The sequence below is a fragment of the Callospermophilus lateralis genome, chromosome 2 (genome assembly GCF_048772815.1).
Source record: "Callospermophilus lateralis isolate mCalLat2 chromosome 2, mCalLat2.hap1, whole genome shotgun sequence".
In the NCBI taxonomy this organism is placed as follows: domain Eukaryota; kingdom Metazoa; phylum Chordata; class Mammalia; order Rodentia; family Sciuridae; genus Callospermophilus; species Callospermophilus lateralis.
The window spans coordinates 204,817,655-204,878,602 of NC_135306.1; the positions used below are offsets into that span (position 1 = coordinate 204,817,655).

Below are 60,948 nucleotides of genomic sequence, written 5' to 3' on the forward strand. Positions count from 1 at the left end.
ATACACAGTGGACTCCTGTCCCGGAGGCTGGGATTCTCACTGCTGGGGGAGGGAACAGTGGGCTTTTAAAGAGGGGATACAAAGGCTTCACTCCAGCTGGGCCCAGGGCAGGAGTCATCTGTGAAGTGGCACCCCTTTCTCCACAGAAAAGTCTTACCTGGGCTTCTCCAGAAATCTTCACCATGGCTGATTTTAGGACTGTCAGCAAGAGAGTCTCTGCAAAGGAGTTCAATATAGATAACTTCTTATTTTCTGTTGCCCTGTTTTTTACTTGGCCACTGGCCAGGAAGACACCAGCACTCCAGGTGTGGGGCACTTTCATACATTTTTCATAAACGTATCCAGTATAGTAGTTTCTAGAAATGTGCAAACAAGGCCTCTGGCCTTGAGCTGAGCTTCACATTTTTAAGATAAGTTACCGGGCTGGGGATGTGGCTCAAGTGGTAGCGTGCTCGCCTGGCATGCCTGCGGCCCGGGTTCGATTCTCAGCACCACATACAAACAAAGATGTTGTGTCTGCCGATAACTAAAAAATAAATATCAAAAAATTCTCTCTCTCTCTCTCTCTCTCTCTCTCTCTCTCTCTCTCTCCTCTCTCACTCTCTCTTTAAAAAAAAAAAAAGATAAGTTACCAATTGGGCTCCATGGTAACAGCTGGCAGGGGGAGGAAAAAAAGAAAAGAAGCTCCCCCCATCTCAGGTGTTGTCCTTGAAGGGTTAACTTGCCCAGAACAATGAAAGAAAAAGCTGCTTCTACGTGAATTTCTGCAGACTGTGAACTTCTGAGCCCCTCCCCTTACATGCTGGGTATAAAACTCTGAAACTCCCTGAACTCGGGGTTCAGGGGATTGATTCATTACAGCAAAAGCTGTGCCCTCTGAACCTGGCTGCAGCCAAATAAAACTGTTTCCTGCTATCTTCCGTGCCTTGCCTCGTTTGTCCCTACAAAATCTGTAGCTTGAGGAAAGAACCATTTCTTAGTTGGGATAGGTGCTGGCCCTGAAGTTTGGATTCCTTCATTCCTGTGGTTCATGTGCTGAAGGACAGATAACAGCCTAGGACCAGAAGAAGGTTCATTTTGCATCCTCCATGGTTAAGGAAGGGGAGAGGGAGAAGAGGAGGGACAAAAAAGTCAGTTTTAAAATAATCTGTGGGGGCTGGGGATGTGGCTCAAGCGGTAGTGCGCTCGCCTGGCATGCGTGCAGCCCGGGTTCGATCCTGATCCTCAGCACCACATACAAACAAAGATGTTGTGTCTGCCGAGAACTAAAAATAAATAAATATTTAAAAATTCTCAAAATAAAATAAAATAAACTGTGATGGGGCTGGGGTTATAGCTCAGTTGGTAAATGCTTGCCTTGCATGTACAAGGCCCTGAGTTCAAATCCCAGCACCATAAATAAGTAAATAGATAAACTGCGATGAGCTGGGGTTGTTGCTCAGTGGTAGAGCGCTTGCCTCACATGGGTGAGGCACTGGGTTTGATCCTCAGCACCATATAAAAATAAATAAGTTTTTTTTTTTTAAAAAACTGCAATGGCAGAGCAGGTGTTACACAAAAGCATGAAGTGGACTCCTGCTATATTGCTCACCAGGGAAGGGGTGGGTGGGTTCTGGAATTCTCTGGAGGTTTCTGGACTGGTGTGAGTCCAGAGGTTGAGGTAGCATACCTAGAGGCCTGACTCTAAATTTTTGCTGTTTTACTGCTTTTCAGCACCATAGCTCCTTGAAGCCACAGCCAGGAGGCCTAAATTCTTTCACATCTATTCCTGCCCCTTTGTTTATAGAATAAGCATCATTACTTCTTTGATTTCATCCTATCTTTTCACACAGGAGGAAGTTGCCACTCAGAAGTCATTGGGTTTGTGCCCAAGGTCACACGGCTGTTTATCAGTGGAGTGACTGCCAGAAAAAAGAATCCAAGGCCTCCTATTTTTAGCCTGGGCTGTTGGAGAGGAGCATGAGGTGACTGGCTAAAATGGACTGATCCTCTTACATTGGTGTCCTTAGGCCTAAATGAAGACTAGGTTTGAGACTAAAGAGGAAGATAAATAATAAGATATTAAAGTGCCAGTGGAAAAGCAGCTATAGGACTTTATGAAGTCAAAAGGAACATGGAGGCCCAGAGAGAAAAGGTGCCTTAGAAAAACTCAGTGCTTTGTTGAAGGATCCTTAGTTCCAAGAGATGAGCAGAGGGTACATGCCGCAGTCCGGCTGCAGCAAAATAGCCGGGGGTGACGAGCAACTTGTGTAGATTGATACAGCAGGAGTGGGAGCCGTTTATTGTAGGACAGGAAGGGTATTTATACATTCCACACAGCTTATCTTAATTAACATAAACTAGATACAGCAGTCAACCAATAAGGAATCTCCACACTTAATGGCTCACTGGTGCCACCTCACAAACCACTCCCCCTGGCAAAATGCCAGGCGCCATCCTGACTTGTTTACAGACTCTAACAGGTACACAACATAATCAGATAGTTATTAATCTCCTCACCAAAGCACTTGGCCATTGCAGGCTGTCTTCTTGTTGCTATTATTATTGCAGTGCTGGGAATTGAACCCAGGGCCTCCCTCCTACTAGGCAAGGGCTCTACCAACAGACTATGTCCCCAGCCTAGGCTGTCCTGTTTAAAGAAATCTTCCAGAAAAGAAGAACCTTGCTAGACAAAGAGGAGAAGTCAGGATATTCCGGAGATAGCCAGAGTCTGTTTTGTGAAGAAAACAAAACAAAAAAAACTAGGAAGATGAAGGGAGTAAATGTTTGGGTCCAAGCAGTAAAAACGGGGCTACTGTCTATAATGTTCTCTAAAAATGTTATTTTTCACTTATTGATGATTGGGGATTAAGTTGGAATCTTCTCCCTGGCCTTTGCCAAGTCATTTCTTTAGGTACAAAAGCTTCCCAAGCACCAAGCTCCATTTAATCCTCTACTTCTTTCCACAACTCGGGAATCAGCTAACCAATATGTGGCCACTCTTAACAGTATAAGAAAAATTCTGTAATCTGTAAGGGAAATAGAAATGGTAAATTTAAGAATACTGACAATTATTTAAAGTTCCTTGGGGTGTAAAGGTAAAATTTCTAAGCTGATTCTAAGCAGAGCCAGAGTTAAAGTGTAAAAGACCGGACATTGTAAAGTTTCTAGGCTACAAGGCTTGGGTTAAAGAGTAAAAAACTAAGTATTGTTACAATTCCTCTGCTACCCCTGGAACCTGTAATCTCTGTAGCTGTTAGGACAATACCCGAACTGCCCAGTAAACATTCTCACTGGCTCCTCTGGTTGTCTAATAACTTGGGACTCTGTGTAAAATGGCACGTAGACATTACAAGTCCCAAAACCAATCAGTTTAAATGTGCACCCCGCTTAGAAGTAACCAATCACCCCTGTCCAATCTGTTCCCGCCAGTGAACGTGCTAATCAGGTCTCAGAGTTGTTGTTCAATTTTCCCGCGCCCCGTGATGATTTGTTCTGATGTATGCAAAGCCCCCCGCCTTCCCCAAAAAGTGTACTTAAGCTCTGCTTAACCTCTGCTCGGGGCTCTGGGCTGCTCTCCCTTTTTGTGTGAGCCTGCCTGGAGCCTCAGCGCTCTGAACCGGATCCTAATAAACTTCCCCTGCGTGTTGCATGAGGCTGGTCTCTTGTGGTCTCTTTCTCCGACGCTTCACCGGACCCTTACAGGGGCCTTAACATTCATTTCATGGGTCCAGAGCAGGCCTAAGCCCTCCCCCAGCCATGGAAAAACCGCAATATCGGGGAGGGAGACAGGAGGTTTGGGGGAGGAATAAAAGCAGCAGAAGGTCATAAATGAGGGATTCAAGAACAGCTTCTGCTAGCTAATTGTGTCTAATTTTAAGCAAATCATCAACTCCCCAGGCTTCCAAATCCCTATCTGTAAATCATGGTGACCTGACTCAGTTTTCTTCCTTCCAGAGATAAAATTCTATTTAAAATTTTCCAATTCCAGAGCAAGCATCAAGACTGTGTCCAAAGGGAAACCAGCTGCATCTCAGTAATATTCCACTCTTAAGCCTTTAGAAAAAGAAGCAAAAAAGATAAATCAAGAACAGCTTTGACAGAGTCAGTGGACAAAACCTGCTGAAACTGGCCCTGCTTTATGGGAGTTGGGAGATGAAAGATGGGGGCTAACACAGGAGACCCCCTGGCCAGCACCCCATCCTGTCACAACCACTACTGTCATTTACAGGAACCAAAGGGCTTTTGCTAATAAAAACATTTAAAAATAAAACTAAGTATCAATTCACCCACTTTCTTTGTCATTATTCAGTTGCCATCCCAACCTGTGCAGGGTCACAAGGCTTCCTCTCTTGGAAGCTGATGCCTAAAACAGGGCAGTTTGAGGTTGGGGTGACTCAGGGGTGGAGGGAGGCCCTGGATCCATCCCAGCACTCAAGGGAGGCACTTTGCAGGTTCCAGGTAAGATCCTGTTGGTAAGCAAGGGGCGAGAAGGTGGCGTCATCACTGTGTCCTTGGTGCCAAGCTCCAGTCCTACGCCCTGACTGAGTGCTCCATCTTGAGCCACCGGCTTGTTTCTCTTCTAAAAGGCCTGGCAGCAGCTAGGTCAGCTTGAGACCCCCTTCTGATCAGAACCCGGACTAATTATGATATTGCCAGTTATTGGTGATGAGTTGAGTTCTGCTTCCTCACAATGTGAAGTCTGAACCTTAGCATCACACCGAGGCAAGGATATAAAGCAGGGTTTATTTAAAAAGCACTGGACTCCTAACACAGACTCCTCCTGGAGGGAGAAGGGGCCATGGCTGTACCCTGGTGTGCCAAGAAGGGAGGCTGCCCTCTTTATCTGTCCTGTCCTAGGGTCCTTTGTCCTCCTGCTCTCCTCCTCTTCCCTTCCTCCTTCCTGCGGGTGTGACTAGGCCTAGGAAGTGCTGGTAGGGTGGCCTAAAGGTAGGGGGAAGGGCAGGGTGGACAGCTCTGGACACAGGAACTCACAGCTTCAGGACTCCCTGTAGGGAGGGGCCCTCTTGGGACAGGTGACCTCAGCAACAGGCAGGGGCAGGGTCTGGATCAGGGTGGAGGAAGGGCTCCCAGAAATTAACATTTCAATCCCTCCGACTTCCCCCACTCACTCAAAATTAGCCTCCTTGATCCGACCAGACTCAGTTTACCTGTCTATACTGCCTGCCTGCCTAATTCTTGAATCAATTACACCTGGTGACCCCCAAAGCGTGTTTCCATAAAGATACAGCATTGGATAATTAGCAGGGATGGTGTGTTCATTTTTAATGACGGGGCAAGGAAGGAGGAGGGCAACATGACACGGAGGGGCAGCGAGAGGCTCCTCCGGGGCAAGACCAGAGCCCACGTGCGGGACCCCCAAAACCTGGCGACCGGAAAGACTAGGCTCGTCCTACCTGCGCCCTGCCCCCACCCGGGTACGGCTGCAGTGCTGGGGGTGGGGAACGCCTGCGCACTGAGGCGGTGCGTCAACCGCCGCAGCTCGCGGCCAGGACCGGCTGGAGCCGGTTAGAACAGGCAGCGCCCGCCCGCGAGCCGGCGCCTCACAAAGGGAGGGCGGCTCACGGACCTCGTATCCTTGCGCGGCGCGCCTGCAGCCCCTCCCCCCCGCCTTTGTCCCCTGCGGAAGGGGCCGCAGCTGGCTCTGGGCTTCCGGGCGCTCCCCTCCCCCTCCTCCTCTGAGGCGGAGGATTCTGGAAACCGAGGGCCCCGCCGCCGCGTCCGCTGCAATTGGGTGCAAACTCATGTTGGGGAGCTGCACGGGTGCCGAGATCTCTCTAAGAGCCCCTGAAGCAGCTCCAGGGATAGTTCTGTTTAAATAGAAGTTCTCAAACCGCAATAAAAAGCTTTGGGGTTTACAAAAATTCTTTCCTTTTGCTGTCCGCCCCTCCCCCGCCTAAGGCAAGCTCAGGGTGAAGTAGGGGATGATACCGAATCTGTAGAGCCACCCCTGGCGCCAACGCAGGAGCAGGGGTTTGTAAGCAGTGGGGGTCCCGGAACTGCTTTCCTCGAGGCAAGGCCGGCTCCTCCTGCGGGGGGACTTTGAAAAGGTGGCGATGTGGCTGTGGGTAATTGTGAGAGGCTGGAGGCTTAGGACGACTGAAGGGGGCCGGGAAGCGGGCTTAGGGAGGAAGGTGCAGGGGTCCGGCGGCGTTGACGAGGACAGAGCCCCCCCCAGGCCCGACCTCCCAGGCCTCCGCTCGGGACAATCCCTACAAGTGGGTGTTTTCATGCCGTGACTCCCAAATAACCCGGGGGCTTCTCGAATGAGTCAAACCGTGTGCTGTCCGCTCAGCGCCGAGACGCAGGGTTTGGCTCAGGGAGAAACCATTTTGTTCCTGCCGTTTGCTTGCTAACGCCCAGTTACAAAATGGAGATTAAGCCATTTCAAACCCAATCCGACCTTCCTCCAAAGGACTGTAAACTACCTACTGTACCGAGAAAACACGAAAGGTTGTTTTGAGAGCTATTTTTAGACGTTCCAAGGAATAGTTTCGACTTTCTGTGAACTTCTGGATAAAGGACTTAAATATAATAGTCATTTCTTTAATTAGCCTAAATTGTAAGCTTAAATCTACTTGCAAGTGGTTCTTAAGTATTTCTGGGTATTAGTTTTCATTCAAGTTCCATACATTGTAAAGAAAAATCCAGAAAGTCCGAGTCTATTTTTAGTCCTGCAGAGGAACTATTTTTCCTTTCCTCACAAAGGTGGCGGAGGGCTACTTGGTTCCGGCTGTGTGAGTTGTCAGTGGCCTATATATACGCCTCTCCCGGCTCTGAGGCAGGCATTCAGGCAGCGAGCGCAGAGAGAGCACAGCAGGCGGCAGCACAGCCTGAGGAAGCGGCAGATAAGTTTTTCTATCTAAAAGGAAAAGATAGCGACTTAGGATAACTTTATCAGACAGGAATAGCTTTCTAAAATACTGCTTAACTTTAAGTTCTTAAAGTAATTTTAATGCCATTTTAAAAGATTTTGAGGAAACTAGGTTACTTTAAAAGGTTGAGAAAGGAAGGAAGAAGAAAAAGGTGTTTGTACATGGCAGATTGAGACGAAGCTTCTTTAAATAGAGTAAAAAAAAATTAAAGAAGTTGTCTAAAGAGGATTGTAGAGTTCTTAATAAAAGCCTTTAGTTGAAGTACAGCCGTGTAAACTAACATTAAAGCGATTTAAACAGAATCTAAGCCTCCTTTAAAAGAGTGAAGCTGTAGGTGGTGAAAAGCCATTTAAAAGTACAGTATAGGTGATAATTGGAAGGCTTTAAAAGGTTAAATTGAAGGTGGTTAAGATGCCTTCATGGCGGAGGAAAGATTGCGTCATTCGAAGCCTAGTTAATCTTAAAAGCATTACTTTAAAAAAAACCCATGAAAATGGGAATAGGATAAAATCAATTTGGAGAAAGAAGATTAGAAATTTGAAGTGGAAAACTTTGAAGACAGAAGTACAGGAAGGTGAAGAAGAGATAGAGAAGATGTAGGAAGATAGAGAAGATGTAGGAAGACAAGAATTTTAAATCCACAAAATAGGAAGCAAAAGAAAACTAGGAGGAAAAAAGCAACTAAGGGTGAATGTACAAACCTTAGAAGAAAACTAGAAGATAGAAACAAGATAGAAAATGGTTGAAAATGTCAAGTAAAGGTATTTCAGATAGAAAATGCAAGAAGCTAAGACAACTATTGGATACAGACATTCAAGATAGAAAAAGGTAGAAGTTTGAAGTCGAATATTGGATAAAATAGAAGAACAAGGAAATTATTAGTAATTTTTTCAAAAAGCCCATCAACTTTAATTTCTGGTGGTGCAGAAATTAGAAGTCTCAGATGAGGGTGTTCAAATTTGTAGACAAGAGCCAATTTAGAAAACGTTAAACTAGAAGGAAATTGGTTTAAAACCACATCAAAAAATTAAAAGGACTAAAGTAATTCTAAAAACTAAGGCAGAATGCTTTTGGAAGACTTGAATTTAAAAGGCTTTAGATCCAGTAGTTTAGTTTGCTTTGAAAAATATAAAGGACTTGGATTACTCAAGTATTTCAAGATCAAGAATAATGTGTTTGCATTGGACTTTGAGCTAAGATGATTTGTAAAATTATGAGGACTAGCGTTAATTGGCAGCTGACCCAGGTGCTACACAGAAGTGGATTCAGTGAACCTAGGAAGACAGGATTCCAGGAGCCAGTGTTTGATGAAGCTAGGACTGAGGAGCAAGCAGCAGTTCGTGGTGAAGATAGGAAGGAGTCCAGGAACCGGTGCGGTTTGGTGAAGGAAGCTAGGAAGAAGGAAGGAGCCCTAACGATTTGTGGTGAAGCTAGGAAGGCATTCAAGGAAGGAGCAGCCAGTGCGATTTGGTGCTGAAGCTAGCTGGCGTCTTTGGCTTGTCAACTACCGCGGAGGAGGCGAGCATGCATTGTGGAGAATAGCTAGCCGACCCTAGACCAGCATGGCAGTGTGCGAGGCTGCGGGGAGAGCGAGTGGTGTGGTAAAAGTCCGGGCGGTCGGCGATGTCGTTTTTTTTGTAACTTGAGCGTGGTAACTTTTATTTACTTGTTTCCTAATAATAATGGGGGAGTTGTACATCTGGAGAGGGATTTTCGTGGGGGTGTGTATGCATATAGGCCGGTTTCCGGGTGTTGTAGGTTTTTCTTTTTCAGGCTTATGTTCTCATCTTTGTCTGAAGCTTTTGAGGGCAGACTGCCAAGGCCTCCAGAAATGGTAGATGGCAAGTTTTTTTTCACCAGTGTAAAGGAAAAGTGAATTTTACAGAACATACAACTTCTGCAAATTTTCAATCAGCTTGTGTTTTTAGTTGGCAATTTGGTGAATAGATGACTTACTTTCCTTTTCCTCACCCTGAATTAGTTTTGTAAATGAGTCTGGGTGTTAATGGGGGGGGGTTCTTTTTTGTGGTGGGGATGGCAAAATGTTTTTTTGAGTTTTTTTCCTTAGGTCTTTCTAGATTCCTAAAGGCAAATGACTCCAGGTAACAGAAAAAGAAAATCCAGTATCAGGATAATCAGAACACCACAGGTTTACAATTTCTAGAAACTAGATCCACGAGTAGCTCTCACTTTGGAGGAGCTGTCCATTGGAGAAATGGCTGGTAGTTAACTCTTTCTTTCCCCCCTTAATCAGACTTTTTTTAAAGTGTTTTAACCCCTTAAACTTGTTATTACTAAAAGTATTTGGGGATGGTCTTTAACAGGGAAGACAGGGGGTGGGGGAGCAAATGTTTTTTTTCTAAGATTTTCCACAGATGCTATAGTACTATTGGCAAACTGGTTAGAGAAGGCATGTACTGCTATGCTGTTGGCACGAACACCTTCAGGGATTGGAGCAGCTTTTATCCTTGGAATCCAAGTTTTCCCAATTGAAGCTGAAAAGTACAGCACAGTGCAGCTTTGGTTCATAATCAGTCAACTCAGGAGAACTTCAGAAGCGCTTGACTAGGCCAAATGTTGAAGTTAAGTTTCCAAAGTAATTTAAAATACTTCATTAAAGGGGAGGGGAAATTTTTGGCAATTAGTTGGCAGTGGTCTATTGTGGTTGGGGTGGGGGGGGTTTAGGTAATTGTTTAGTTTATGATTTCAGATAATTCATGCCAGAGAACTTAAATACTTAGGATGGAAAACTAAAGAACTCTACTTCCAAGTTGGCAAGTAACTCCCAATCATTTAGTTTTTTTTCACCAATTTTGGAATTGGGCATCCTGGGAACATTTCACTGGGTGTATCAGTGCATTACTAATTTCGGCAAGAATAGTAAATCATGGTATGGTATCTGTTCCCCTGTGTAGGTCTTGGGGAAGGAAAGTGTTGGATTGGGGGTTGGTCTGGCTTATTGGAATGACATTGGATAGCAATAGTCTTGGGGAATTTTTAAAGCTTAATTTTGGATATAGATGGTAGTGTGTGGTTCTCTTTTGGAATTTTTTTCAGGTGATTTAATGTAACTTAATACTACTATAGGAACTTCAGAGCAAAGGAAGTGGCTTAATGATCCTGAAGGGATTTCTTCTGATGGTAGATTTTATATTATCAAGTAAGATCCTGTTTTCAGTTGTGTGTGAGCAAGTTTTTCTAGTGTAGGAAAAATTTTTCCTTTGGCAAAACAAGATGTAAAGGTATGAAATTTTGTGAATTGTATCTTAAACTTGTATCTTAAACTTGTAACTATTTGTAAATCATAACTTATTAAGAATTGTGATACTTAAATGTCTCTTAGAGGGTGGGCATTTGATGAGGGAGGGGAAACCTTTTTTTTTTCTGTAGACTTTTTTCAGATAACATCCATTGAGTCATAACAAGCCTGGCAGTATGATGGCCTAGATGCAGAGGGAACAGCTCGTTGGTGAATGATAAGTAAAGGCAGAAAAGATTATGTCATACCTCCATTGGGGAATAAGCATAACCCTGAGATCTTACTACTGATGAAAATATTGTCTGCATATAAAAAAAGAGAAAGCTACCAATTTAAAGTTTTATGGAATCTACCATTTAAAAATTAAAGCTTATTGAGCTATATTCACAAAAGAATTGATGAGAAACATGAAGATCAAATGTCCATCTCAAAACACTGCTTTTACAAAAGCAGAATAAAATGGAAAGAAATGAAAATGATTATACTACATTGTTCCTGAAGTAAAAAAGAAGCTGAAAAAATTGAGTTGGGATCAAGTGGATGTGAAAGGAGGCTGTGCTGTGTGCCAATCTTTCGTTTGCCTCAGACAGGTTTCTCTTCCATTATCAGAAGAGTTGCTTCATTTCATCTGGGAGCAGAAAACAGCAGGCAGCTGTTCACAGATAAGTTTAACTTGCATCTGCAGTATTGCATGGTTAGGGATAAGTGCTTATTTATAAGAAGGTGTTGAACCTGGCACTCTTCCTGACCCCTTCCTTAGGAGGATTTCAGGATTGTGAGACATTTTCCCATCTAGCCTTTTTAAATTGTGCCTTGTGCCTATGGGCTTCCATGATGGGATGGTACACCTCACTCAGAGGCATTTGCACCATAATTCCTTAAAAGCCTCTTAAGTGACTAGTGCCTTAGTCATAATGCTTAACAAAACAAAGGAAATATTTTTAACATTGAATCTATAAAACCCTAAAAGGGATAGCATAATATACTGTTAAGAGTCAGTTATGTTAATTTTGATAAAATTTTCATGTTACCTTACAATGTATATCGTGCCTAAAACCATTAAATCGTATAAATTAATAAAATATTTTACTAGAGAATGTATACTTTTAGAAAGCTGTCTCCTTATTTAAATAAAATATTTTTTGTCTGTAGTTAGTGTTGGGGCAATCTTGGGGGGTATTCTTCTCTAATCTTTCAGAAACTTTGTCTTCGAACACTTTAATGGACAAGATCAGAATTGAGCGGAAGACCGAATTTTAACTTTAAGGCAGGAAAGACCAATTTTACTCTTCATAAAATGATGAGCATTTAATTAATAATTCCAGGCACATGACAATAGAGACCCTTAAATAAGGAATAAAGACCTTTTAGACAGGTGGGAAATACAGATCAGAATAAAAGGTAACTACACATTTTGTTTCCAGATAGCCAGGGGTCTATAAGTTGACAGTGATTAAAGTAGAATAAGATAATTTTTCCACATTTCCGTAGTTTGCATGTTAACTTTAAATGCTTATAATCATCTCATCTATTGTTGGCCAATGTTTTACACAATTTAGCTAGGCATTGGGCATGTGGGTTTTTTAAGAATTTTCCTTTGCAGAGGCTTCATTTCATCCTTCATGAAGCTGTTCAGGATTTTGACTTGCATATGAGTGCTTGCCTCTGCCTTCTGCTAGTGAGTGTGAGACCTTGCAGTGAGTGTATCAGTATACTCAAATTTTCCTGGAATTCGGAGGGAAGGGAGGAGGGGATGGGGCTTACTTGTTTTAGCTTTTTTTTACAGACTACACAGAGAAAATGCAGTTGTCTTGACCTCAGGTCTGTCTATTCTTTTGGCAAGTAATAATGCAGTACTGTTCTGATCTGCTGCTATTAGAATGCATTGTGAAACGACTGGAGTATGATTTAAAAAGTTGTGTTTCCCCAATGCTTGGAGTAGTGATTGTTGAAGGAAAATCCATGAGTGATAAAGGCTGAGTGTTGAGGAAATTTCTGCAGCTTTAAGTAATCCATGTTGTGATTGAAGCCAAGTACCTTTTGCTGTGCTGCTTTAGGTAAAATGCTTTTTGTTCTTTCTGGTAGGGGGGTGGGGGGGACACTGAAGCCTTTAGTCTTTTTCAGATTCCACCTTAAAATCAGTGACAAGAATAAATTCAAACAAGCAACTCTTCAAGAAATTTAACTGGCAAGTGGAAATGTTTTGAACAGTTCAGTAGTCATCAGTGCATTGTCATTGTGTGGGTTTCTCTCTCCCTTCCCTTGGTCTTAATTCTTATATACAGGAACATTGAGAACAGCAGACATGCGAAGGGCCAGAGAAGCCAGACTCAGTAAGGAAAAAATAGCCTATTTACTTTAAATAAACAAATCAAATATTTCATTTTAAATGTGGGGATTGGGAACTACTAGTCTTTCAGATGGTATTCTTCAGACTATAAAAGGAACTTCCAGTTGATTTCACCAGTGGACAAATTGAGGACAACAGGTGAACAAGCTTTTTCTATTTTTACATACAAAGATCAGTTATGGGTAAATGACTCAGTGTTGAACAGACTTCAGCTTTATGCTGGAGTCAGTAGCATGTGATCAAGTTGTGTGTTGGCCTTGGGGGTGGAGGGGTGAGGTGGGTGCTAAGCCTTTTTTTAAGATTTTTCAGGTACCCCTCACTAAGGCATCGAAGGCTTAAAGTAGGACAACTGGAGCCTTCCTGTGGCAAGAGAGACAACAAAGCGCTATTATACTAAGGTCAATAAGAGTGGTTTCGGCCTCAACCTAATTTTTATTAGCAATGAGGACTTGCCTCAACACCTTCTGGCATGCAGCATCCAGAAGAATGCTCCTGGGCTTACCTTAATATTTGAATAGCTGTTTTTATAGCAGCTTATGTAAAAGCCCAGATCTCAAGTGGTGTTTGAGGGGAGGGAAATGGGGAAAGCGGGCAACCAGTTTTCCCTAGCTTTTCCAGAACCTGTTTAAAGCAAGGTCTCCCCACAAGTGACTTCTCTGCCACATCGTCACCCCCTGCCTTTGGCCTAGCACAGACCCTTCACCCCTCACCTCGATGCAGCCAGTAGCTTGGATCCTTGTGGGCATGCTGCATAATCGGTTTCAAGGTAACCATGGTGCTGAGGTCTGGTGGGTTGCACTACTTTAGAAGAGGCCTCTAATCTATAAATTTTTAACAGAATATTAAAACCACAGAAATAGCCGTTTTTATGTATATACACTTATCCAGTGACTAAAACCAACTTAAACCAGTACATAGAGAAATGTCAAGAATGTAATATTGGGTGGGAACATGACTTGTCAGCTGAAGAAAATAGGCTTTAGCAATGGAGAGGACTGCTGGGTGGGATTGCAAAAATTTTCTGCTAAGACTTTTTCAGGTGAATATAACAGACTTGGCCAAGCTAGCATCTTAGCGGAAGCAGATTCTCCAGTGCTCTTCAGTAGGGTTGTAAAAGGTTTTTCTTTTCCTGAGAAAACAAATTTTTGTTTTCTCAGGTTTTGCTTTTTGGCCTTTCCTAGCTTAAAAAAAAAAAAAGCAAAAGATGCTGGTGGTTGGCACTCCTGGCTTCCAGGACGGGGTTCAAATCCCTGCAGCGTCTTTGCTTGATTCTTAATATCTGTCTTTAGGAGGTGCTGTCTCAGAAGGTGGGAATGCCTCAGAACTATACATAGCTCTTCTTTTTGACATTTTTTAGTTGTAGATGGACATATAATACCTTTATGCCTCATGCATGCTAGGCAAGCACTGTACCACTGAGCCACAACCCCAACCCTATACATAGCTTTGTCTGAAGTCTGACTGGGTTGTAGATTTGTTTTCATGTGAACATCTGATAACTGTTGTCTTTTTCAGGTAATCCTGCATCTAGTGCTTGGATAAGCCCCATTTTGTGAAATAAAGAAAATTGAAAAGCTCTACACCAATGTGTTTCCTTTGTTTATAAGCCAAATCTGTCTGGTATCATGTCATTTAAGTTATGGCACATTTGAGCATATCAAAGTACACTGAAATTCAGCCAGTGCAGTGACACATGCCTGTAATCCCAGCAGCTCAGGAAGTGGAAGCAGAAGGGAAGGATAGTGAGTTCAAAGCCAGTCTTAGCAAAAGTGAGGGTGCACTAAGCAACTGAGACCTTGTCTCAAATACAGTAGGGGTTGGGAGTTCAGTCCCCAGCAACCCTCCCAAATACCTGGAGTGTGAAAAGATGGGTGATGGTAGCCATGACTGCTGTTTAATTTGTGATTTAATAAACAACTGCAGGGTTTACAGTGTAATATTTAAATAGGAAAGGGACTAGTGGGAAGGGAATAAACATTTTGTGAAGTAGCAGTGGTTCAGGCTCTGTTCTGCTCCTTGTAAACACGGTCAGCCAACTACTCTTTGGTCACCAAGCTATTGGGTCTCTCTAAACCCTATGATTTTGTGTTCTGTTGGGATACTAACAGCATGTGGGAGGACTGGCCTGTACCCCAGGTGTGGTGGTCCTCCCACTCTGCACCTAAAAAAAAATTTTTTTTTAAACTAGGAATTGAATTTATTTTTAGGACCTATGCTAAATTGCTGAGGCAGGCTTTAAATTTGATCCTCATGCCTAAGCCTTCTGAGTTGCTGTTAACTGGCATGTACCACCACTCCTAGCTCTACACCTCCAAATTCCCCTCAGGTGTGCTCCTTCCTGTTGCTGCTCAGACCCCAGTACTGGAGTGTAATGCCCATTCCAGTAAATCAGCCACACCTTGGGCAAATGAAGTTGAACCCAGCACCCTCCCAACCCAGGGGCAGGTTGGACTAGGGTTAACAGGCCATATCCTTAGGCCTACGCCAGGCCCTCAGCAGAGACATCTTTGAACACAGCAAGGCCTTGCCCAGTGCATTTGTGCACACCTGTAATCCCAGCCTGACCACTTAAGACTATCACCCTAGGGCTGAGGGTGGAGCTCAGTGGGTGAGCACACCTGGGTTCAATCCCCTTATTGCCTGACATTGGCAAAGGTGAAAGCAAACTGATTAGTCTCTGCCAAGGAAACTGCTGGATTTGAATTCTAATTCGGTCTCCAATATGTAATCCTCTGCCACTTTCTTCAGTGTCAAGTGTCCTCACAGGAGAAAAAAATGGCTCAGGTCAGTCAGTTTTGCAGACCAATTCTGACCTTTTCCCTTGAGGTGATATAATGGGAGGGAGGACCAGCTCTCCCTATTTAGGGGAGAAGTGGAAGTAGACACAGCATAGCACTCTGTCCTGGATAAGGGTCCATTCTGAACTGGTGTACAGCCTCAGGGTCTTCTGGAGTAAGTTCCTTGTATTTCCAGAACCTTCAGCTCTGAAGGAACAAAGACTTCACTATAGAACAAATTAGTATGAGCAGGGCTTGGAATTTACTAAGGGCTCTGTGATTCCTGGTATTGGCCAGGATTGGAAATGTAAAAACACAGATAAGAGCATAGGAAGGGGCAAAAAAGTACTAGCTCAGAAGCCACATCCACCATCTGAGTGCAAAAAGGGAAGGGAGAGCCAAAATTTCCCAGAAGGTTATATTCAGGTCAAAGGGGCTGATTTTAATGTAAACAGACCCCAGGTATGTCCTTTTTTGTGCTGCTCTTGGTATACAAAGGGGCACTCACTTTTTTGGATTTCATTTTAATAATCCTGAGTTTAAACAACAGCTCCACCATTCCCTAGCCTCTCCAAGCCCTTCCTTTCAAGGCCCAGGCCTGGGGCCAAGGGCTGGTTGATAGAGACCCAGCAGCACATCTCTGGTTTTAGTAAATGGACGAAATTGGGAAAGGAAGGATTTAGGGAGAAGGGAGGCAACAGGGTTTAGGGGGAGATTTAGGAGGGTGTACATGGGTTGTTGATTCAGAAGTCCTGAAAATCAAGAAGTCGTCTGTCAGATTCTGGATCCTGGCTCTCACCAGGTGGCAAACTTTGAAAATATACTCTCCCCTGTTCAGGCCTCCGTTTTCCCACCTGCAAGTGGGGATAATGCCCTCTGTGCCAGGAACAATAGCCTTAGAGAGGCATTTGGATCCAACAGGAAATGACTGGACTTTGCTTCCCTCTAGTGAATAAATGCGGTATTGCACAGTCCTTGAACTATGTCGTTAAAATAATTTGGTTCAGCAAATATTTATTTTGCTGAGTAATATTCCATTGTGTGGATATTCCATAATTTTTCAATCCATTCACCTGGGTGTAAGTTTGAGTTGCTTCCAGTTTTTTGGAAGTTATGAATAAAGCTGCTATAAATATTTGTGTACAAATTGGTGTGGAGAGTTTGGGGTTGTGGTTCAGTGGTAGAGCGCTTGCCTGGCACCTGTGAGGAACTGGGTTTGATCCTTAGCACCACATAAAAATAAATACGTAAAATAAAGGTACTGTGGCCATCTACAACTATAAAAATATTTTTAAAAACATCTGTGTGGAGATATGCTTTCTTTTCTTGCTTGGGTTGCATGCTTCTCTTTTATAAAACCTGAGAATCAAACCCAGGGCCTCACACATGCTAACACTGAGCCACAACCCCAGCCCATGATTTTTTTTTAATGAACTGACAGAGACTGAGGGTGTAACTCAGTGGTGGAGAGCTTGCCTAGCATACATGAAGTCCCTGGGTTCAATTCTCAACACTGTGTATTTGTTTTTTTTTAAAGGAACTTCTAAAGTGATTGTACCATTTTTGCATTCCCAACAACATAGGAAAGTTCCAGTCACTGTACATTTTCACCATTACTCGGTGGAAACTTGAATTTTACCTATTTTAGTGGATGTGTAGTGGTATGTTATTGTGATTTTTTTTCTTTTTTCTTAGTGTTTCTTGTCTTTATTTGGGGTGGGAGGGAGACAGGGTGAGAGAAGGTTGAGAATGGGTGACCTACTTTTCCTCAAACAGGAAATACTGTCATTCTGTGGCAGGTTCACCTAAAGGGACATATTGCATTTTAACAGCATCCATGGCTGTTTTGTTGAATTTTGAAATGATAAATTTTTTGTTCCTTTTGACACATAATGCACATTGGCATTAGGTGAGTGGGTCTGGCATTTGTAAGGTGGACTGGCAGGAGTGGTTGCGTGCGCTCTGGCTGGCCCAGACTCATCAAGGGGCGGCTTGGCAGTGGAGGCAGTGGGCAGGGGCAGAAGACTCGTCACAGGAACAGTGACTAGAAACGTGGGGGGTCAGGAGCAGGTGAAGGACAGGGCAGGCCAGTGCTGCAGACTCCAGGCAGGCAGCCATTTGAGAAGGGACAGAAGAGTAAGGATGAAGACAAGCCCAGCCGGTAAGGTCTGGGGGATGGAGGCAAGGAGGGGAGGTGCCAAGGGCTCGAGATGGAGCAGTGAAGGTCCTTCAGTGACTGCTCTCCCCAGATGCCACCAGGGATGATGTGCAGTGAGCGCTGCCTGGCAGGGGAAGGCTAAACCCAATTACAACAGCAGGGGCCAGGCTCTGCTGGAGACAGCGCAGTACCTCCAGCTCCCACAGCTGTCAGGCCCACAGGGACACCAAGGGCCAGCTGCAGATTTTTTTATTTTTTATTTTTTTCTTTTAGTTCTGGGAATTGAACCCAGGATCTTGTTCATGCTGGGCAAGCTCTTTACCACATTGAGCTCAAGCCCAACACTTTTCAATTTTTTTTTTTTGAGATTGGGTTCCACCAAGTCTTCCAGGATGGCCTGCCTGTAACTTGTGATTCTTCAGTTTTAGCCTCCTGAGTTGCTGGGATTATAGGCATGTGCCTCTGTGCCCAGGGTTATTGTGATTTTCTGATTGTTTCATTTACATTGCCCTAATGACTAGTGAGCTGAGCATCTTCTCCTGTGCTTTTTTTTTTTTTTGAGAGAGAATTTTAATATTTATTTTTTAGTTTTCGGTGGACACAACATCTTTTGTTTGTGGTGCTGAGGATCCAACCCAGGCTGCACGCATGCCAGGCAATTGCACTACCGCTGAGCCACATCCCCAGCCCTCCTGTGCTTATTTGCCATTTATATATTTTCTTCCATGAAGTGTCTATTCCTTTTTTTGGCCAAAGTTGTAATTGGGATGTTTATATCTTTTTTGGAGTTGTAACAGCTTTTACATGTTCTAGATACAAGTCCTTGTGACATACATGTTTATTTTTTGTTTTAGTGTCTTTGGAGAGTGGCAGGCTTTTAGTTTTTTTTTTTTTTTTTTTTTTTGGGGGGGGGCGGGTATTGGGCAGGTACTGGGGATTGACCTCAGGTGCACTGGACCACTGAGCCACATCCCCAGCCGTATTTTGTATTTTATTTAGAGACAGGGTCTCACTTTTTTAGAACCCCGCTGTTGCTGAGGCTGGCTTTGAACTCTCTATCTTCCTGCCTCAGCCTTCTGAGCCACTGGGATTACAGGCGTGTGCCACCATGCCCAGCAGAGTCACAAGCTTTTTTTTTTTTTTTTGGAACTGGGGGTGGAACCCTCTACCAACTAAATGAACTAAACACCCCCCAACCCTTTTGTTTTTTTATTTTGAAACAGGATCTCACTGAGTTTTCCAAGCTTACCTATAACTTGCAATTCTCCTGTCTCAGCCTCTCGAGTCGCTGGGGTTACTGGCCTGCGCCACTGTTCTTAGTGAAAAGTAGAAATTTTAAATCTCAAACAAACTACTACATTCATAAAATGATGTGGAGGGATTTAAAAATATTTATGAAAGAAGTCAGCTTTTTGTTTTTTAGTTTTATTTTTATATATGTTTTGTTGTGCTGAGGATGGAACCCAGGGCCTCATACAAGTCAGGCAAGTACTCTGCCACTGAGCCACATCCTCAGTCCAGAAAACTAGGGTTTTTTTTTTTTTTGTTGTTTGTTTGTTTGTTTGTTTTTTGTTCTTTTTAGTTATACATGGCAGTAGAACTCATTTTGACAAAATTATAAAATCATGGGGGCTGGGATTGTGGCTCAGCGGTGCAGTGCTCGCCTTGCACATGTGAGACCCTGGGTTCGATCCTCAGCACCACATAAAAATAAATAAGTGAAATAAAGGTGTTGTGTCCAACTACAACTAAAAAATAAATAAATAAATATATATATATATATATATATATATATATATATATATATTTTTTTTTTTTTTTTTCAAAGAGGGAGAGAGAGAGAGAATTTTAATATTTATTTTTTAGTATTTGGTGGACACAACATCTTTGTCTGTATGTGGTGCTGAGGATCGAACCCGGGCCGCACGCATGCCAGGCGAGTGCACTACCGCTTGAGCCACATCTCCAGCCCCTAAAAAATAAATATTAAAAAAATCATGGACTATATCTTGTTCTAATTCAGTTCCCAGTACCTCTCCTTCCCCTTCCCTCCCCCACCCCCTGCTCCATTCCTTCCCCCACCCCCTGCGCCCTTCCCTCTACTGATCTTTTTTTTTTTTTAAATAATTTAATTGTAGATGGATGTAATACCTTTATTTTATTTATTTATTTTTATATGGTGCTGAGGATTGAACCCAGTGCCTCACAGGTGCTAGGCAGGTGCTCTACCACTGAGCCACAACCCTAGCCCCCTTTCTCCTGATCTTTCTGCCATTTACCCATAGTACTTTTTTTAAATTAATTTGTTGTGTACGTACAAAGAAACTAGGTTTTTTAAAATCATTTATTTTTATGTGGTGCTGAGAATGAAACCCAGTGCCTTCACATGCCAGGCAAGCACTTGACCATTGAGCCACATCCCCAGACCCGAAACTAGCTTTTTAAAATTCATACTGTTTGCTTCGATTTATAGAAAATCCTCAAAAAATGAAAACTTTCTGGGTGCAGAGACACACACCTATAATCCTAGCTATGTGGGAGACTGAGGCAGAAGCATTGCATGTTTGAGGATAGTGAGACCCTCTTTCATTTTATAAAAAATAAAAAGGAGTGAGGATGTAGCTCAGTGGTAGAGTGGAGGAAGAAGAAGAAGGAGGAGGAGGAGGAGGAGGAGAGGAGAAAAATCTAATGTATGATGGCAGCAAATGAATAGTTTCAAAAGGAAACTTTGGGGAGAAGCCTGTGCTCATTGCCTGATTGTGGCACTGGATTCAGGACTGGGCACTTAGGTCAAAATTCATCAAACTGCAAACTTCAAATGCTTGCAGTTTCTTTCTTTCTTATTTTATTTTTTAGTTGTTGAGGACCTTTATTTTTATTTATTTATTTACTTATTTAAAAAAAATATATATATAATATATATATGTTGTAGTTGGACAAATACCTTTATTTTATCTATTTATTTGTATATGGTGCTGAGAGTCAAATTTAATGACTCACACATGCCAGGCAAGCCCTCTACCCCTGAGCCACAACTCCAACTATGCTTGCAGTTTCTTGTGCATCAATAAAGAAAGGATATGCACATACACAAAAAGAAGCATTATTAAGCACTTACTGTGTGCCAAACACGGAGAAGATGCTAGGAATGGAAAGAGAAAGTGCCAGCCTCTCCTCAGCAGCTTCAGGTCCAGTAGAGCTAAAAAAACTTTTCATTAGCTTCTACCCAGCGGTGTGAACCTCCAGCTCTGATCCTGATACCCGCACCTACTGGCTGAGTGCACTTGGGAAGTCATGTAACTTTAAGCCTTGTTTGATTCTTCTGTCAAATGGGTATAGTAATGTCTTACCCAGGGGACCGTCACCAGGAAAAGCACTGAGTACTAACTTAATCAAAGTCTCAGGGACCTTTTCTTGTGAAATGTGTCTGGGGGCACAAGAGTGATTCCCTCTCCTGAAGATCAGGCAGGGCTAGGGAGAGGCAAGAGACACCTGAGCTGAGCCACACAGAATGGATAGGAGTTTGCAGGCGAACAAGTGAAGGGTTTTGCCTCAGGGAAACAGGACATGACAGTTGATTCCAGCGACCATGTTGATTGAGGCGAGGGCATGCACTTAGGTAAGGTATTATTATACTCATGTTATAGAATAAAGGAGACTTGAAGGGTAATGTAACTTGCCCAAGAGTCTGGAGGTCTGGAGATCTGGAAGAATGGCAGAAGTGGGTGCAGGGCCTTGGGGTGCTGGCCAGCCTGGAGACCCAGAGCAGGGGCAGGGGCCCAACATGACACCCAACATGACAGTGTCACTTCCCTAGGGGGCAATGTTGTAAGTGGAGTAGAGGGGGAATCAACAGGCCCAGGCTAGCCTACCTTGGAGCTGAGATGGCTAACCTGAGCACCTAGTGTCCCTGGACCCAAGTACTGAGAGGTACTCCTGCTTGATGATGTCACGCAGAGCCTTGTTAGTACCACTCTCAGGCCATCGCCTGCTCACTTGCTCCTAACCACGCATCATATATCACCAGTAGACACTAGTCATCATGCCTCATATATCACCAGTAGTCACCAGGCTGCCTGACAAACTGGCAGGAGCGGACTGTTTCAGGGAGGCATGCTCATGACTGCTGGTGCCCAGAAATCAGGCCCAGGAAGGGAAGGCTTCTTGGGGGCGGTGGTGTCTGCAGTGATGAAATGTTAGGACTTGCACATGGGAAGACGGAGGAGTCATCCCAGGGAGGGACACAAGAGGTAGGAGGCTGAAGGACTTCCTGTCTGTGGAGCCACACCCCAACCTCTCCAATCACCAAGAAATGACCTGTGCTGAAGGGTCCCCAGCTCCCCACCAGCCTCCCTTCCCAAACCTCCCACCTTTACTTTTTAAATTTGGAAATCAAACCCAGAGGTGCTCCTCCCCTGAACCACATCCCCAGCCGTATCCATTTATCTATATGTATTTATTTATTCATTTGGTACTGGAGGTTGAACCTGGGGCACTTAAACACTGAGCCACATACCTAGTCCCCCCCTTTTTTTTTATGCTATGGCCTTGCCAAGTTGCTGAGGTTGGGTTTGAACTCACCATCTTCCTGCCTCAGCCTCCTGAGTTGCTGGGATTACAGGCGTGCACCACAGTGCCTAGCTGCCCTTTTTATTTTTTCTTTTGAGATGAGGTCTCACTAAGTTACTTAGGGCCTTGCTAAGTTGCTGAAGCTGGCTTTGAGCTTGTGATCCTCCTGCCTCAGCCTCCCGAGCTGCTTACAGGTGTGGGCTGCCACACCTGACCCCACCTTTACTTTCTCTTGGCTCCTTCTTTCCTCTCCTTCCATTGCTTTGAAAAATTTTCATTTTTATTTCTAATCTTCAGTCACCCTTACATGCACAACTGGCTCACTTCAAACCCCCTCTAACTTCCAAATCCTCCTAACCCACAGGAGAATCTCAGCACAGCCTATCTCCTGCTTGCGGTAATGGATAGTCAGATTTGCCCATGTGGGTCCCAGTTTCTCAGCTCATTATTGCTTATTTATTTTATTTTACATGTTTTAACACATAATAGTTGCACATATCATGGGGTACAATGTGTGACTGGCTAATTTGATACATGAATATACTATGCAATGATTGAATCAGCCCTATTTTGTATTTTATTTAGAGGCAGGGTCTGAATTTGGCTTTGAACTCGCAATTTTCCTGTCTCAGCCTCCAGAGCCACTGGGATTATAGGCATGTGCCACTGTGCCCAGCACTTTTGGGCTGTTTTTTTTTTTTTTTTTTTTTTTTTTTTTGTGTGTGTGTGTGTGTGCACGCGCGCTGGGGATTGAACCCAGGGCCTTGTGCATGTGAGGCAAGCACTCTACCAACTAGGCTATATCCCCATCCCCCAACTTTTGGGCATTTTTGAAAAGTATAAACATTGGGGTAATTTACACACACAGACACACACACACAAAGGATAAAAAATTCTCTCTCCTGAAAACTACATTGAGAAGTTTTGGCTATTCCTGGCTGATCAGGCCAGGACAGAAGGACAACTAGCCTCAGAGTGGGCACCAGGAAGTTGTGACAATGTGGGGCCACCTTGATCAGGAGCCTCTGTCCAGGTAGAGAAACTGCCAAACCATCACCCCTGAAGGCAGAGCAGAGCCTCTGACCTGAGGAGCAGGACCAGGTACTCAGGCAGTAACCAGTGGGCACCTGGAGCCTGAGGACTCTGGACATTCACATTGGTGTTGCTAATTACTGCCAGCCACGCCCAGGCTGCTTATTTTAGACTGTGTACATGACACCAAGAATCCAGTCCTTCCACGGTCTCTAAGGGTTGAGGGACTAGCTGGGAGCATCCTGCCTCAGTCCGGTGTAGCACTTGATAAAAATAGAGCAAGGTCCCCAGAAGTAGCCCACCAGTCTCTGCACCTCCTGCCCATGGGGATACCCAGCTTTGGCGAGCTGGGCCCATCTCTCACTACCCACCTCAGAAGCAAAAGGGATTTGCACCCAGATTTCAAGAGAAATTATCAAAAGCAAGTTCTTCTCATGACCACGCTTCCTGGACATAATGGTTCATTGCATCTTGGGAAAAGGTAAATCTTCTCTTCAGCTCTCAATACCACATTTCACATCCTGTGGGGAGCCACTCCAAATGCACGCACCTTTAAGTCCTGTTGCACCACTGGGATCTAAAAGATCACTGTAGTCTGGCGCGGTGGGTCATGGCTCATGTCTAGGGCTCTTCCCTCACTCAGATAACAAGGCATGGCCCTAGAATGAGGAGGCACCCAGAGGGGTTCTGTTACACTCACCTATTCCTTTGTAAACTTGACCCCTTGCTGCATTTGAATAGCTTCTCCCCAATAAAAATTCCAGCAGGTGCTTCTCACTCTCTTTTTGCCTGCTTGCCCCCTTTGGGGTAGCTGAGGCTGAGGAGCGGTCACTGAACCCAAAGAAAAGGTACTTTCAGTGTCTGAGTCTTTATTTAGCTTAAATTCACTTGGAAGACCCTGACTGGTTATGTTGCCTGATGCAACAATCCTCCACCTGCTTCTTGCAAATCTTGGCTTTCTCATTGGGCCACTGGTCCTGCCCTCCTGGGTAATGAGCAGCCCCTTGGAAACCATGCAGCAGAACTTGGCCTCATTCCCAATTGTAGGAGGAGCTGATGCTGATGGGCTGTTCAACCTTGGAGCTACTACACATGTGGCTACCACCCGCCTGAGGCCCTTCCCTGGCATTGAAGCACGTGCTGCACAGACACTGGTGACATCGTGACATCTCCTTCTCTAATTTTGCCCTTTACAAGTTTTATGAACATGGTGATGTAAAATCCTGCTCCCTCTGACACTCTCTCCTTGACAAGGTCTTTGCTCATAACCAGCTTGCCATGTCTCTAGTAGTTGAGTCTGGGTTCAGACTAAATGAGCACCTGTTTCTTCTTTGTCTGAGTCCAGATCTCAGTCTGCCTGGAACAGGCAGCACAGGAAGAATTTCAGGTCACAGCACAGCCTGTGCCAGGGAATGGGAAAGTAGGTGCCCCTGACATTGAGTCAGAGCCACTTGGACATGTTGCAGGGGCACCAGGCAGCAGAAGCTCTGGCCCTCCTATAGTCCCACCCTGGGTGACATGGGACAACGGGAACATCAGCACCTTGCAGTTATCACAGCCACAGCAAGCTCTGAAGATTTGCTTTTACATGTAAGAACATTGAAGCATTTTATTTAAAAATTTTATTTTATTAATACATATTTAAAATGATGCATAGTAAGTGTACAGATTTATGGGGTACAGTGTGGCATTTCAATACAATGTGCAATGAGCAGATCAGGGTATTGGCATCTATAATGTCTCAGACATACATCACCTCCCTGTGTGTGTGTGTGTGTGTGTGTGTGTGTGGTTTCAACATTTAGATGTAGGAGGACAGAGTCTAAATCGTTCAAATACTTCCTAAAAGTAATGGCTGCACATGTTTAGCAACTTCTCTGTGTTATGACTCAAATCACATAAAATAAGCATAAAATAAGATAGGCTTTTCCTATGGTAAGTCATCAACAAACAAAGCAGGGACCATTAGCCAGTAGCTCTTGGTCTCTCCCAGTGGGTTAAACTGCAAATACTTTTCCCTGAAGTCTTTGAATCCTTGCTAGCTAAGCTTAGATTTTCTATTTTATTGCAGAGAAAAAGACCACTACAAAGGACATTGGAGGGAGATCTTTCCAAAACAAATACACATAATCAATACATTTATATAATGTATATATACAGTGTATATATAATGAAATTGTATGAATATATAAAACATATATGTATGTATACAGATATATAGCTTTTCCCATTTATAAAAGTAACTCACATTCACTGTAAAAACTCCACACACCATATCATAGAAGCAAATACTAGGTTGAACTGTATTAGTTTGGTGGTTGTTTTGTTTTGCCTACAATCACAGAAATTTAGTACATTCAACCCAAAAACATGTAAATCAGGCAAATGTTAGTACGTGGTGGTTAGCCCTCCAGATTGAGGAGTGTTCTGTGCAGGTTTATGGTTGGTAGAAATATGACTACAATGATGTAACATAGATGATTGTGTGTGTGTGTGTGTGTGTGTGTGTGTGTGTGTGTGTGTATGTGTGTGTTATTGGGGATCCAGGGCTCCTGCATGCCAGGCCAGCACTCTTCCACTGGCTACACTCCAGCCCTCCGTAGATAATTTTTGCCAACCTGCTTCTCCTAGCACTGGTTGTGTAATGACCTTGGGCTGGCTGCTTCTTCTCTCAAGAGCCTCAGTTTCCACATCTATAAAATGGAATTAATAATTCTGTGCTGGTTATTTATTTATTACCTCACAACCCCAAATATGCCTGCTCTGAATGCGGATCTGAACCATTTCTTTGGTCAGACGGCACAATGTTAAATCCTGCCAGAAGAGGGCGTAGAGAGACGTTTCTGGAGAAAGGTTTTGCTTTCTGGTTTGGGGCCTTCCTCTCAACCTGGCCAGCTTGTGCAGCTCAGCCCTGAGGCTAGGGCAGCTTTTCCAGCACCAGGCTCCTGCAGGGCACTGTGGCCAGCAGCAGTCAGTGCAGCTGCTCACTCCAGCACCCCACACCCACCTTGGGAGCAGTGGGATGTGCCTAGTGGGAACACTTTTCCCTACAATTTTTCCCAGCGGCTGTGAGGATGTTTTTCTGGCAAGTTCCATGGACAGTGCAGCACCTCAGCAACATCTCTGCTATTCTACGAAGCCCAGCCATTCCTGCTCCAACAGAGTCTTAATTTCAGACCTGGTTATTTTTCTTTCTTTTTTTTTTTTTTGTTTGTTTTGTTTTAATATTTATCTTTTGTAGTTGTAGTTGGATACCATAACTTTATTTTATTTATTTATTTATTTATGGGTGCTGAGGATTGAACCCAGGGCCTTGCACGTGCGAGACACGTGCTCTACCACTGAGCCATAACCCCAGCCCCTCGTTTTGTTTTGTTGAGACTCAAGTCTCACTCTGCTGCCTGGGTGGGTCTCGAACTCAGGAGCTCAAGTGACCCTCCCACTTCAGCTTCACTAGTAGCTGAGACTACAGGTGCACACCCCATAACCTGGCTAATAATTCTTGTGTGTGTGTGTGCACGTTGGGGGTGGTTACTGGGGACAGAACCAAGGGCACTCTACCACCACACTACCTCCCTAACTCCCCTGCCCACATTTTTAATTGGTGCATCATAGTGGCACATAGTGATGGATTTGTTGTTACATATACCTACATGCACATGATGTAAAAACATTGTTTGACCAGTATCACTCCCCAGCACTCCCCCCACACGCCTTCCACCTCCTGGTCCCTTTTCTCTCCTGATCTCCCTTTGATTTTCACGAGATCCCTGCCCCCCGTTTTTCTTTTCCTTTTTCCTCTCTAGCTTTCACCTATGAGAGAAAACCTATGACCCTTGACCTTCTAAGTTTGGCTTACTTTGCTTAACATAATGGTCTCTAGTTCCATTTTTCTGAAAATGACATAATTTCAATTTTCTTTTTTGGAGGAATAAAAATCCATTGTATATACATCACATATTCTTTATCTATTCATACTCTGATAGACACACAGGCTGGTTCCACAGTTTGACTCTTGTGAGTTTTGCCGCTATAAACATGAGTATGTGTGTATCATTATAGCACGAGGACTCTAATTCTTAAATTTTTAAAAATATATACATTTCTAGTTATTGATGATACCGTTATTTTAGCCATTTATTTATATGCAGTGCTGAGAATTGAACCCTGTGCCTCAGACATGCTAGGAAAGCGCTCTATCATTGAGCCATAACCCCAGCCCATGACTTTAATTCTTTAGGATAAATAACGAGGAGTGGTATAGCTGGGTCATATGGTGGTTCCATGCCTAGTCATCTGAGGAAACTCCATACTGATTTCCACATTGGTTGTACTAATTTACAATCCAACCAACGGTGTAAAAGTGTTCCTTTTCTCTCACATCCTCTCCAGCATTTATTATTATTTATATCTTCATATCTGTCATTCTGAGTGGTGTGAGATGAAATCCCAGAGTAGTTTTGTTTGGGTATCAGGGATTGAACTCAGGGGCGCTCCCCACTGAGCCACACCCCAGCCCTATTTCCTATTATATTTAGAGACAGAGCCTCCCTGAGTTGTTAGCACCTTACTGTTGTTGAGGCTGGCTTTTGTCACGTTCCAGTTCCATGACTAAACACTTAAGGTCACTCCAGGTGAGGTGGATGCATGAAATAACCACACAGAGAAATACCTTTTTCTCTGGGTCCTGTGAAGGCTCCTCTGACCTTAGGGGTCCGTGGAGAAAGAGAGAGAGGAGCACGTGCTGAACCCTTTTATTGGGAAGAAGCCATTCAAATGAGGCAAGGGGTAGGATTACAAAGGAACTGGTGAGTGTAGCTCAAACCGGCAGGTGACGCCCACGCCTGGGGCCACTCCTTGCTTTCTGACCTGAGACATCACCCAAGTCACCATGAAATGTAGTGATTGGTCAGAGCCTCAAGCTTCAGGATTGGAAGGTGTGGTCATTCAGGGAAGTTCCCCACAGGCACAGGCTTTGAACCCCAGATCCTCCTGTCTCAGCCTCCTGAGCCACTGGAATTACAGGTGTGCACCACTGCGCTCAATTCAGTGTAGTTTTTTATTTTTTATTTTTCTTTTTTTTTGGAACAGGGGGTCGAACCCAGGGCTTTTTCAGTATAGTTTTGATTTGCATTTCCTAACCACTACTGATGTTGAACATATTTTCATATACTTGTTGGCCATTTGTATTTCTCCTTTTGAGAAATGTCTGTTTAATTCACTTGCCTATTTATTAATTGGGTTATTTGATTTTTTTGGTATAAAATTTTTTGAGTTCTTTATATATTCTAGTATTAATCATGTCAGAAGTATTAATCATGTCTCCTTCATTGTTTCCTTTACTGTGCAGAAGCTTTCTAATTGGATGCCATCCCATTTATTAACTCTTGGCATTATTTCCTGAGCTTTAGGAGTTGTATTGAAAAAGGAGTTGCCTGTGCTTGTATGTTCTCACCCTTTTTTATTTTATTTTGAAACAGGGTCTCCTTAAGTTGTTCAAGCTGATCTCAAAATTGCGATCCCTCTACATCAGCCTCCTCAGTTGCTGGGATCATAGGCATGCACTACGGTGCCCAGCCTGACTAATAATTCTTCTTTTTTAAATATTTTTCATTTTTTTAGTTGTAGTTGGACACAATACCTTTATTTATTTGTTTTTATGTGCTGCTGAGGATCAAACCCAGGGCCTCACATGTGCTAGGCTATCACTGTACCACTGAGTCACAAACCCAGCCCGGGGCTAATAATTTTTTATGATTAAACTTTCCCTGTTTAAATCACTTAATGGTTTCTCTCACCTGCTTGGACTCAGACCGACAGAACTCTCTATCCCATAATGTTATGAGGATCAACAGAAGTGATGCAGGGATAATGCTGAGTTTAGTGCCTGACACGAGGTGTCAGCACCACCACCACCACCACCACTGCTACCATCTTCATCAGCTCTGCACCGGGAAACAGCTCCAGTTGGCCTCATTGATTTGCTGCGGTTCCATAGATGCAGATTTGAATTTCCATTCCTGCTGGTTATTTGGATTGTTCCAATTTTCCATTGTTAAAAATAGTCCTGTGTAGGTGCAGTGGCACTCGCCTGTAATCCCAGAGGCTCAGGAGGCTGAGGCAGGAGGATCACAAGTTCAAAGCCAGCCTCAGCATTTTATTTATTTTTTTGAAAGTTAGAGAGAGAGAGAGAGAGAGAGAGAGAGAGAAAGAGAGAGAGAGAGAGAGAGAGAGAGAGAGAGAGAGAGAGAGATAGAGAGAGAGAGAGAGAATCTTTCATCATTCATCTTCTAGTTTTCGGAAACACAACATCTTTGTATGTGGTGCTGAGGATCGAACCCTGGCTGCACGCACGCCAGGCGAGCGCGTCACCGCCTGAGACACATCCCCAGCCCCCAAGCCTCAGCATTTTAGCAAGGATCCAAGCAACTCAGTGAGACCCTGTCTCTAAATAAAATTCAAAATAGGGCTGGGGGTGTGACTCAGTGGTCGAGTGCTCCTGAGTTCAATCCCCAGTACTAAAAAAAAAAAAAAAAAAGTAGTCCCATGATTCACATAAAAGTCGGCATTTATAAAGCACTCACTGTGTGCTACACACTCTTCTAAGCAATTACATGTGTTAACTCCTGAATCCTCAATATGCCTACTATACTAGTCTCCTGTACCTGCTGTAACAAACATGGCCGACAGTGCCACCAACAACACACATTTATTATCATGCAGTTCCAGGGTCAGAAGTCTAAAATGAAGATGGCAGCAGGGCTATGTTCCTTCTGAGGGTTCTGGGGAAAAGTCTGATTCCTTGTATTTTCCTGCTTGTAGAGACCACCTGCATCAGCTTATGACCCCTTCCTCACTTCATTCCACCCTCGTCCTCCCATGGTCACATCTCCTACCCACTATGATCACCCTGCTTTCCCCTTATAGTGACCTTTGTGACTCTATCAGGCCCACTTGAAAAATCAGAATAATCTTCCCATCTCAAAATCCTTAACTCCATCACATTTGTGAAGTCTCTTTTACAATGTGAGGTATTCACAGGTTCCAGGTATGAGTAAGTGAATGTCTTTGGGGGGGCATTATTAAACCTACCATATCTATGGAATAAGCACTATTATTTTACCCATTTTACAGATGAGACAACTGAGGCACAAAGAGAATAAGTGATTTTTCCGAGGCCATACAGCTCATTAGCAGCAGGACTAGCATACAAAATCCAGACTGTCTGGCTTTAGAGTCCAAACTCTAACAATCATACAATCTCATACAAATCTTTTCTTCCCCTCTGTTTTATTATTTTGCAGATTGCCCAACACAGAACATAATTGCAAATATCCAGCTGTGCAAAAGAGGAACTAGTGCCTAGGTGCAAATGGGAGATGTGAGTCTTTTATTTTACACAACTGAGATCCTACGGGTGTCTGGACTCTCTCTGTGAAGTAGCGCTGCCTCACCTGGGGACTCACAGTGACATCAGGATTCTCTTCCAGTAACTGACACACAGATTCAGAGTGCCAATAGTGGAACAAGATCACAATGATCCCCTTTTCTAGAGCCTTCCCCGGCCACCTACAGACATGATCTGGCCAGGATAAAGACAATTGGAATTTCTCCAAGGTCTGCAACAGTTAAATGTTGCACCTGATTCTCTTGGTTCCCCCCTTATATTATATCTTTGTATGATTGAACATGAGTTTGTTTAGGATAAATTTCTAGGAGTGGAATTACTGGGGCAAAGATTTATAAGGGTTTAACAGATATCACTGATGTGTCCTTCACCACAGCTGCACCAATAAATTCCCACCAGCAGTGCCTGGAATCCAAAATCCTTCCCCACCCTGACCCTCATGACTTGAGAACAGAATCTTACTCAAATACATAGAGCCAGAGGATTTTTATAACTTCATATTCAACTTAGTAACTGAGAAATACTTCTCTTTCATGAAAGAAAAGAAATATCCTTCTCTCAATAATAAAAATATTACAGTGGGGGCTGGGGCTATAGCTCAGTTGGTAGAGTGCTTGCTTCGCATGCACAAGGCCTTGGGTTCAATCCCCAGCACCACAAAAAAAAAAAAAAAAAAAAAAAAAAGAAAAAGAAAAAGAAAAGAAAGAAAGAAAGAAAAATATTACAGAATGAATAAAGAACCCTCAGTTTCCTGGAGCAAATAAAAACGTGTTTAGCTGAGTGCATTGCAAGACTGGAAAAATACTTTCCTCATGCTGAGTGTGATTCCAGCTTTTGTGGTCCTCACTGAGATTTGGGTGCTCTACCTTGTCTAAGGCACAATGTTTGAGGTTTTCTTTTGCTGCCTTCATGGATCATCTTCATCCCCCCAGGCCCCTTCTGAAGATTTCTAGTTACTAAGTCATTTCTATCATGAGTCTTTCCAGTCACTGCCTTTTTATTCTGCATTCAGGCCACAAGTCTTTTCTCACAACTTCCCTTTCAAGACTTGGTGTCTCCCCTCCCAGTGTGCTATTTATCTGGGACTAATGACCAGGACAGTGAACACGTATATCGTTATTTTTTGTTTTCTTGTGGTGCTAGGGATTGAAACTAGGACCTTGAGCATGCTAGGCAAGTGCTCTACCACTGAGCTGCACCCCAAGCCCTGTCTTTTTTCTTTTCTTTCTTTTTCTTTGGTAGTTGTAGATAGACAGAATGCCTTTATTTTATTTTTTTATTTTTATGTGATGCTGAGGATCGAACCTAGTGCCTCACTATAGCATGGCAAGTGCTCTGCCACTGAGCTACAGCCCCAGCCCCAGCCCCTCTTTTTTTTTTTTTTTATTTTTGTTTTGAGACAGGGTCTTGCTAAATTGTTCAGGCTGGCCTTGAACTTGAGATCCTCCTGCTTCAGCCTCTTTAATAGCTGAATTACTAGTGTGGCCACTGCACTCGGCTTGTAGTCAGTCATTTTTATTATCTTACTTTTCAGACAAAAGAAAGGAGGCAAAACAGCTCACCCACAGAAATGTGATTCACACTGAGGCACTTGCCTCCCGATTCTGCCCACTTGGCTCTGAACGTATCGCCTCTAGAGCAGCTGGTTTCCTGGTGTCCCTGCAGACCCCATGCCTGCAGGATGTCCACAGGTGAGTGGGTTGGAAGGCTGCTGAGATTTGTCTTGGCTGTTGAAGGAGCCGTAAGCGGCACAGGGCTCAGGCCCCGCTGCTTTCTGCTGTGTGATCTTTCTCAACCTGTTTCCTCCTGTGCAAGATGAGTACAACACTAATCCCAGGCAGGGATCAGTGGCTACTATTCCCATTTTACAGGGGATGAAATGGATGGTCACAGTGTGCGCCCAGGGCAGGCATAAGGTGAGAAGTTGGGAATAGTTGCTGTACCCCTCCTGAGGGAAGGCTTTCTGCACCACATTCCACTGCAAAAGTGGGGTTATTAACCGGGAATCTGGCAGGCAGTTCCCTTGGCAGATTCTTTATCTCCTGTCATCCCCTGACCAGTCCTGTACTAAACTTGGCCCCAGATTCCCTGCTAAGGATGTCTAGATCTCCCCCAGTGGTCCTGCCCTTCCTGCCCTTGTTTCCCCTCTAGGTGAGGCCCTATGCTTAGGAAATGTGCCACTAACTAAAAACCACCACACAAACCCTACGTAGGCTCTTCCCCTCTAACTATGACCAGCACCCCAAAGCATCACCCTTCCCAGCCTCCCCTTCTCCATCATTCTGCGCTCAGAACACAGCTCAGGCTGTGGCTCACTCTTCATCAAGGCAACCTTCTAGATGCTGTATTTCTTTCTTTCTTTTTTTTTTTTGTGATGCTGGGGATTGAACCCAGGGCCTTGTGCATGCGAAGCAAGCACTCTACCAACTGAGCTATATCCCTAGCCCTAAACTTTTTAATATTTAATTTTTTTAGATGTACACAATATCTTTATTATATTCATTTATGTGCTGCTGAGGATTGAACCCAGTGCCCCACACATGGAAGGCAAGTGCTCTACCACTGAGCCACAACCCCAGCCCTAGAGGCTGTATTTCAATGTTTGAGATCTTTACTTGCCTCTTTTCAGTGGCAGGATGCTCTCCACCCTCTATACTGCCCACTTCATAGTCCCAATGTTGTCAAGGTATTCTGCCTCTCAAAGTCATGAGGGAAAGTCTCTAGACACCACTTCTAGTCTGTCCTGAGCAGTGGACATTGTGTCTGATCCCCACTTGGTGTGATTCCCACACCAATAAGGGGACAAGGAAACGTAGAAAGTGTGGGTTATTGGGTGGCTGTTCTGGGTCAGATGTGGTGAAGGGCACTGTTCATCACAGTTTATAGAAGAGGGAACTGAGACCACCAGGGGGTACTGTTTCTGTGTGAGTTCCCACAGCCAGTGAAAGGCTGAGCCAGGATTCCAATCCAGCTCTGCTTGAGTATGGCACCACTGCCCTTGAGAGTTCTCCCAAAGACATCCTAACCAAACATTTCCAATTGGTTCCAAAATCTCACCTGTACTTCATAAGAGTTGGCTAAGGGACAAGACTCCGTCCCTTGAGACCCAACTTGCAGAGGAGTCATTGCCTGTCCTTTCCAGCCCCTCCTGGACACAAGGCTCTTTCCAGCTAAGGGACTAAGTCCCCATTAGTGTGATGGGCAGATTGAACTAATGACAGCACAGGCACTGGGGACCTGGAGAAGTGGCTGGTTCTATGAACCAAGGAACCGCGGGCTGCTGGGCCCAGGAAAGCAGGGCTCCTCTCTGCCCTCTGGCCTCTTCTGGACTTGCCCCGCTGTTCCTCCTCCACCCTCTCCTTTCCTGTGGTCAACTCTTCTTCCCTTCTCAGTGTCTCCTTCTTTCCTTCCCCTGGTACCCTCCAGCTACTTCAGGGCTCATGGACCCCACCTGGACATTTGCCTCACTCTGTGCTCTCCCCTGGCCCCCACTCCTCAAGGGCTCTGTCTCCTCGGGCCTCTCTCCTGGTCACTTCTCATTCCATGGGCTCCTTGCTGGGACCTGGAGCCACCACTCACTAGCTCCAGCACTTCAGACCCTGGGGACAACCATCTCCATAAGTTTCTACTTCACTACTCACTACCACCCCTTCTCTGCTGGCAATCGCCTTCCTTCACGGTTTGTCTCTCCGTCTCTCCCCTTCATCGCCTCGGTTTTCTCATCTGTTTCTTCTCAAGCTCTCAGCCTTACAATAACGCTAGGAGGTGGGCTCTATTTCCACGCCCCTTTTGCCTTTAAGGACGCCGAAGTCCGAGCAGTTCGGGCGATCTGGAGGGGCTGACCCCGCCGCGGAAGCGGAGGGTTGGTTCTGGCGCTGCCGGCCCCGCCCCGCCCCGCCTTCCCAGTCTCCGGCCCCGCCCCCGCCCCGCCCAGGCCCCGCCCCCGCCCCCGCCCGGCCCCGGCTCGGGCGGCCGGAGGACCCGGAGCGGAGGCGCCCGAGCCCGCGGCGGCGGCGGCGGCGGCGGGGACGATGTGGTTCTTTGCCCGGGACCCGGTCCGGGACTTTCCTTTCGAGCTCAGCCCGGAGGTTCCTGAAGGCAGCCCGCCCGGACCCTGGGTCCTGCACCGCGGCCGCAAAAAGGTGAGTGCGGCCCGGCTCTGCAGGCCGCGGCAGACCTCGGCCTCGCCTACTGCGCACCGCCGGTTCCTCTGCGTCGCGCCGGGTCTGACGTGGAGGCGGAGGCTCGGGGCAACGGGCCGGGAGGGGTCGGGCAGTGCCGACGTGGCGGGCGGAAGGACCGAGGGACCGACAGGCAGACGGGGTAGGGGTCACGTGAGCCCGGCCGAGTCCCTAAGGGCTGACCAGGGGAGAGACCTGGCCTGCGTCTCTTTTCTTCTGCTCCGGGGACCATCTACGAAATGGTGAGACCCAGGCCCAGCCGAGTGGTCAGCCTGGCCCCCACCCTCTGGCCTCTCTGTCCTCCAGGCCACAGGCAGCCTGGTGTCCATATTCGTGTACGACGTGAAGCCTGGCGCCGAAGAGCAGACCCAGGTGGCCAAAGCTGCCTTCAAGCGCCTCAAGACTCTCCGGCACCCCAACATCCTGGCCTATATCGATGGGCTGGAGGTACCTGCACTGCGTTTGTTTATCTCTGTTCTCACCATCTCCCAGTCTCCCACTGCTGTCTTCACTCTGTCCCTTGGTTTCCACCCCTTGGATTTCAGCACCCCCAGAGTTAGAACTTCTCTACTGTCTCTGTTCCTCATCTCCCCTTCTTCTCCCTAACCCATCCATGACATCCCTCTCTCCTTCCCTAGACAGAAAAGTGCCTCCATGTAGTGACAGAGGCTGTGACCCCACTGGGAATGTACCTCAAGGCTCGAGTGGATGCTGGTGGCCTGAAGGAACAGGAGTTGTCCTGGGGGCTACACCAGATAGTGAAAGCTCTCAGCTTCTTGGTCAACGACTGCAACCTTATCCACAATAATGTCTGTATGGCTGCTGTGTTTGTGGACCGAGCTGGCGAGTGGAAACTTGGGGGCCTGGATTACATGTACTCAGCCCAGGGCAATGGTGGGGGACCACCCCGCAAGGGGATCCCTGAACTTGAGCAGTATGACCCCCCGGAATTGACTGACAACAGCGGCAGAGCGGTCAGAGAGAAGTGGTGGGTGACTGGGGGCGGCATACCTAAGTCTGTCCTGTTGTGGAAGCCCCCTGTAGCCTCAGGATCTCTAGACTAGCTGGCACTCCCCTGTCCCTTGTTGCTTGGTTGGGAGAGTATCAGGGTCCTTGGACTGCTACCAGAGGCTCCATAGTAGTAGGGCAGATTGGACACAAGCTTGGGCATTGGGTGGTTCTGAATTTGAAAATTGTGTGACCCAGGACAGATGTCCTTGCCTCTCTGAACCTTGTTTTTTTTAATATATGTTAAATGGGGCTAGTGAAACCAGCTGCTTAAGGCTGATGGGACACCTGAGGGACACAGCCAGGACCTGCCATGGCAGGATGGGTTTTGCATTAATGGGTGGTAGGGCTCTGAGCAGCTCTGGATTACTGCTACAGGTCAGCAGACATGTGGCGCTTGGGCTGCCTCATCTGGGAAGTCTTCAATGGGCCCCTACCTCGGGCGGCTGCCCTTCGCAATCCTGGGAAGGTAAGTATCCAGCCCCTGGCTGTCTGCCTTGCCCCAGCTGCTCTTTCTCTGCTCTTTCACCAACCACCCCTTCTCTGACACTGAGTCTTACTCTACAGATTCCCAAATCCCTGGTGCCCCATTACTGCGAACTGGTGGGAGCCAACCCTAAGGTGCGTCCCAACCCAGCCCGCTTTCTGCAGAACTGCCAGGCACCTGGTGGTTTCATGAACAACCGTTTTGTGGAGACCAACCTCTTCTTGGAAGAGATTCAGGTAAGCCCCCCACCTGCCTAGGCTTTGGCCCTACATTTCCCATAATTGCCCTATACCCCACTTTTAGGTTCTCTCACAACTGAACCCTTTGAAGACAGGCATGGACTATACAAATAGACTCTTTGGATGCAACTCTGGCTCCAACTCTTCCTTGCTTTGGCTTCCCCTTGTTGAAGTTTAGCTCTAGTAATAGTGCCTACTTCACAGGAGCGTGGGGAGTACACAGCCTAGTCGTCTTTGATGTCCATGATATCCATGGTTCTAGGACTCCCAAGAACACCAAAATCCAAGAATACTCAAGTCCCTTATATAAAGCAGCATAGTATTTACACATATGATCTATTTACATTCTCTCACATTCTTAAAAATCATCTCTTGATGGCATATAACACCTAATAAAATGAAAGTGCTATGAAAATAGTTATTATACAGTATCATTTAGAGAACAATGACAAAAGTAAGTCTACATGTCAATATGAACACATTAATTTTTAATGTCTGTTATCAATGGTTGGTTGAATGCACCACTGTGGAACATAGAGGGCCGCTGTGCATGTTGGACACAGCAGATCCTTAGTGACTGTTCTTGTTGCTCCAGCAACTCTACAATACTTCCTGACTCTGGTCTCCAGGGTGCCATGCCCCATGCTGGCTTGGAGTGGGGTGGGGAGGGAAAGACAGATCTAGACCTGCCCTCAAGGAGCGAGCAAGGGGTTAATAGGCCAGGTCCCTGTTTTAGGCAGTTCTCTTTGCCAGCAGGAAAATAGAGGGGATGGGGTGCTCAGGGAAGAGCTCTCTTAGGAATGACATTTGAAATAGGACCTGAAGGACAGGAACATGGGAGCCATAGGGCTGGTAACTGGGGGAAGTGTTCCAGACAGAGGGACCAGCTCATGGGAAGATGTGAGGAGGGCACCCTGTGCTTCACCTCTGAACCTCAATGTTGGTATCTGTGTAAAGGGAGAGTCACACGGAATGAAGGAGGGAGGTCCGCTCTCTGCACCTGCTCTGGCCCGGTCATGTGTGGTGAACACAGAGAGGTGGCTGAGAATCAGGACAGGGGAGGAGGGCGACAGACACTTCCACAGACTTCCAAGGAACGGAGTGGAGAATGTTGGCTTAGGTGGGGACAGGGAGGGCTGTTGGAGGATGGGGAACTGAACTGCATCTTGAAGAAGCCACTGGAAATGCTGAGCCCTGCTGCCTCTGGGCTGGGGTGGGGGAGTGGGGGCGGGTGAGGGCAGCAGGCCTGTTAGGTGGAGTTCTCCTCACATGGCCCTTCCCTCTTTTTTAAGTGTTTTCCCATCTAGGCTGTTGTTAGCAGTCACTGCTGCTGACCGAGGGTATGGTGTCCCTAGTGGCTGCTCTTCCAGCAGCCGCAAGTTAGGTGGCCAAGATAGGACAGTCACTGGAGGCCCTGCTGTGTGCCAGGCATTGTGCTGACAGCTTTTATGTGCATTTTCCAGTTGAATCTTCAGAACAACCCTATGCGGTGATAGAGTTTTTAACTCATTTTACAGATGGAGGAACTTGCCTAAACCACATGGCAAGTAAGCAGGAAAGCTGGCCTTTGAGCCTAGGCAGTTGGGCTCTAGAGCCCACAGCTTTATTTTTCTCCCTTCAGACCTGGGGGTGACTTCCTGTCCTCACTTGTGACTGGGCAATGTGTGTGACCAGGCTGGCTTCCTCCCTGTGCCTTGTCCTTGTTCCCCTAGATCAAAGAGCCCGCTGAGAAGCAAAAATTCTTCCAAGAGTTGAGCAAGAGCCTGGACTCATTCCCTGAGGATTTCTGTAGGCACAAGGTGCTGCCCCAGCTGCTGACTGCCTTCGAGTTTGGCAACGCTGGGGCTGTGGTCCTCACACCTCTCTTCAAGGTAATTGAGGGGAGACCTGGAAAGCCTGGAGCCTCAAGACCTGTGGGATCCAGAGAGCTGGCAGGGTGTATCCAAACTGCCAAAGAGATGTTCCTGGACTGGGAACAGCCCTATGGGCAGCCTGGGGCAGGCAGCCTGGTGAGGGAAGACCCATATGAGGTGGCTTTCTGCCACCGTCCTGGTGGTTCAGCAAGCCAGGACCTCCTGAGCAGCTACAGGGAGACTGTGGGGACTTCTTGCCCTTTGAGATTAAAGAACCTGTGCCTCCACATTTCTTGATCCTCAGACCCTTGCTTCAGGGCACTTGGCCCTTCCTCCTTTCCTAAGACAGACTCTCCTAGCCTGATCTGTGCAACCAGTTTCCCAGGGCTCTGGGGACTACCTGCCCATCACCCCATTTTCCTCTCCTCTTTCCTAACCACTCAAGTGACTTCTGGGGCTGGATTCCTCCTGCTTCCTGAGACCCCAGCCCACCTTTCAGGGTCACCTGCCTTTCCCTTACCTGCCCCATCCCCAGGACATCCTTTTCCCCTGAAGGAACTTGCTAGAAGTAGAAAAGCCAGCCATCAAGTCCTGAAAAGTTGGAATCCCCAGAAATCACAGCCAGAATTCTGTGTACATATGACATTCAGACACCTGTTCATAGGGAGGGGCACAGCTTCCATCAGCTTCCTAAAAGAGGCCTTGAACCTGAAAGGTTAGGGGCAGGACTGAGCTGGGGTAGGGGCAGAGGAGCTGCTGGAGAAATGCCTGATCCCTCTACTCTGGTGTCACCTCCTTCCTACCCTGGAAAACCAGCAGGGAGCCCGAATAAGTCAAGTGAGCCCTGTGAAGTCATCCAGCCCTGGGGACGTGGCTGAACACTTGTTCCCTCCTATCCTCAGGTGGGCAAGTTCCTCAGTGCTGAGGAGTATCAGCAGAAGATCATTCCTGTGGTGGTCAAGATGTTCTCATCCACTGACCGCGCCATGCGCATCCGCCTCCTGCAGCAGGTAGGGGCCTTGGCCAGGCCCTGCCCTGGTCTACCCACCCATACCCACCCTGGTTGTTGGAGAGACACCTTCCTTACCTCCTGCTCCAAGCAGGTGGCTGGAGCCCCTTTCCTGGCTGCAAAGGGACCCCAGAAAACCCTCCCCTGAACATTCCACAGTTGAGGGAGCAGGGAGGCCAGGCTGTCATGAGGTGAATCACAGGGCTCCTTGGCAATCTCAGGAGTGCCCAGGCTACAGGGCTCAGGTGCCACCCCATCTTCTGATGTGGTCACCCTGGGATGAGTGGGGATACAATATCTCCTGCCAACCCAGGGCAACTGGGAACATTACATAGGACTGATGAGGCCTAGGATGGGGGACTCTTGTGAGCCAGGAAGAACTCGTGGCTCTCAGGTCCCAATCCCTCTCTGCATCAAGCCTCTTGGGGTCAAACACAGGCATGGGGCTTAATAAGCTAACCTGGCTGGCCAGGGGTGGATAGTGGGAAACCAGAGTGGCTCCAAACCTGTATGGGGCGAGAGAGGGCTGGCTGTGTTCTCCCCCCTACACACACTACCCCCCACCCTCCTGGGCTACAGATGGAGCAGTTTATCCAATACCTTGATGAGCCGACAGTCAACACCCAGATCTTTCCCCATGTTGTACATGGCTTTCTGGATACCAACCCCGCCATCCGGGAGCAGACAGTCAAGGTAGGTATGGCCAGGCAAAGAGTAACCACCTCCAGTTTTCCAGGGCATAGAGGGGGTTGTTTATAGGACACAGAGGCCATGCCTTCTGCTTGCAAGTCTAAGCAGATTATGGGTGGGGCAGGTACTACCATGTGCTCTGCATTGGGTCGAGACTGTGGAGGCTGTCCTGCAGCCAGTGGTGGTATGTGGCAGGTGTGACTACAGTCCTTTCAGCAGACCTCACTGAACATTTCTTTGTGCCCATCCTGTGCCCTGGGCTAGTACGCAGTTTGCACAAGGCAGCCCAAGCCCCTTTCCCTTGAGAGGTACAGACAATGGGCCTGGCAGACAAGAAATAGAATTAGAAAATATATATCACATCAGAAAGGAGTGGGGAGAGGAGGGTCTACAGTTTTTAAAAAGGGACTACCTTGCTTAGGAGGTATCCCTTGAAAGTAAAGAGGTGAAGGATTCAACCCATGAGGAGATAGGGAAGAAATGTGTCTCCTGCAAAAGTAACGGCAGGTGCAAAGGCCTGGAGTCTGGAAGCTGCCTGGACTATAGAAGTAGGAAGTAGAAGTAAGCGGTTTAGCATGGCTGAAAGGAGATGGCTGAAGGAGGCGAAGTCAGAGGATAATGTTGGGCCTTGTTGGTATGGTGAAAACCTGCTGTATTCATTGGGAATGAGACCAGCAAAGCCCACCTGCAAGGTGTGCGGTGGTGGGTAGAACAGAGCAGTGCTGTGGTCTGAGTGAGGAGCAGGTTTGTAGAAGGCGGTTGGGCCCTGGCTTGGCCAGCTCTGCTCGATGGTCAGGTAGAGCTGTTGAGCTGGCTGCTGGTTATGCACATGTGAAGTTGAGGCAAGAAGTTTTGGCAAGTGGTGTACACTTGGGAGCTATCAGCTAACAGAGAGACATTTAAAGCCATGAAATAGGTGAGATTACAGGGCCCAGTGTTAAATATTAAAAAAAAAAAAAAAGGCCAAAGGATTTGTTTTGGGGTGTCTAAAGATTAAGATCTCAGCAAAAGGAGCAGCCAGTGAGGCTGGGGGGAGGACCAGGACTCCTTTCCTGGTAGATCAGAAACAAAAATTTCAAAGCAGAGGGAGAATTTGGTGGTGGTGGTAGGGTTATCAAAACTGCTAAGGAATCAAGTTTGATGAGGACAGAATTGACTATTGAATTTAGTGACTTGGAGTTCATTGGTGACCTCAGCCTAAGCCAGTTTGGTACATTGTGGGGAATGTTCCTGTGAGAGCCTGAGTGTACTGCAGGCAGGAGAGAGATGGGAGACAGGAGTACAAGACTTTTGAGATCTTACTGTATAGGGGGACAGGAAAGGGGGAGCTCCCCTTTCTCAACATACTGGGTGGGCCAGGAGCAGGCCGAGTGGGCTTTGGCAGGTCTGCTAAGAGCCAGGGGCCACCAGTGGCCCAGGAGACCATTCCTGTCCTGGCCCATAATACCTACTGTTGCCTTCACCCCGCAGTCCATGTTGCTCCTGGCCCCAAAGTTAAATGAAGCCAACCTCAACGTGGAGCTCATGAAGCACTTTGCCCGGCTGCAGGCCAAGGATGAACAGGGCCCAATCCGCTGCAACACCACGGTCTGCCTGGGAAAAATTGGCTCCTACCTCAGTGCCAGTGTGAGTGTCCTACAGCTGCCATAGGACCATGGCCTCCTCTCAAGCCAGGAACCTTGTGTGTGCGGTCATTCATGGTCTCCCACACGAAGGCTCCCAGAGAGCCCTGCTAGCCTCAGTGTCTTGGCTCCTAAAGGTGGAGTGAGCTGTGCCAGGTCACACAGTGCATAGGTGTGAATCTGGGATCTGAATCCAGGTTGGCTTAGCCCCAAACCTGTGTGCATCCCCCAAGTTTTAAAATGTGACACCTGCTGTGCCCAGACAGTAATAGGAATGAATGAGTGGGATCAGCAGGGCAGGGAAGAAGGGAGGCACATGCTCTAGCTTCAGGGTGGCTGCTATTCTGGCCCTTGTTACCCTGAGGCAGAAAGGAGTCCAGGGTTTGAGGAGGAGAAACCCAGATCCAGAGTTTTAAGTAAATTTGTGCCTTTTAAGCTATTTTTGATAAATACACATTTTTAGACCCGGAGGTCCCATGGTTGGCCCTGATCTGGAGGTTCCGGGTCCCACTTTTGACTCTATACTTAGGAGTTCTCTCCCTTGCCCTACTCCAGACCAGACACAGAGTCCTCACCTCCGCCTTCAGCCGGGCCACTAAGGACCCATTTGCACCATCCCGGGTTGCGGGTGTTTTGGGCTTTGCTGCCACCCACAACTTCTACTCAATGAACGACTGTGCCCACAAGATCCTGCCTGTACTGTGTGGCCTCACTGTGGACCCTGAAAAATCTGTGCGGGACCAGGTGAGGCATAGCTGGGGCTGGGCCCTGGAGCTGGGACTCTGGGTTATATCTGAGCCCTAGCCAGCCTGGTAGGCTCTCAGGAACCCTGGAGCCCCCAGCTTGGCGCCTTGCTATCCCACAGGCCTTCAAGGCCATTCGAAGCTTCCTGTCCAAACTGGAGTCTGTGTCTGAGGATCCCACCCAGTTGGCAGAAGTGGGTGAGTGGCCATGCTTGTGTTCCCTCTTCCCCCACTTCCATGTCCTTGCCTGCCATCTGGCATGTCCAACCTCCACTGGAGCATCCATTTCACAGATGGGAAGACCTCCGCCTATGATAGGGAGGGGACGGTTACAAGTCATTGTAACCTTTCTATCACCTCCCTGTGGAGCCTGAGGTGCCCATATCTGTTTCTCTTTTTGCCCAGAGAAGGATGTCCATGCAGCTTCCAGCCCTGGGATGGGAGGAGCTGCAGCCAGCTGGGCAGGCTGGGCTGTGACTGGAGTCTCCTCACTTACCTCTAAATTGATCCGTGCACACCCCATGGCTACACAGGCTGAGACCAATGTGCCCCAGAGACCAATGCCTGAGGGTAAGTATCCCAGCTATTATCTGGCTCCCCCAGGAGGGTGATGGGGACATAGGGGATGGAATGGGGTCTAGTCTCCTTGTGGATTTCCTTGGTGCCCCTTCCTTTCGTGTATCCCTTTCCTCTCAGCAACCTCTGTCCTCTCCCAAGACCTCCCTGACAGCCCCGGGACCTCTGTTCTCTAGGACATCCTGCCCCAGCCCCCACACCTCTCTCTGCCACCTCTACAACTTCAGACCGCTGGGAGACACAGGAGGACAAGGACACAACAGAGGATAGCAGTACTGCTGACAGATGGGATGATGAGGACTGGGGCAGCTTGGAGGTTAGTGGGGCTGAGGAGGCTCTCAGGGGACCGCCAGAGAGCCACAGGATGCCAATCCAGACATATGGGGCCTGGCTGGAGTTGAGCCTGTATTATCTGCACAGCAGTCCTGACAGGTAGACCTCATGGAGTTGGCCACTGTAGGTCAGAGATAGCAGCTGATCTCCTCCCCAATCCCAGGGGTCTCCAGGAGCAGGGTCAGATGAGAGGCAGGGCAGGCAGTGGTTAGGCTGCCTGCTGGACTTCTTACTCTCCTGTGTGCCCACTGTTTACTCCAGTGCCCACTCAGCCCGGGGTGAGTAAGGATAGTCCCCCATATACCCTCCTCTAAAACCAGACCAGGCATGCTGCAGGGGTGGCTGAGGATGGGCGGGGGAGGGAGTGGTGCTGCTCTGAGTGAATTGTATCAGAGCTCTGGCCAGTTTACCCATCTGGCTGACAGGGAAGGAAATAAAGAAAGGTAAAAGACCAAAGGGCCAAGCTCATGTCTAGGACAGGCCTGGGCCCGCTTACTTGCCCTTTGGAGGGCTGGGTGTGTCATTGGTATGCCCCTCTCCTTCCCATACTGCAGCAGGAGGCTGAGTCTGTGTTGGCCCAGCAGGATGACTGGAGTACCAGGGGCCAAGCAAGCACAGCTGGACAGGTGAGCTGGGTCAGGCAGAGTGTGTCTGTGGGGCAGGATCTGGCTCCTGCCTCTGGGCAGGCCCAACCACTCCTTCCCACCCTTCTTTCTGCAGGTCAGCCCCCCAGAAAACAAATCTCCTGAGTCAGACTGGAGCAGCTGGGAAGCTGAAGGTTCCTGGGACCAGGGCTGGCAGGAGCCCAGCTCCCCAGAGCCACCCCCTGAAGGCACAAGATTGGCCAGCGAGTATAACTGGGGTGGCCCAGAGTCCAACGACAAGGGTGACCCCTTTGCTGCCCTGTCTGTGCGTTCTAGCACCCAGGTATGGGTCTGTTGAGGGTGCAGACCGGGGTGGAACTCAGCCAGAAGTTGGCCCCCACAGCAGCCCGCACTTCCCTTTTCAGCCCAGGCCAGAATCGGACTCATGGGGTGAGGACAACTGGGAGGGCCTGGAGACTGAGAGCCGTAAGTCCTTCCCCTGGAGGGCTGACAGACTAGGGTTCAGGGCAGGGCAGGTCAGCCCTCAGCCTGCCTCCCCTTCCTGACTCCAGGGCAGGTCAAGGCAGAGCTGGCACGGAAAAAGCGTGAGGACCGGCGACGGGAGATGGAGGCCAAACGCGCAGAGAAGAAGGCAGCCAAGGGTCCCATGAAGCTGGGAGCACGAAAGCTGGACTGAACTTCTGGGGTAGCCCTCCCAGCCACGGAGAGCAGGCCCCGCGGATGTATTTATTGTACAAACCATGTGAGCCCGGCTGGCCTGGCCAGGCACATCTCATGTGTACATAATCAGAGCCACAATAAATTCTATTTCACACCCCTGTCCCGGGCTCAGCTAGCCCCTCTGGGTGGCTGGGATCTGGTGCTGCTCTGTGCAGTCCCCACCAGCAGTAGATGTGAACATCAATTTGCTTTCAAAGCCGCGAGTAAACTGAAGAGGCACGATCTGATTTATCAGCGTCTAGGATTCATCCTCAGGGAGCGAGACCGACAGCACCCTGCAGATCGGTATCTGCAGTGAACCTGACGGGGCCACTATGGGCACCCTTGGGTCTAGGGGTGCAGAAAGGGGTCTGTGGGCCCCAGAGGGTTCCTGGGTCCCTGTCCCTAGTTGAGGCAGGAATAAAAGACCGAGCTCACCCCCAATGTCAATGAAAACCCATCAGCGTGAGATGCAGGCCATGACAACCCGGTTGTGTCAACGGCGGCGCTGGGGCACACAGGCCCCGTGCTGGCGGCTGCGTGCGAAGCCGGCTTTGCAGACGCAGCGAAAGGAGCCGTTCGTGTTCACGCAGCGCTCGCTCTTGCATAGAAGTCCGCGCTGGTTCAGCTCTCGGCACTCATCGATGTCTGCAGGTGGTTGACAGGTGCGGATTTCGCTTAGCTTCCAGTTCCGGCTTGGCGCCCCTCCCCCCGCCGCCCCGCCCCCGGGCCCCGCTGTCCAGCTCACCAACGCAGCGCGCTCGAGAGGCGTCCAGCTGGAAGCCACCGGGACACTCGCACACAGCGCCGCCTGGCCGCAGTACGCAGCGGCCGCTCACACAGCGACACTCATCGGAGTCCTCCTCCGAGCTGTCCTCGTCTGTAAGGACCGGTGGAATTACCGATGTCAACATCGCCCCCTGCCCATGGTGCTAACCCGGCCTCGTCCCCCTAGGCCTTACCTCGCGATGGCTTCCCCAACAGCAGGGGACTCGTGTCCCAGAAGGAATTGCTCTCACTCTGCGATGTCGGACATTGGGAACCTGGGAGTGTGGGGTGAGGTGAGCGACGTCGTCGGTGTACCCCAGTTACCGCCCTCAGAGTTCCCCTCATCAGCTCACCGGCGCTTCGCGGCGGGCACGGGCGGCACTGGGCGCCCCAGCCGCGGCCCTGGCGACAGCAGCAGTCATCGAAAGTGAGGGCAGGCCCGGCCAAAGGGCCCGCACACATGCCGTCCTCTCCGCGCTGGCCCCAGCACACGTCGCGCCGCTCCGGGGAACGCTCTGCGAAGGGAACCGGCCGTCATCGAGGAACCAGAGGCAGGGACCTTCCTCGGTTCCACCCCACCCAAGCCGGTGTGGAGGCCCTGGGCTCCACCCTATGAACAGGGCCCTGGAGTCGGCCCATCACCCTCACCCGCCGGGCTCTCGGGGAGCTGGCAGTCGCGGCCGGTGGGCCCGGGCACCCAGGGCGGGCGACACTCGCAGCGGTAGGAGCCCGGTAGGTTGACGCAGCGGCCAGGGCGGCAGGCTGCCGGATCCTGGCACTCGTCCACGTCTACAGGCAGCGAGGGGATGGGTGGGGGTGGTAGTCACAGTTGGGCCTGGGCCCCGCCCCCTCCCTCTCCCCAGCTGACCAGCCCGGGCCTCACCCATCTCTTCGGGGTTCAGACACTGGCGCTGCGCGGGGCTGTACTCCGCCGGGGGCGTGCAAGCGCAGCGGTAGCCGCCACGCGTGTTCTCACACACTCCGTTCCGGCAGTTGGACTCGTCCAGGCATTCGTCTACATCTACAGGGAGAAAAAGTGCGGATGCCAGGGGCAGACCTGCGGGCGGGAGGTTTGCGGGCCTCCCGGCCGCATCCCCCGAGCCGCCGCGGCGAGCTGCGCTCACCAACGCACTCCAGCAGGTTCCCGTCGTAGTAGAAGCCCTGCTTGCAGTAGCACTCGTAGCCAGGCTGTGTGTTCACACACTTGCCCTCCTTGCAGATCTCCGCCCCGAACAACACGCACTCGTCGATGTCTGCGGGTGACCAACCAAGGGCGCCCAGCCGCCTATACCTCTAAGCTGTTCGGCCCCGCAGGCAGGCGGAAGGGGTAGGCGGGGCTCACGCAGGGAGGAAAGCCAAACCCGCGGGAGAAGTTTTTCCCTCCAACCATTCCAGAGTGAAGGACCAGGAGTACAGGGGTGGGGCGAGCCTGATGTGTGCGCAGAGCCGATCTGGCACCGCCTACCCCTACGCCAAGCCAGCAACTGGGAGCCAAGCCTGGGGGCCAGGCTGCGCGGGCCCGACCTGGTGGAAGAAGCCGCGCTGGGGCTTACCACGATGGGCTGGGATGCCATAGTTGACAATGTTGTTGTCCTGTGTGTAACCCTTTCCGTCTGGGCAAAGGCTGTGGAACTCAGCTGCAGGGAGGGAAGGAAGGAGGACTGAGTATGAGTCTGCTGGCCAGAGCCAGCACCACATTTCCCAACTATCCAGCAGGGAGCCATTTTCCCCGTTTGGTTTCCTGAGGCACAAACTAAGGTTCTGGAAAGGGGCCTGCCGGCTCCTGACCTGAGCTGTAGACTGGACAGGGATAGATTTCACAGTGGTCTCCCCATCCGGCCCCCAGTGAGCAACAACACTCCTGCTGGGTGACGTTGGTGGCCAGTACGCTGTCACAGAACACCGTGTCATCGAAGTTAAGGTAGCACTCCTTCTTGTGGTGGGGCTGCTCCACCTCTGAGGGGGAAGGCAGCTCAGAGTCATGCAGATAAACTACCCCCCCAAATTTACATTGCCCACCCATCACATCACTGTCCCCCACTTTCCCTGGCCTCCCTTTAGCACCATGGGAGAGCCCTGTTCCTTCCTCCACATGGTTTTCAGGCCCTTGGAAGTCTGGCTCCCCCAGGCAAGAGAGAGATCTTTCTGTTCCCCAAATTCAGGAGGATGGGACCAAGACATCTCTGGGAAGGCCAGCTGCAATTCAGGGGAGTTGTCTAGTCTGAGAAGAAAACTGGGAGGATACTCACCCTCACAGCCATGCTGGTCCTGGGTGGGGGTGAAGCCCTCATCACAAACACAAACATAAGAGCCCTGCAGGTTCTCACAGGCCCCATGGGGCAGGCACAGGCCAGGGTCCTGGCTGCACTCATCTATGTCTGGAGGGAGCAAAGGGAGCAAGAAGCAGGGATAGAAATGGTTCTGACAAGAACCACTGCCTCCTTCCCTGGAGTATGCCCTGAGGACCTGAAATTCAGAACCTGAATTTCCACTTTGATTTCCAAGTACACACCAGAGAGATGCCCTCTGGTCCACATAGGTGGGTAGGTACACTCACTGCTGTCATCCTTCAATGTCCCCCAATGACAACAGAATGAAGTCCTAACTCAGCTCAGTTTGCTCTCCCAATACCCTTCAGTCCCATCACCCTCCAGCTCCCTCCAGCTCCCTCTAACCCCATGCTCAGGATATCAGCATTGCTCTCCTTGAAACATAACTTCCAGATCTTTGTACTTTGCAAATACTGTTCTTGGGGGGTGAAATACCATCCAATGCCTTTGTTTGAGAACCACTATTATTTTGCTTCAAGTCCCAATTCAGTGGTCATTTCCCCACTGATTGCTAGTCCAGAACCTCTTGACACCCTGCACTCTAATGCTGAAAATTAGTTTATCACCACCACCACCACCACTGGAGGCTGGGAGCCCTTGGTCATTGCTGAGTACTTAGTACAGAGCACAGAACCTGGCAAACAGTAAGTGCTCAGTTATCTCTTGAGGATGAACACAAGTATGGGTGAGTTGGTAAATTGGACTAACACATCTAGCACAAAGTAAGCATCACAGAAGCACTAATGTCATTATTACTGTTATTCTGTTATTCAGGTGAAAGAATGGAAGGACAGCTGAGTGTAGGATGCATGGATGGATGGATGGATGGATGGAAAGACAGAAAGGCCAGTGTATCTGGGGGATTACTGCACCCTGCTACTCCCCTCAGAAGCCCTCAGCCAATCCCTCATACCTTGACACTTCCTGCCACCCACCAGACGATGCCCCTGGGGGCAGAGACATCTGTAGGAGCCGTTGGTGTTGATGCAGTCACCCCCAATGCAGGCCGCAGGGAAGTCACATTCATCAATGTCTGTAGGAGAACAAGGAGGTGGGGAGTCTCAGGGGCTGAAGCTGCCAAAGCACCCCTCCCTCAGTGTCCCGGGAGGCTCCATAGCCCCATACCACATCTGGGATCTGGATGGGGACTAGACCTGGCAGTAAGGGTCCTGGGATAGGGAGGGACAAGCCAGCGCCCCAGCTCTAGGACCCCTCACCTTCACAGTGACTCCGGTCCCTTGACAGATGGTAGCCAGAGAGGCACTGACATTGGAAGGAGCCTGGTGTGTTGGTACAGATGCCATTGTCACATATGCCCCCAGCTTCACACTCATCCACATCTGTAGGACACAGTGGTGTCAGAGGGCCAGGATGATATTAGTCTCTGAGCTCTGCTACTCTTTTTCCATTCCTGCTCATGGCCTGGAGTATCTGAGCTGAGGCCAGCTCCCACGTGTGCCAGTGGCCAAGCCAAGAGCTTTCAGGGCCCCTGGCTAGGTTTGATGCCAAGAAGACCAGGCCTTCATACCCTTCACAGACCCTCACTAAATGAGGCACCCTCCCCGCCCTTCTCCTCATACTGCTCTAGGTTTCCCCAACTATTTATTTTGTATCAGGAATTGAACCCAGGGATGCTTAACCCCTGCCACATGCCCAGACCTTTTTTTATTTTGAGACAGAGTCTCATTAAGTTGCTGAGGCTGGCCTCCAACATTCCTTTTTTTTTTGGTGGGGGGACCATGGATTGAACTCAGGGGCACTCAACCATTAAGCCATATCCCCAGCCCTATTTTGTATTTTGTGTAGAGACAGGGTCTCACTGAGTTGTTTAGCACCTTGCCATTGCTGAGGCTGGCTTTGAACTCGTCCTCTCAGCCTCCCAAGACACTTGGATTATAGGCGTGTGCCATGGTGCCTGACTTGGTCTCCAACTTTTGATCTTCTTGCTTCAGCCTGGGATTATAGGTATACACCACCACACCTGGCTTCCCCAGATTTTCAAATGGTGCTCTGCAGTCCACCTACCATCCCTCTTTCCATCATGAATCCTCTTACTATTCCTTCTCCCTCACCTCCACCTGCCCCTGTGCATCAGTGTCTACCAGGTTCTGCCAAATGCTCCCCTTACCCAGCTCACCCTCCTTGACTGAACAAGCCTCGCCTCAACACTCCATAGCTCCCATAGTCCACAGTCGTGGGTATGTATGGCCCAAGACTACCAAACTACCAACCCACATGGCCTAGCCTCTACTGACATCTCCAGTAGAGAAGCACAGGGTGCCCATGGGTTTGGATTCCCCTTGGCCAACAAAGAATTCAGAATCTTTCTGCCCAAATATGTCTTCCCCTAGGTATCATATTCTAGTGGGCAGCACCATCCACTGAATTACCAAACCACATACCTAGAGGGTCTCTCATTCCCCTCTTTTTTTCACCTTATCTCCCAACCAGCATGCCCAGTTAATCTGCTCCAATATTTCTCTGATGTCTCATCATTTTATGGCCATTTTGAGATGACTACTCTCTTTTCTTCCACTACTGTCTGGCTTCTGTTCCCTCTCATTGTGCTTTGCTCTACTAATTCCTATCAGTCCTTTAACACAACTCAGGTTTCCTTCCTCCCAGTCCAGTGCTGGTTTCCAAGGAGTATCCCAGCTCCTTTCAAGCTCCCAGCTCTGGTACAGTCTGTGTCTTTGGTCCTCTGAATCCCAACCCTTAGCCCACCGCTTGGTGCACAGTAAACATTAGTGCAGGGGTGCCCATCACCCTGTGTTTGATATATTTTTTTACCTTCAAATTTAAGAGACATGCATTGCAAACGCAGTTTCAAGCACTGCCTCCTAAGACTTCCTACTGGAAACTCTGCAGCCCCTTTGCTGAGAAAATGATTGACTGGATAAAAGAGCTGGGGAATGAATTAGTCACCTCCCGTCCACTCATCATTTTACAGACAGGGCGACTACAATGCCTGGCTTCAGCGCACAAGCTGTTGGAGGGTAGCAATCGGGACGTGCAGGAGCTCACCCACGCAACTGCGGCCATCTGGCGCCGGTGTGTAACCCTGGGCACAGGTGCATCGGAAGGAACCCGGAAGGTTCTCGCACCAGCCGGGTGAACAGGGACTGCCCTCCGAGCACTCGTTGACGTCTGCAGCGTAGAGAGCTCGCTTCAGACTCTGCGGCACCGTAGCATGCGCGTTGTCGAGAAATCTCCTCCTGGGCTTGGTGCCGAGGCGCGCCCTTCTCAGGACGCTCCGCCCACGAGGCACATTTTGCTGCCCCTAATCCTGCCCCCGCCCCATCCGGGAAGGGCTCCACCCATTAGCCTTCGAGTCCCCTCTCACCGCGGCAGGCCCCGCCCCCCTGGCTGCGGTAGCCAGGTTGACACGCAATGCATTTGAAGCTCCCGGGTTTGTTCTCGCATTTGCCATCGGGGCAGGAGCTAGGGTCCCGACACTCGTCAATGTCTGCACAGGAGAAAGGAGGAGGACCCGTCTGGGCACAAGTTGGCTGGTCCGGCGCTCAGGGTACTTGGAAGGCCTCTCTCCAACACAAATCAAGAACAGGATGCTTGGGGCTTCCGAACCCCGATCTGAGAGGCTCAGAGCTGGGCAGAGATTACTGCAGGCTCCCGCCCCCATCCCAGGTGGAGAGACATCTGGGATCCACCCTTTGGTGTGGATGGGTCCCCACCTTCGCACACCGGCGGTCGGGAGGCTTTGAGTCGGTAGCCTGGGTAGCAGTTGCACTTATAGTGACCGGGAAAGTTGATGCAGAAGCCACCGTCGCCGCACAGATGAGGTTTTGCGCACTCATTCAGGTCTGAGCGGGAGAAAGGCGTCGGGAAAAGAGATCAGGGGGCGGAGGAAGGGTTAACCAGAGCATGGGAGAGGCGCGCTCTCCACCCAAGAAACTGAGTACTGCCCCTGTGCCCATGGCGCTCACCCACGCACGAGCGCCCCCCGGCGCCCACGTGCAGGCGGTAGCCTCGGTTGCAGTGGCAGTTGTAGGAGCCTCCAGTGTTCATGCAGATGCCCCTCCCCGGGCCGCAGGGCTCCGCCTCACATTCGTTCACGTCTGAGAAGGACGGGTGGGCCAGGAGACATCAAAGGGAAGTTTTGAGCCAGGGCTCCCTCAGAGCCACCTGCCTGCGCACCCGCCCGCCTACTCAGTGTTGCGTAGCGCTCACCTACCTACGCAGTAGCGGTGCTGCGGATGCGACCGATAGCCCGGGTTGCAGTGGCAGGAGTAGTCCGAGGGGCCCGGGACGCACTCTCCGTGGCCACAGATGTTTTGGTTCAGTCGGCACTCATCGGTTTCTGCAGGCACGGGCGAGTCAGGGGGCAAAGAGGGCGCATTCACCTGCCACAGCCCCAGGGCAGACCCTGACATCCAGACCCACAGACCCGGATACCTAAACCAGGTCACCAGGTGACTTCAGGTTCCTGCACACCCCTATTTCAATCCTAGGATTTCCTACACTTCATCCCAGAAACCCTCATATCAAGATCCCAGGTAGTCCCAAACAAGGACCCTAGGTATCTGACATCCCTATCACCTTTATAACAAGACCTTTCATACTTCCATTCCCATTCACTCCAAGAGCCTGACCTCCAGTCACCTGAAACCAAACCACATCCCCTCAGGGTCTCGGTTGTCCCAATATCCTTCCCCAAGGGGCTTAAAATCCCATTCTCCCCAGTCATCCTATAGCCTCAATCACACCAATATCCTTTAACCAGTGACTTCAATACACCTTCCCCCAGGGACCTGGGTGCTCCACTCCAGAATGGATGATTACCTGCCTTCCCAAGGCAGTTAGAAGCCCTTTCCTGGGAATCCTAACTTTCATCACAGCTGTGCACACGTGGTCAGATGCAGGAACATTTCTCACCCAGTTTTGTCACCAAGCTCAGGATTCCCTGCTTCCTCTTCCTCCCTCTTTTTGATCCCAAGATCCAACAGTTTCATCTCAAGCACATCCCCACTGACCCCCATCATGACCCCAGGAGTGGTGTTGACCTCTGCTCTGACCCACTCCTACCTGACCCACTAGTAGGCTTCTGCAGGCTACTCTCCTCCCCTGGAGTATTTCTCCACAGGTCTCCTTAACATCCTCCCCAGGTGCCTCATCCTTCACATTCCCACAGCCCTGGGGCAGCCACCTTCCACCTGAGCCCTAACTCCAGGAGCACATCTAGGTTCAGAGTTTCAGGTTGACAACTCCCTTGTGGCTTTGGAGCCCATGCCAACACAAGCTTGACTTTGGCTCAGTTGTGTAACCTAGAGCAAATTACTGAAACTGTCTCAACCTCAGTTTTCTCATCTGGAAAAGGAGGCAACAAGGCTCACTTTTCAGCATGAGAAGATTAAGTGATATTTAGTCTGTAAACTCTTTAGACAGTGCCTGGCACAGAGGGATTGCTCAGTCTGAGCTAGCAATTATTTTGATGTTCAGTCCTTTCAGACATTTCCCATAGCCAGTGGCATCAAACCCAAGCCTCTTAACAAGCCTCCACGCACTGGGCTTTCCCTGGCTCAGAAACACCCATCTGTGTCTGGTTTCTCTCTCCTCCACCCAGTGCTTCATACTTCCATGCCTTTACCCAAACTTCTCTTCCCTCGGAATGTTCTTTTCCTCAACCTGCATGCCCCTCCTTTCCCCACTCCTCTTGAATTTCTAATCTTTAAAACTCTGCATGGTTTTCTCTCATTGATACCCTAAATATTATCACAACCCCCAGACTTTCTTCCTCCTTCTCTGATTTATTTTTTCATAGCATTTATAAGAAATACTAGGTGTTTTTTTTTTTTTTTTTTTTCCCAGATTGATCTGGTTTTTGTCTGCTCTGTAAAGACAGGAAATTCTTCTCTATTTTTGTTCCCCCAGCATCCCAAGCACCTCAACAGTGCTGGGAAAGAGCAGTTATTCAATAAACACAGGTCAAATGAGTGAAAGCCCTCAGACTTTCTACCATGCTGCTTGGGCCATTTGAGGGTGCGGTGGAATCCCTCTTTCACCAGGACTTCCCAGAGCCCAGCCCTGGACAAGTGTTAGCCTGTTAATGCTATGATATGATTGGAGGGGGACGGGGGGAGTGCGGAAATTAAGTTGGGGGTCATGGCCTTGCCAAGCAGACCTTACCTGTGACCTGAGTTGGGGCGATTTCCACCGCACTTCGGGAGGGGGGTAAGTCCGGCAGGAACCAGCGCATAGTAGGTGGTGAAGGGCGGGACATCAGCTCTGCAGGCAGCACCGAAGGCTCCTAAGAGACTGAGCCTCCCTTGTCCCCCCAGGTCTTACCCCAGCTTCACTGCCCCCCAGTGCCTAGGCTGTTAACTCCCCCAACCCCAGACTTAGCCCCTGAGAATTGCTCCCTGAAATGCCCAGCTCACCTGGATAGGGTCGCGCAGGAGAGGTGGTGGCTGTAGGGTGGCTCTGCTGCAAAGACCGCTCCTCACTCACTGGCTGTGGGTGACAGCAGCATAAACCCTACCTGAATCCCTCACCTTCCCTGCCTCTCCCACCTGGGTTCTCATACTCACTGGGTCGGTGGTCACCCCTAAAAGGGAAAAAAATAGGGATATTAAACACTGGGGTGTGAGTCAGATCTGTATGCTTAGGGTCTCTCTCTCCTTTTTTTTAAAATATTTTTTAGTTTTAGGTGGTCACAATATCTTTATTTTACATTTAGTGGTGCTGGGGATCCAACCCAGTGCCTCATGCATGCTAGGCAAGCAATCTACCACTAAGCCACAACCCCAGCCCCTCCTTTTTTTTTTTTTTTTTTTTTGGTACCAGGGATTGAACCCAGAGTGGCTTAACTACTGAGCCACATTCCCAGCCCTTTATTTATTTTTATTTTTTATTTAGAGACAGGGTCTCACTAAGTTGTTTAAGGCCTCTCTGAATTGTTGAGGCTGTCTTTGAACCTATAATTCTCCTACCTCAGCCTCTCCAACTGCAAGAATTATGGGCATGCACATGCCCATATGGTTAGGGTCTCTAAGAATCCAACAGTCATGTCTCTGGGTCAAGGGTCTAGAGATAGCTCCTGGAGTTAGGCTGTGTTGCTTGGTGGTCTGAGGAGCAATGGTTGAGGTTCTTGGGTTACAGATCAAGGCTTAGGAGGCTATGCCCCAGGGTCAAATTTCTGGGTTCAGTCTGGGAGGATCAGTGTTTCAGGAAAGGGATTAGGAGTTAGGGCTTAGACGGAGAGGTCATATGTGTGGATCAAGGGTCAAGGGACCAAGCCAGACCTCTGTCTTCCTCTGTGTCCTCAGGTGGTGGTGCCCTGCTGGGGCTCTCAGGGAGCTGTTGGGGCTTGGGTGGCCCATCAGGGTGCAGGAAAAGGGAAAAGTCACTTTCACCCTGGATGGTGAGGGTTTGGTGGGAAGTGAGGATGTGGTACCCCTTCCCAGCTGGGCAGATCTCCTTGAAGGCAGCTGTGGTGGAGACAGCAGACACAAAAGTGGGTGTTTTCCAGACAGAAAACACCCCACCCCCACCCCTGCCACCCTACAAGCCCCCTGCATACCGGTGCCATCTGCTGGGCAGCGCTGACACCGCGCACCCCAGGCCTTGCCCACACTGCAGCAACAGAGCTGTCGGGTAAGGCGCGTGGTCAGGGGGTGCTGGCACTGGTGCTCAGGACTCACCAGGCGGAAACACAGGCTCTTCTCCTCTGGCTTGTCTGCTGCAGGGGGTAGTGGGCAGCATGGGCTTCTGGGACCAACTATTGCTCACATCCCTCTGTCCATCTGCTCCAGACCTTGCTTCTCTAGCCCATCCCCGTGTGGCTCATGTGACTCCTGAAATCTACAAGACTATTGACCCCTGATTCTAGCTGCTCTGGACTTTACCCCACCTTCCCATTAAGCCCCTGATCTATAGGAGCCTGACTTCATATAAGCCTTTATGTCATATGACCTCTAACCTAAGATCTCATATGTCCTCTGACCCCTTTGATCACTGATTCTGTCTTCTCTGGGTTTTGTTTCTCCTGCAGTCAATGCATGACCCCCTTCTGATCTCTTCTGACCTGACTCTCGATCCTGGGAGCTCCTCCCCTCCCACCTGTGCCTCGTAACCTCCAAGGACCCTGTGTCTCACCAATGCACTGTGTTCGAGAGGGGCCCAAGCTATGGCCAGGTGGGCAGACGCAGCGATAGGAGCCAGGGTTGTTGAGGCAATCACCATGACGACACATGCCTGGCATTGCGCATTCGTTGATGTCTGCGGTGAGAATTTGGTTTCTCTAGTCTGGAGCCATAAGGTGACAGCAAGCTGTTCCAAGACCCTCAGAGTCCTACCCCAACTCTGTCTCTTCCCTTGCCCACCTTGAGACCTTCACCACCCACAACAGGTCCACCCCTCCCCAAGCCCACAGAATCTCCTACTGGCCATACCCTGGCAATGGGTGCTGTTGAGCCTCTTGTAGCCCTGGGGGCAGTCTGCACCCACCTCCCCACGGACAGGCCCAGGCTTCTGCACCCCTGTGTCTGCAGAGAAAGGACAGCATGGCAGGGGAATAGGGGGACACTGCAGGTCTCTCTGGAGGGAAAAGAGGCCACGGGGGAGGCCGGAGGGAAAGGAGGGAGGAATTTGGGGCCACTGGGCTGGAGACTTCTATGGCAGAGGTGGGAGGAGGATGGGATGGGTGGCCCTGTGGGGGAGCCCCACTGAGACCAGGCACTCACACTGCAGCTGGGGGCACTTGTGGCACTTGTTCTGGCCCCAGGCGGTGCCAATGCTCCCGCAGCAGTCTTCCTGCTTGGTGAGGCCGGGTAGGGGGTTGCTGCCACACTAGGGATAGGGATTGGGGGTAAGGTCACAGAGTGCCCTGCCCTCACTCACCTCCCTCCTGGGGCCCTTTCCCTGTCCGGCTCCTCGACCTCAACCTGCAGACCCTTAAGCAATTTTAATGAGTTGGGCAGGGAGACCCTGAAAAACCAAAGGGCGGTGCCCTTGGGACTGTGGATTCACTCACTGGCTGCTTGGGCAGCGTGTCCTGGAAGCAGCGGCCCAAGGGCTTTTGGGTGGGTGGCCGTGGGTGCGGGGGCTTGGGGTGCGGCAGCAGAAGCTGGGCCGCGGCTGGGCCTTCGGAGTTGGACCCCTCGATGCGGTGCACTTGGATGGAGGCCTCGGGCGGGTGGTGGACACGCACGTTCACCACGGGGGGCGGGGCCTGCACTGGGGGCGGGATGCGGTGGCCTCAGGGCTGCCTTGTCAGGGGGGTTGCAGCCTTGAGGTTCTCCTGGGCTGCCCCCCACCAGGGTTTGGTCATATCCATGCTCACCCACCTCGAGCCCCTTGGGTTTGCCCATCCTCCAGTACCTTCTGCTGAGGTCTGTCCTGGCCCTGGTCCGAGGGGCACCAGAAAGGCCGCATGCTGCGCAGGGGGCCCCTCCCCTGGCCCAGGAGGGTCAGCGATCACCTGCACCGCGTAGATGGCGTGCTTGCTGGCCACAGGCTCGCCCTCAGGAGCCAGGGGTGGTAACGCGCCTGTGGACAGGGCTCCGGCCCGGCCCAGCCCTGGACCTGAACTGCCAGTGGCCGCGCCAGCTCCTCCAGCGGGCACCTGGCAGAAGCGCCCGGTGAAGTCCGGGGGACACAGACACTGGTTTCGGGAGGAGCACTGGCCGCCGTTCATACAGGGCAGAGGGCACACCACTGGGGGTGAGGGAGGTGGATCAGGGCCTGTGCTGAGCCCAGCCCACAGGCCTCCCCTCTCCCACGTCCTGCCCCCCCACCTTCCTTGTCACCTACTGGCTCCATCATTCTTGGGAAACTGGATTTGAAAATGTATCACACACATGGAAACTGCCCTCTCTAGGTCCCCAACACCCTATACCCATGGTGGGTTCTGAAGTTTTAAGTTTCTAACTTAAATTCTAGCCATGCCGTGAGCCAGATGTGTGACCCTGAGCAACTTCCTTCCCCTGCCCTTGCTACGGTGCCCTCGTGCATGCAGATGTGTCCATTCAGTGAGGCAAGAACTGTACAAATGCTTAGCACAGTGCAGTTCACACAGAGAAGTAGCAAATGATGGTGACCATCAGGAGGGAGCAGCCTGCTCTTCCTCTGGCTTTCCTCTGGAGCCTTCCCTGGGCATGGGAGTTCTCCCTAGTGCCTCCTCCTCTTCTCCCTCCACTCTCCCCCTAATTCAGGCCTCAGCCTCTCCTTCTACTGGCTGTCTCTCCCCTGCCTTCTACCTTGCCCCTCCAGCCCCCACCTCATCACTGCGAATGATGTCCCATCTCTGAATACAACTATGGCCCCACCAGGACCTTTCTTGGGCATCTACACCAGGGATACTGTTAGAAATCAGTACCTCAGAACCTGGGCTCACTGTGCATAAGTGACCCTCAAGGTTCCACTCCTCTTGCTCCTGCCTGCTCCACCTTTCAGTCTCAGTAATATCCCATGAGCCCATCTCCCCTGCTTCCTATGGCCTTGGTCCCTCCTGACTCTGGCCCTGCTACTCAGACCCTTCATGGCTTCTTGCCTCCCTCCTACCTGTCTGCAATCCCATAATCCCTGGAGAATGCCCCCTCAGATTAAACTCTGACATGGCACACCCCTGCTCACTGCTTTTGTCCTTGCCTAGACATGGGAGGGTCACACAGCCAGAACCTTAAACCATCTACCTCTGCTCTTTGGAGAGCGGGGCCTGGAGGGCCCCAGCTCTAGGTCTCAAAGGAGGTTCATGGGGATGAATGAAAGTGTGACTGAGCAAGAGGTGAGAACTTTCTGTTGCTTTGTCACATAGTCAAACCTGACATGTGCTTCTAGTCTGGGGCCCTGAGTTCCTGAGAAAGCTCCAGCCCTGCTCCTGTCTTTGCTAAGGCTGCCCTCACTTCCCAGGGTGGGAAGGTGGCTTTGTTGCTCTCCTGGACACCTGAAAGGGTCTTATAGGGACAGCCTTCATTCCTGGCCATGGGGGTTGGGCTGAGCATCCCAGCCCATCCTGCCGGGCCTCTGGGGACCAGGCCTCCCAGGGCAGAAGAGGTGTGTCCTGGGCCTGAGGAGGCAGGATCCTCTCCTTCCTGCCTCCCAGTGAGTCACCCATAGTGGTGAGTGTGACCTCCCAGTGACACCCGCCCACTGTGGCCTGGGCACTGAGCCTGGGGGATGTGGGCAGCACGGATGGAGACAGCGGCCTGCACAGGATGGCTAGTGGGTCTGGGAGGCCAGGCACACACATGCTCACATACAGTCATCAGGTCACACACAGAGGAGACTCCTGACACCATCAAGGCTCACTAGGTAAACACTCCCATACACTCCTGGACAGTGACTTAGACACACTGAGACAGCAACACAAGGCCCAGACTAATCACAGTGTGCCACTCCAAAGCTTCATCTTGCTCCCTACACACAGCCAGTGTGTGTGTGTGCGCACATACACACACACACACCCTCCATCTCCTGGGAACTGTGAACCTCTGGAGTAGGGTTCCTCGGGTCTGGAGTGGGTGAGTGAGCAGGGGACTGTATGAGAGGGGCTGTTTTGCTGGTGCCATCTTGGGCTCGGCCTAATTACCCTGCCCAGGAGGGTAATTACTGCTGGGACACCTCCCCCAGCCTGGCCCACAGGCCCTGGGGGAGGAGGCCCAAGCCCCAGGCCTGGTCCTGTGAACAGAGAGCTGTAGAGAGGGTGGGCTCTGGGCTGAAGGGGAGGTCCTAAGGGCCTGGGGTAGGGTGGGGAGACTCTGAGTACCTTTGAGGGAGAGATGTTGAGAGTTTACACTCGGAGACACAGGAAAAGGAGGGACTGAGGACCTAAACCAGCCCCCACCTCCAGGCCTGCACCCCATGTCTTAGGTCTCAACCCCCCTCTCAGACTTTGCCAATGACTGACGCCCTCACCCCCAAGTCCTGACCTTATCTCCTCCTCCCAGAAAACACAGGTGTCTACTCCTGGCAGGGCCTGCTTTAGACATTTTTAAAAGACAGGAAAATATTTCTCTCTCTCTCTCTCTCTCTCTCTCTCAGGCTTTCTGCCCTGCTCATATCTCTGAAAAACCTGTGCACTCCTTCTCAGAACTCACACCTTCCATGAAGCTGGTGTCATCCAGGACCCCATCCTAGGCCCCAACCTTAACCCAAAGCTTCAGAGGCCAGGCCTCCATAGTCCTCCAACTCTGGCCTTCAGGACTGCAGTCCCCCAAGCTACTAATGCCCTCGGGGCCGAGATCTCTGCTCTCTGTACCCCCAGCTCCCCACCTTTATGCATGAGGCTCCACTCTGTGTCCCACCTGGTCCTGGCGTCTGTCCTTCCCAGCTTCCCCCAGCCCGAGCCCCTGGCCCTCACCCACGCGGAAGCCGGAGCCCGTGAGTGTGTCGGTGCTGTGGCCATTCTCTCCGATGAGCGTCATGTTGGAGCCCTGCTGGCAGCTGTCCCGACACTGGCCTTTGAGACAGGTCCGCTTGCAGATCACCGGCGCGAAGACCACCTTGAAGCGCTCGCGGGCCAGCGCCCCGCCCCCGCCGGCGCCCCGCTCTCCAGCCGGCCCCCCCTCGGCCCCGCCGCCCGGGCCCAGTAGTGGCAGTAGCAGCAGCGCCAGCAGCCCCGCTGCCCCCGCCCCGCGCATCTCAGGGGCCAGGCCTCCAGCAGCCCCTCGGGGCCCGGGCATCCGGGGCCGCTGACCCCGGGGGGCGCGCCCGGGCGGGGGCGAGGAGGGGCCGGCGCCGGCGGGGATCTAGAGCCGGGAGCCAGGGACAAGAGTGGAGAGGGCAGCGAGGGAGAGGAGCCGAGGGAGCGGGCAGGGAGGGGACGGCAGGCGCGGGCGGGGGCCCAGTGCGAGGCCAAGAGATGGAGGATGGACTGCGGGGAGCCCAGAAACTTCTCGGCCCGGGAGAAGCCCAGCCAGGCCCCGAACTGAGGCCGGAGAGCGGAGACCGGAGCAAGTGGAGGCGGAGAGGAGGAGCGAGGGCAGAGGAAGGCCGGGCGGCCGGCCCGCTCCGCGCCTCCCCCTGGCCGGGCTTCTCTCCGCGGGCGCCGGGAAGCAGGGAGCGCGCGGGGAGGACGCAGGAGAAGTGAGCAGTTGTTTTCCCTGGCTGGAGCGAGGCGCAGCGGCGGCGAGGGGGGCTGGGACGCTGGCCCCGGGCCAGGGAGACAGTTTTTTTCTGTTTAAAGCGTCGTCGCTGCCGCCCGGAGGAGCGCGAGTGTGCGGACTGGCGGGCCGACGCGGGGCGCTCCTCGCCCCAGATGCCCGCCCCCGCCGGAACCGCGCTGGGCCCTTTCCAGGGAGTCCTCACCTGGGACGCACGGGCCGTCCCGCCAGATTCCTCCGGGCGGGGCGGGGAGGCCCGCGTGGACTAGGCGCCCCGCCCGGTCGAAGCGGGAAACCGAGGCTGGGGGAGGAAGATGGG

At 49.6% G+C, this 60,948-nt stretch overlaps 2 protein-coding genes and 1 pseudogene across 7 annotated transcripts; 1 reads left to right on the forward strand and 2 right to left on the reverse strand.

The window, feature by feature from the left end:
- Positions 1 to 23,597: 23,597 nt before the first annotated feature.
- On the reverse strand, positions 23,598 to 24,479 carry LOC143390576 (BTB/POZ domain-containing protein KCTD5-like; annotated as a pseudogene).
- A 9,902-nt stretch (positions 24,480 to 34,381) lies between these two features.
- Scyl1 (SCY1 like pseudokinase 1) lies at positions 34,382 to 44,594 on the forward strand. 4 transcript variants are annotated; one of them, XM_076847558.1, is made up of 17 exons: positions 34,382 to 34,570; positions 34,916 to 35,056; positions 35,248 to 35,597; positions 35,996 to 36,086; positions 36,185 to 36,340; positions 38,056 to 38,214; positions 39,099 to 39,206; positions 39,785 to 39,898; positions 41,366 to 41,521; positions 42,073 to 42,261; positions 42,383 to 42,458; positions 42,666 to 42,830; positions 43,013 to 43,152; positions 43,724 to 43,804; positions 43,924 to 44,096; positions 44,179 to 44,239; positions 44,326 to 44,594. In XM_076847558.1, the coding sequence occupies exons 1-17, from the start codon at positions 34,460 to 34,462 to the stop codon at positions 44,422 to 44,424; spliced, it is 2,370 nt and encodes a 789-aa protein (XP_076703673.1). In that variant the 5' UTR covers positions 34,382 to 34,459; the 3' UTR covers positions 44,425 to 44,594. The 4 variants fall into 4 exon arrangements, with proteins under 4 accessions (XP_076703673.1, XP_076703670.1, XP_076703674.1 ...); XM_076847555.1 differs by having other exon boundaries at positions 43,724 to 43,795; positions 43,890 to 44,096; XM_076847559.1 differs by having other exon boundaries at positions 43,727 to 43,804.
- On the reverse strand, positions 44,448 to 60,734 carry Ltbp3 (latent transforming growth factor beta binding protein 3). Of its 3 annotated transcripts, XM_076847552.2 has the most exons (28): positions 59,888 to 60,734; positions 56,908 to 57,243; positions 56,561 to 56,763; positions 56,271 to 56,376; positions 55,980 to 56,072; positions 55,684 to 55,806; positions 55,109 to 55,267; positions 54,831 to 55,016; positions 54,117 to 54,133; positions 53,967 to 54,039; positions 53,716 to 53,814; positions 51,764 to 51,889; positions 51,516 to 51,647; positions 51,264 to 51,392; positions 50,915 to 51,037; positions 50,596 to 50,718; positions 48,789 to 48,911; positions 48,485 to 48,604; positions 47,491 to 47,619; positions 47,030 to 47,197; positions 46,795 to 46,878; positions 46,366 to 46,494; positions 46,125 to 46,262; positions 45,890 to 46,030; positions 45,595 to 45,756; positions 45,436 to 45,516; positions 45,222 to 45,353; positions 44,448 to 45,121 (listed from the first exon to the last, which is right to left on the reverse strand). In XM_076847552.2, the coding sequence occupies exons 1-28, from the start codon at positions 60,207 to 60,209 to the stop codon at positions 44,970 to 44,972; spliced, it is 3,909 nt and encodes a 1,302-aa protein (XP_076703667.2). In that variant the 5' UTR covers positions 60,210 to 60,734; the 3' UTR covers positions 44,448 to 44,969. The 3 variants fall into 3 exon arrangements, with proteins under 3 accessions (XP_076703667.2, XP_076703668.2, XP_076703669.2); XM_076847553.2 differs by lacking the exon at positions 55,980 to 56,072; XM_076847554.2 differs by lacking the exon at positions 45,890 to 46,030.
- Positions 60,735 to 60,948: the final 214 nt, after the last annotated feature.

What these genes read in the sequence shown, in the direction of transcription:
- Scyl1 (XM_076847555.1), top strand. Translation starts at nt 34,460, where the DNA reads ATGTGGTTCTTTGCCCGGGACCCGGTCCGGGACTTTCCTTTCGAGCTC. An exon ending in AAAAATCTGTGCGGGACCAG is followed by an intron (nt 42,262 to 42,382) that starts GTGAGGCATAGC and finishes GCTATCCCACAG; the next exon opens with GCCTTCAAGGCCATTCGAAG. An exon ending in GGGCCTGGAGACTGAGAGCC is followed by an intron (nt 44,240 to 44,325) that starts GTAAGTCCTTCC and finishes TCCTGACTCCAG; the next exon opens with GGCAGGTCAAGGCAGAGCTG.
- Ltbp3 (XM_076847552.2), bottom strand. Translation starts at nt 60,209, where the DNA reads ATGCCCGGGCCCCGAGGGGCTGCTGGAGGCCTGGCCCCTGAGATGCGC. An exon ending in GGGTGGCAGGAAGTGTCAAG is followed by an intron (nt 47,620 to 48,484) that starts GTATGAGGGATT and finishes TGCTCCCTCCAG; the next exon opens with ACATAGATGAGTGCAGCCAG. An exon ending in GTTGGGGAAGCCATCGCGAG is followed by an intron (nt 45,354 to 45,435) that starts GTAAGGCCTAGG and finishes CGGTCCTTACAG; the next exon opens with ACGAGGACAGCTCGGAGGAG.